At 41.6% G+C, this 60,948-nt stretch overlaps 2 protein-coding genes across 3 annotated transcripts; both read right to left on the minus strand.

The window, feature by feature from the left end:
• Nucleotides 1–10,018: 10,018 nt before the first annotated feature.
• On the minus strand, nucleotides 10,019–23,511 carry ASMT (acetylserotonin O-methyltransferase). The gene is made up of 8 exons (XM_066982990.1): nucleotides 20,059–23,511; nucleotides 18,018–18,192; nucleotides 16,623–16,752; nucleotides 15,856–15,924; nucleotides 15,230–15,348; nucleotides 14,375–14,515; nucleotides 13,222–13,344; nucleotides 10,019–12,921 (listed from the first exon to the last, which is right to left on the minus strand). The coding sequence occupies exons 1-8, from the start codon at nucleotides 20,128–20,130 to the stop codon at nucleotides 12,710–12,712; spliced, it is 1,041 nt and encodes a 346-aa protein (XP_066839091.1). The 5' UTR covers nucleotides 20,131–23,511; the 3' UTR covers nucleotides 10,019–12,709.
• A 6,324-nt stretch (nucleotides 23,512–29,835) lies between these two features.
• On the minus strand, nucleotides 29,836–37,579 carry AKAP17A (A-kinase anchoring protein 17A). Of its 2 annotated transcripts, XM_013180767.3 has the most exons (5): nucleotides 37,353–37,578; nucleotides 36,267–37,009; nucleotides 34,336–34,484; nucleotides 33,076–33,316; nucleotides 29,836–31,818 (listed from the first exon to the last, which is right to left on the minus strand). In XM_013180767.3, exons 2-5 carry the CDS (start codon nucleotides 36,939–36,941, stop codon nucleotides 30,892–30,894), a joined length of 1,992 nt encoding a protein of 663 aa, XP_013036221.1. In that variant the 5' UTR covers nucleotides 36,942–37,009; nucleotides 37,353–37,578; the 3' UTR covers nucleotides 29,836–30,891. The 2 variants fall into 2 exon arrangements, with proteins under 2 accessions (XP_013036221.1, XP_013036220.1); XM_013180766.3 differs by having other exon boundaries at nucleotides 36,267–37,579.
• Nucleotides 37,580–60,948: the final 23,369 nt, after the last annotated feature.

Below are 60,948 nucleotides of genomic sequence, written 5' to 3' on the forward strand. Positions count from 1 at the left end.
AAGAAATAAAGACACATACATCTCATTCCTCTGTGCTTTGAGTCTCCCTAGTGACTAGCGTGCGCATGGTCTTGGTGAGGGTGTGTCCTGCTCTTGGTGTCACCCTGGAAGTCACGCAAACCGCTTTGCCCGTCTTTCCTGCTTACAGCTACAAACGGTGGTCAGTAGTCATACCCTGCTCTGCAGCCTGTTTTGATCCCTTTGCTGAAATGGACACATCCAGGAACAACTGCCGTGCATTTATGGCAGATGACAGGCCTTGGCTAGGGATATTTCTGGCCGAGCAGACCCTGAGGAACATCCAGACATGACAGCAGCCTGAGATGAGGCCATGGTCATGGACAGCATGCAAGGGACCGGACCCCGCCGGAGACATGGGGCAGCAGGCAGCTTGGGAAGCTCGGGCGCTGTATCTGAGGTGCCAGCTCCTGCAGGGAGGCAGCGGAGGCCGTCCTTCACGGGGGTGATGGGGGCATAAAAGGAACAACGGATTCAAGGCATAAAACTCACGGAACATTAAAGACAAGGGTGTGCTCCCTCCACCTCTGCTTCCAGATTTGAGTGCTGCATGATAAAAAAGGTTTCCATTTACTGAGAGCTGAACACAGAGATGCTTCAATCAATTTTATCTTGACGTCCAGCATCTAAACTGTGTAATTTACATGGCATTTTAGCTGTCACCACAAATGACCATACACAATTTTCCACTTTTTTTTTTTTTCCCGTTAATAATGGCTGATGCTAACGTAGCAGACAGACACAGCAATATTACCATCTAGTGGCGACTGAGAGAGCGGCACCCACACCGGAGAAGGATCCAACTCCGTTTAATAGCGTATAAACCAGACACGGATGTACCAACGTAGAAAGCAGTGACATATTTTTTTTCCTATAATATTTTGCATTTTAAAAAAAAATCTAACGTTTACAAGCATCTAATGTATATGTATCAAATATAAACTACTAATCTTTTCCTTTGCTTTATGACTAATATCATCACTATTTCAAACACCAATTGATTTGATGACAATATGTTTCTAGCCTATTTCACACTCTTAGATTTTGAACATGCAGAATCATAACTGAGGAGCAGAATTTCAAGGGAAATTATATATGTGGTTACGGTTTTCTTTACCACTCAGGTGGTAAACTGTACAATACTTTAAACATGAAAGAAACACTAGATGTGGAATAAAATTTTCGGGATTCCTGCTATGGCAGAAGTGTATGTTGGCTTCTCTAAGAAAGTTTCAAAACAATTCTCTTTTTCCCTTTTGGCACTAGTCATGTATTTAGAGTGCCAGACAGACATTTTTCAGGATAGATGATTTTGTAGTTAAAGCATATATCTATCTTACAATTTTTTACTACAGCTCCTCTTTATCATTTTACTGGGTCTGTCTGAGAGGGATTTAGCTCTCTTCATTGAAAAGAGTGATCTATTTGTCTCCTGGAGCCCTAATCCTTCCAGCTTTCCCCGTGCAGGCACAAGTGTTCACAGCCATAAGTAATAGGTAGAGCTGAGCACTGGCAGAGAACAGCTTTCTTCAAATGCTATGCTAACCTTAGAAAAAAACACCTAGATAAACAAGTCCCTAGCTAAAGGGAAAACCTAACGGATGTTGACATTGCAGTTTCAAATGTTCAGAAGTCTGGAATGTCAAAATTAAGGTAGTTTCTGCTTCAGTGATTTGGAGACCAGGCCTTAACATGGAAAAAAAAAATAAAAATCCTTTCTTCTTATACTAGTTGTACACTGCTTATACTTTGTTAAGAAACTATACAACCTGCTGCAACCTCAACTAGTATTCAAGCCACGTGACCAGACACTCATTTCCCACTACTTCTTCTAAGTGCTTCATACACAAGTCATCTGTGTAATCATGGGCTGTACTTCACCAAGTAATTTAAACAAATAGTGGGCAGCAAGTAGCAGAGATCTCTGATGGATAACTAAACCTTCTTGCAGATAACTAGTGATAGGACCAGAGGGAATGGCCTCAAGTTCCAAGCAGGGGAGGTTCAGGTTGGAAATGAGGAGACATTTCTTCTCAGAAAGAGCAGTCAGGAATTGGAATGGGTTGCCCAGGGAGGTGGTGGAGTCACTATCCCTGGGAGTGTTCAAGGAGAGTTTGGACGTGGTGCTAAGGGACATGGTTTAGTGGGTGATATTGGTGGTAGGGGGATGGTTGGACCAGATGATCTTGGAGGTCTTTTCCAACCTTAAGGATTCTATGATCCTCCACCACTACGTACTGCCTCACAACTGCTGTTCTCTGGGCTCTCAAAAGTTCAGAAGCATCATTGTTCTCCTGACAGTCATCAGGCTAGGTTGTGAACATCTCTTCTTCCAAAGTTAATCTGTCTTCTAAGGGAAATCCAACATCATTTTTCATATCAGCTTCCTCTGGACTTTCCTGGTGTCTTGGCTTCTCCATGGACCTACCCATGGAGACTACCTTGCCTTGAGTTTCTCACTTACCACCAGAACTGCCATTCCCCAAAACTGTCACAACAAAAGCCAGGTTGGTCTTGTGTTCTTCAAAGTCTATTTCCTCATCCAACAGGCTCTTTTTTTCATGAAGCACATTTGCCACAGATGAAAAGACCCATAGCCAAGGGTCACAGTGCACTTCTGTGCAACTCCTGGTTAGAAAGAAACTGGTTTTGGAAACAAGCTTTCCACTGTAATATGATATTTGTAGGATAGCCACATACAGAAATTCTGTGCTTAAATCCTAAGGACGATTTAGAATGAGTGCATTCATTCCTCTAATAACAAACCCTACTTTTGCCCCTGCAAGTATGTAGGCTGCACTATACCCTGAACCAAATGTGTCTCACAGACTGTAACAAAGAAATGAGAAATATTTCATTTGCTAGTATTTTTTACTTCCCACATCAATGGTCACTGCCTATCCCTCTTAGGACAAAATTAGAGGTCCAGAAAGAAAAAGGAGCTAGAATTTATTACATTACTCCACTGGAAACATGAGTACTGAACAGAGCTCAGTGCAGTGATCAGTTTTATTCTGCATGAAGGAAACAGAGAACAAATTAAAATTTGTGTTTGTCACTGTGTTACACTTGGAAAGAATGAAGAAAAAAAAAAAAAAGACCTGAAGCAGAGCAGAAACAGTATACAGAGCAGTAAGAATAAGCTCTCCATGCTACATTTTTTTTCTGGGCAATTCCTTGTGGAGCAGGTGTTAGTATATTTTTCCCATACTCAGACATACAACCCAAATGTGCTCAGAAATCAGTGACATTCCTTACAATGTAGCAGCTTACAAAAAAAAAAACAAAAAAAAAAAAACAAAAAAAAAAACTACTTCACTGCCTTAACTAAAAGAAAGTTAAGTTGGTGGCTTATCACATTTTCCCACTTATGCACATAAGAGGACAGAAGACAGAAAATGATTTCCTCCCTAGAACTGCATCATAGGGTTCTCCAGTTCTCTTCACTTGAACCTCTCTGAAGCCAGCTGCTGCAAGAAGCTTGCTGTACTCTGCAGGTGTTCGCTCCTTTCCTTCTGTCTGTACCAACATATTCATTGAATACAGTTGGGTTTCTACAGGTCCACTTCTATCTTCCTTCAGAAGGGACTCAACCAGCAGCACTCCACCACCTGGTTGAATAAAGAAAATTCAGAAAACACACATGCTGAGCTCTGAGAAGACGCGATATTTGTCAGCTGAGTTGTTAGACCAGTTCCCAACGTGCAGTTTCGGGAAGCTGCAGCCTCTCAGGTAGTGAGACCTCAGACCTGACAGGCTCAGCTGCTCACCACTGACTCAGGAAAGTGAACGGCTCAACCCAGAAACCTCTGCACTTAAACTCAGCCACCCAAATTGCCCACTGAGAAAAGGGAACATTAGGAAGCTCCGCAATGTGGCATGATAGTTGTTAAAAAGCTGTGGCAGCACAACTCCAACCCAACTGCTTCTGGGAGTGCCCAAACATCCTCAAGCTGCTCTGCACACCCATACTGGCTGTCAATGCTCCTGCATCGCCCAGACAAGCAAATAACTCTCGATCAAAAGTCTGGGAAAGCTGCTCTCCTTCCTCACTGTGGCCTTTGCAAGTGGACGTTTTCCAAGGCAATGCTGTACAAGGGCACTTTGGGTCACTAATCTCCAAGGTGAGTAACCAGGTGGAGGAGGCCTTTGTCACCTGTGACCCTGCAGGTGTACACCCTACCACTGCCCACCCGCAGCCACCCGTGGAGATGTCCACACTTACCTTTGTGGAAAGCAATCTGGCTGTAATGGGTCTGGCTGGGATGGAGTTAACTTTCCCTGCAGCAGCAGTGCTGTGCTCTGCACGTGTAGCTAGAACAGCCCTGGTATCACACCAGTGTTGTGTCTATTGCTGAGCAGTGCTGGCACCGCATCAGGACTTTCTCCAAACTCCCCAGAGCCAGCAGGCTGGGGGTGGGCAAGAGGTGGGGAGGGAACATCACCAGGGCAGCTGACCTAAACCAACCAAAGGGATATTCTCCCAGACAATTTAGCAGAAAAAGAAATTTCTAAAACTTCTGACAAAGTTCCTGTCTTTTACCTGTTCTGCGTACCCAGTTCTAAGTGCAACTAGTTTGGGTTCACTGCTGCTTCCGATTCTTTATGCAGACTTCTCTGCAATGTGATCAGTCGTGGGCAGCTGTGGTAGTCTGTTACACAGGTCTACACATGTTCAAATTCTGCTCCAGAATTGTTTCTAACCACTTGCTGAGGCTGCATTTATCTGCAGCAGATCATTTGTGATTTCAGTTTACACACCCTAGGCCTCTGGTATAATGCTGTGCTTGTACTGTAGGGGCCTTTGACAAAATTGGAGGGGCAGGGCTCTGCAACACTCAAGATGTGACTTCCTGATAACTTATGTTTCATTAGCAAAATGCAGTCAAGCATTTACCTCTGGTCTACAGTAGTTGAATAGTTCACTTGAGAAAAATAATGGTCCATTAACAGAGGGATGGACGGAAGCAAAGTTAATATTTTGGTAATCACTTTTAACCAATATTGGTATTGCCCATAATTATTGGGGCATAATGACTTGTATAGAATCAAAAATGCTTTACTGCAATGGTATGCAGATCAAAGACATCCACAGACCTCGTATTTGAGGGCTTGGCATTGCTATCAGGATAAAAGATGTTTGCTAAGTTAGCTGAATTCAGTATGAATTCGGACTTACGGGACAAGCTTAGTACTTCTGGAGGAATTACTTGCACCGAGGATCTCCTGCATCTTCAAGTTGTTCTTTCTCCATCTTTATGCTGTACCCCTGGGACTGTCATGCCTTCAGTCAGGACAAATGGCAACTCCAGCTTTTCAAATGCCAGATTACCCGAGGGGAACAAAATGTAGAAGTATGCAGAACACCAAACCTCTTCTGGTAAAGTGTGCTTTTCAACTTAATGTGGCCTTATCATGAAATCACAAGATGCAGTATGCCAGATACATTTTATTTTTCCACAAAGGTCATTTTTGCATCAAAGTAATTCTTTAGAGACACGGATAGCTGCAGAACGTTTTCTAGAACAGAAACACATTTCTGAAACTAATCAGTTTGCTCCATAAAAACAAATTAATTTTTCTATCAAACTGTTTTATGCTTATACACCCACACAGTGTTTTGCTTACTAATATATGCCCACAGCTGAGGAACCTCTGGTTTCCACCAGCTGATATTTCCTGCCTTTCTCAGGATCATTAATTTATAAATGGTTATTTTAAAACACTCACTGCAGGACATTGCAAAGAGTATAGTTTTCCCAATCACAATGCTGTTAAGATATGCTTAATTGTATGTGATCTTCCCATTTACAGGTTATCACAGAGGACATTTCCTATACTTAGTTGATTAGCCTTTCCTTCTTGGAAATGATAAAGTCTGCATACAAGCACACTACAAGAAGGAGATAATATTCCAGTCAGGATTTTCCCCGGTTTGTATAAAGTTTGACATTCATGAGGACACAGCATTTTACAAGCAGCAATAATCCACCACAGTGCTGTACTAAAGCTCGTACAATTTCGTATTACTGTATGGAAGCTTTTACCACATCATTGATCACCACTGAGAATTTTTTCCAAACGGGTTCAAGGTCTGCGCTATTCACAGTAAGTCTCACCATCCCGAAATTTCCATTAAAAAAAAAAAAAAAAGCCATTTGCTCTCCCTTTATTTCCTCTAAATGTGAAAGACTTTTCATCTCTGTATGGTGGTTTTAAATAGTGGGGTATCTCCCTGCAGAATAAGGTTTCCATCTATAATTGTGATTGATCATTTTATTCCCTGAATTTCACTGAATCTATTAAAAGGTTATGGCTATCATGTGGTTCACATCAAAATTGGCATCCTTGCTGTAACACAGCAAATAAAGAAAATGTATCCAGGGAATGGCTAACTGTGAGTACTCCACTGTCATGAAATTTAGATTGGTAACACCAAAATCGTTCCAATTTTTTTTATTATATACTGACCACAGTAAAAACTGTCTTCCCTGTAGTTCATTTTACATTTCAGTGGAATTGTTGTTTTATTGTTTCTTTTTGCTGTTGTTGTTGTTTTTGTTGTTGTTTTATAGTATGTTTGCTACTTTTTACACTCCAGTTAGGACACAGATCTTTACTGTAAAACAATTCAGGACTTTTCCACCCATACAGAGTTTGGGAATCACTTATACGAAGATACTGGTGCATTTATAATTCCAACACTGTACCTAAACCCCCCAATACTGTCTCTTGTCATTCTTCAATTGCAACCTCTTTAGCTGTAAATACCCACCTTAGATGAAAAGGGTTTTTTGTGGATCTGGTTTTCAGATGGTGTCTGTGCTATAATATGATTATTCCATTGAGCTTCTGTATTTCTTTTCTATCACACTCTTCTATGCATGAGTAACCCAAATGGGAGAATTCCAGGGCATGACTAGTCCAGAGTTGCTCTCTGATGAAAAGGATTTACAGGTTTTTCTCATCCAGACCCTCACTAGTCTGCCGTAAGTGTAGAATAAATATATATGAGTTTAAATTCCTGATTGAAAGAGACCTAAACACCATCAGACAAGTAAAATAAATTAAATACAGTAAAAATAATCTATGAACTAGCAAAAGTGGATATTAACTGTGAGGTTATTACTGCATCTAATTACTGAGAATTATGTAGCACAGGTTAAATAGGTAGACAACTGTGCAGATAGTCTAATATTTGGATTCTGACGGCTTGAAAGGCTTGAAATAGAAGTTTGAATAGTAGTATTAGATTTTTTGGTTTCCAACTAAAAATTCAATCTTACCAGCATTTCAGTGTTTCCAAATTCAATGTTTTAAAATGCATTTGTTGTTTGTTTGATTTGGGGGGAAATATGTTTTAACAAGCATTAAGAGGTAAACAGATTTGTCACACTTCAGCATCCATATCACAACCCTAAACTGCAGTCTTCCTTTTGCACACCAAATGCTGAAAGAAGAAATCAGCATCATGGTCTACTGGCACTGCTCCATTTTCCAGGCAAAGGTTTATTGACCAAAAATTGAATTCCATTTCAAAAACCACTGCATCTTTTAAAGCCACAAGATATGATAAAAGATAAAGATTAAATATGTATTTTTTCTAACTATATGACTTTTAATTCATTTTCCAGACCCACTGTGAGTTGTTGGAAAGAAATGCTGAGTTTTATGTGCATTTAGTCAGTTCCTGAAAGTCTAATTGCTCTAATGTGTAACAAACAGGAATAGCCAGATAGCCAGATATCTGATTACTTTCAGATTGCCTTTGGTGATCTGAACACAGATTCTACAGCCTTTCAGAGGATGCAAAGTGCTAGGACACCCAATTCTCCAGAAACATGCTGGCTTTCTGGAAGCCACTCTACCGACAGCCTTGCAGATGATGTTGTACTCGAGGAGTCAGCGGTTTTGAGCAGGCTGTGCCTGCCGTTCCAGGCCTCACACTAAGGGCTTGAGAAGCCTGTGTGTCATTAATGCAACATGTAACTTGTAACATCTTTGGGGAAGGTAAAGTGTATGTGGATCACAAGGCAGAATGCAGTGATGATGACCAGGAGCCCTTTGCAGGTGTAGGTGACCCACATCACAGCTAACCCAAGGAGGCCCAGGCCCATGCTGTGCTGCATGTACAGGTGGCTTACAGCCCCATGCTGCGCTCTGAGCATCCCTTGGCCACAGGACGCACTCAGCAGCTCCTGTGGCAGATGAGCCTGCAGCATCTCCCACTGGGTACTGGCGATTGCACCATCTTTGTGGCCTTTCCTTTATCTAACAGTGCTGCAGCTTCTCATGTGAGCATCCTTTCTCTTGTAAGAAAGTCCCATAATAGCTCAAATGACTGAAAGAGAGGCACTTCCATTCACGGATGAGATCTGTTCAGCATGCTGCAGGAAAATCCATCCCGGCTCCATCCACAGATGCGTGAGCACAGGGTGCCCATCATTGAAAGGGATTTAAGATTTACGATTTACTTGCTGTGTTCTTATTCTGTCTTATTTAAATGACTATTTTATTAACCCATTTGTTGTCAGGCCTTCCTTATTAGATACAGAAAACACCCTACACCGTCTCTCACTCACCTTACCCCTCACCCCAGTGCAGAATATTATTCTCCATCATCCTGCTGGTGTTTCATTCAAAATGTTGCTTTTCCCCTAGCTGAGATTATTTTAAATAAGTTTTTGTTTTGTTTTGTTTTTTTAAGGGCAAGAACATTAGTGAGAATAAATGTATAGAATCTGGGGAGAAAAATACATGCATGCTTCTAGCAGCATGGGCAATGCAGGACAAATGTCAGGCAGATTCAGCTGTGCTTCCTCAATGACCAATGGCTATGAGAAAGTCCTTTACAGTCCAGGGGAATCTGTCTTCAACCTGCTTGAATGCTTTTAAGGTCACTGTTGTGATGTGGAATTTAAATGTGATGATAGACAGCAAGAGAAATCTATCAAGCTTTAATTAACACTGCCATTTCTGAAATATACCGATAACAAGCCCTGGAGCCTTATTAAGTTAACAAGAGGCAAAGTTAGCATAAGACACATGGCCCCTCACCAGCGAAGGCAATACTCTTAGTACTGAGCGTGGTGGTTTAACACTGGTGGGCAGCTAAGCTCCACTATGCTGCTTTGTCACTCCCCGTTCTCAACAGAACAGGGGGAGAAAATCTGATGAAAAATACTTGTGGGTTGAGATCACTCACCAATTACCTTCATGGGCATAAGAGACTCAGCATAGGGAGATTAATGTAATTTATTGTCTATTGCTATCAGACTAGAGCAGTGAGAACTGAAAGAAAAAAAAAAAAAAAAACACCTTTCCCCCATCCACCCTCTTCCACCTCCTCCCTCTGAGCAGTACAGGGGAACAGGGAATAGGAGCTGCGGGTCAGTCCCTAATGTTTCATCTCCGGAGCTCCCTCACGGTCCCTCCCTGCCCCTGCTCCCCGTGGGGTCCCTCCCACGGGATGCCGTCCTGCCCGAACTGAGCCTGCGGGGGCTGCCCACAGGCAGCAGCTCTTCAAGAACTGCTCCCACACGGCTCCGTACCACGGGGTCCATCCCCCAGAAGCAAACTGCTCCAGCACGGGTCCCCCACGGGTGGGCGGCAGCTCCCCCCAGACCCCCTGCTCCTGCGTGGGCTCCTCTCCACGGGCTGCAGCTCCGGCCCGGGGCCTGCTCCTGCGGGGGCTCTCCATGGGCCGCAGCCTCCTCCAGGCCACATCCACCTGCTCCACCGGGGGCTCCTCCACGGGCTGCAGCGTGGAGATCTGCTCCGTGTGGGACCCGTGGGCTGCAGGGGGACAGCCTGCTCCACCAGGGGCCTCTCCACAGCCCGCAGGGGAACTGCTGCTGCCTGCCTGGAGCACCTCCTGCCCTCCTGCTGCACTGACCTGGGGGTCTGCAGGGCTGATTCACTCCAGCTTTGGCCAGGTTTTTTGTTACTCTTAAGTCATACTGGGAGCTAGAAAATTCCTCTCAGCCTATATGGCTAAAAACCTCATGAGAGGAGAAAAGAACTCTGTTGGCAAGAGCCATTCACATCAGAAAACCTCCTGCCCTAGCACCATGAAGGTGCCTTGAAGGTGGAATTGCTTTTATTGTGTAGACATCAACCAAAGAACATAAGGCAGTTGCCTGGAAAACTTCACCTTATTGCTTTGTTCCTTTATGATCTTTTCCAACATTACAATATCCAACAACACAGAAAAAAACACAGCTGAAAGACCCCAAATATGACAAGGTGTCACCAGAAATGCCTGCTGGTGCATGGAAGCCATAGAGAACAAAGTTTTTATTTGCCTGCCTACAATAAAGCAGTTGTTATACATACACACACACACACACACACAAAAAAAAAAAAAAACACCTGCAAAGGTATGTTGTTCTTGATATCTTCCAGCGGGGTGAGCAAGAACTTTTACAACCCCCTCATGAGCAAAAGGAGTAACTTGGTCCTGCTGAGCACGTGTGTGTTCCTCACATGGAGAGCAGGTCTTCTTCACAGTGTTTGTCATTTACCACCAGGAGAAACTTTTTACTTCTGTTATACTTCTATTTTCCTTATCAACACACATTTCAATCTATATTCCAGGTAAGGACGGGTCAATCCTGTTCCTTCAAGATCTGGCATCTTTGCACCTTGATAGGGCTAAAAAGCACTTTAGAATAAGGCGTGCATCTTGCCTCCAAGCCAATAAGTAGTAAGTTCATGACATGCAGAACATGCCATAAATCAACTCATTACAGAAATACTATGTTTAAATAATTTGTTTTGACAAACCAAAACAGCCTGCTCTTGCCTTTTTTTTTTTTTCCCCTCAAGTAAAGGGCAGAATTAACACTGATGCCTGCTGACAGGTATTCTCTGACTCATCAAGGTTGTATGATGCATCATTTTACATATAGCAGCACACCAGCCATTACCAACCTGTCTACTGGCTCAACAAACAGCACAGTCACATAAAAATGTCACATATTGCAAAAAGCAATACAGGGGCATGCAAGTTTTTTTTGGAGAAAAAAAAAAAAAGTCCAGGAAGGATGTTTCCACCACCACCTCAGCATACATCACTGGCCATTTTTGCCATGTTCCACATTCAAGGGTAAATTAACATGTTCTTGGTAAAAACTATAAAGGATTCACTCTTAGCCACTCCATTCATTCATTTAAAAGGGTAATTAATTCACAAATACCACTACTTCTTTCAGGCTGCGCTTTAGCATGAAACTACCATTACTGATGCAGTCCAATAAGCAAAAGCATTTCTCTGAACTGCTGTACTTTCAAGGTGGTGATGGGGAAATCAACAAAGACCTGAGTCAGCCCCACACATTCCTTCTGGCTGTTTGGTCAGCCTCCTTTCCTTATTTAATGTTTGTGCCTGGTTGCTGCAGGATGTAACACCTTGCTTTGTCTAACAAGTGAGCAACCATTCAGAACAAATTACTCACAGGCTGCAGCTCCTAGCAAAGTCACCTTCATACCACATAAGTACAGGTAGGGAACGCTGCACAGTGGTTGCAGCTTGAGAGGGAACTTTCCAAAACCTCTCGTCCCAAATCCTGCAGTCTCATGTAGATATGTATAGGGTGAGATCCCAGTGGGGACAAATGCACTATCTGCACAGCTGTGCCCTATTCTATTCAAGGATGGGAAGGACCATTATGGCCTTGTTATTTGATTTTGTACGTACCACTGAAGAGGACAAAAGGCCAGCTTTTCCCTACTGAGGGTAACCTCTCTATGCTCATTCTAGTCAAGGCAGAGGGAGGCTCCTGTAGATGACTACTAAGAAGACTGTCTCAGGCTCCTCTAATCTCCAGCTTAATGTGCAAAAGTGATGAATGCCCATGCCACATCAGTAAAGTGATTTTCTGGTACCTTCTCTAAATCCTTCTCACTCCAGTAACCTGCATTTCTGCTTTAAAAAATAAAAATAAATAAATTGGGTTATTGCAGATTGTGCTTGACCAAATGTTCTAAAGAAATAGCAGGAGGCATGCAGTAAAGACTTGTGCTCAGTGCCTAGGCTGCATCATTCTCCCTCTCCACTGCCATCTCAGGACCTGTCCTATAAAGGATATCACAGAACTTCAGCAAATCATCAAGCTAGACTACGAAATTCTCTCAATTTAAAATGAAATCTAAAGGAAATAAAAAAATAAAGTCAGTTTTCATGCCAAATTCCCTAAGGCTCAGACAGATTTTCTCTTGAAACTCAGAAAGATAAACCACAAGGAGACATATTTTAGTCTGTTTATACTACCTCAGTCCACAGGGAATAAAATAGCAGGTAACAGAGCTCAGTAGAGTGATCAGTTTTATTTTGCAGGAATCCAAGTAAAATTTCAGCTTTGCTTTTGTCAGGTGCTGTGTTAAACTTGAAGCATAAACTTTGGAAAAAAAAAAACAGCCACCAGCCACACTGCAAATTTCTTTCAGGGTTATTTCTTGTGGAATAGGTTTTGATTTCTTTCTCCCCTATTCAGGGCCGAAGGCAAGTCCTACTCAAATGGCCAGACACACAACCCATGCACACTCAAATTGCATCATTACTGATTCTCCTGACAATATATCAGTTTACAAAAAAGTTGAGGGCCTTCAGTAAAAGCTAAGTTGATAACTGCCCTCTAAGAAAAGAATATTACATTTCTCCACTTCTGTGCTTCACAACATGAAGATACTATTATTTCCTCCCTAAAACTGCATCATAGAGTTTTCCAGTTCTCTTCACTTGAACCTCTCTGAAGCCAGCTGCTGCAAGAAGCTTGCTGTACTCTGCAGGCGTTCGCTCTTTTCCTTCTGTCTGTACCAACATATTCACTGAATACAGTTGGGTTTCTACAGGTCCACTTCTATCTTCCTTCAGAAGGGACTCAACCAGCAGCACTCCACCACCTGGTTGAATAAAGAAAATTCAGAAAAAAAACACATACTGAGCTCTGAGAAGATGGGATATTTCTCAGCTGAGTTGTTAGACCTGATCCCAACATGCAATTTCAGGAAGCAGCAGCCTCTCGGGTAACAAGACTTCAGATCTGATGGGCTCAGCTGCTCACCACTGACTCAGGAAAGTGAACAGCTCAGACAAGAAACCGCTGCACTCAAACCCTGCCACCCAAACTGCCCACTGAAGCTGGTGTGCTCCATGTAACTGAGAGGTGGGAGTCTCCCCGCTCTCCAGGAGCTCACACCTACCGGGTCTGCAAGCCTTGTGGACTTTTGCCAGCAGCTGCCCGCATTTGTCATCATCCCAATCATGCAGTATCTTGGATAAAATATAGAGATCAGCTTCTGGGATTGAATCTTTAAAGAAGTCTCCTGAAAAGCAAAAATACATCCTTTGACAAAACCCCCAAGACACAGAGGGGATTAAGCAACTTGTTTCAGATCTCTTCAGTTATAAAGATTCTGGGCTTGCCAGGGCTGTGACCCACTTCAGACAGCACCAGAGCTATCCAGGAAAGACGGAGCTGCAGCATAAATCCATATGGAAAAAACACAAAGTCTCACACCTTCTAGTGCTACTTTCTTAGTCATGGCTTTTGTTCAGCAACTGGTGTACTGCATTCATATTTTGCTCCCTGCATCTTGCTTTCTCATTGCCACTCCCAATGCTTTACATCACTGGCACACGTAACGTTCCTTGTATTTCCCCATCTTTACTCTTGTGTTCTCCCTCCCTTCCTCAAAGGCTACTTTGCTCTCTCAGCTCTTCTAGCAATATTAAGTCCCCCCAATAAATGCTTTTGAAAACATTAAAAACGAGATCTCTCTGCACTCCTTTTCATCAGAGATGGTACAAAGAGCACTCAAGGTCTGAGGACTGTGCAAGAGCAACCTGGGCTAGCTCACCCATACTCAAAGCCTGAAATATCTCAGGACACACATCTAGCCACCATAGCCTGAGAAGGAAAACCCTTTGCTCAGATCAGGCCTGGTGTCCCACAAATCTGCCAGAAGCTCTGCACAGGAGAAAAGGGAGAATTAGGAAGCTCTGTAATGTGGCATGGCAGTTGCTAAACAGCAGTGGCAGCACAGCTCCAACACAACTGCTTTTGGGAGTGCCCAAACATCCTCAAGCTGCTCTGCACACCCATACTGGCTGTCAATGCTCCTGCATTGCCCAGACGAGCAAGTAACTCTCGATCAAAAGGCTGGGAAAGCTGCTCTCCTTTCTCACTCCTTTCTAAGCAGACATTTCCCAAGGCAATGCTGTACAAGGGCACTTTTGGTCACTAATCTCCCAGGTGAGTAACCAGGCGGAGGGGGCCTCTGTCACCTGTGACCCCACAGGTGTACACCCCACCATTGCCCACCAGCACCCGCCCACAGAGATGTCTGCACTTACCCTCATGGAAAGCAATCCGGTGCTCCTCGGGGGGTACAAATCGCTCCTTGGCCACTTGCACGACTTTTGGCAGGTCATAAATTGTGACTGTGCAGTTTGGGTACAAAGAAACACACTCCCGGGCCAAAGCTCCTCCACCTCCTTGTGAGGGAGGCAAAAGAAGAGCAGTGCTGAAACAAAACCACCCCATTCTTCCATCCCCAACACAAAAGTGATGCCAACAGAAGTACGTTCAGCCTCTCGGCACCTCGCAGGGTACATTTGTCCCCCGTGTGACACAGGAGAGGAAGAGGGACACAAGTGGCCACCCAGGCCTAGCAGGGGGAGCCCCAGGCCTTGTTGCTCTTACACAGTGCCTCAGACGGACCCAGTGGTGGGCGCTGAAAGGTGCGAAATGAAAACAGAGCTGCTAAAACAGACACTGGGGAAGCAGGGATGGAGCACCGAGGGAGTCTGACAGGTCCCATGAGTCTTGGCAGTGTTCAGCAGCACTGGGGTAGGAGGCTGCAGCAGACAGTCTCTCAACCTTCATTGACTGAAGGGGGAAAGAGTTTGTAAGAACATAACAAACAAGGCAAGAAAAAATAAACTGATGCATAAAGAAGATGAGCCACTATTCACACATGAGACTCCGTAGGCTAAAAAGTGTTCATCTTTCTAATGCTTGTACCAGTTCACTATTTCTCATTTTGACTCAAACCAGCTGAGAAAATGTTCCCTTTTTTGCTGATGAGATACTGAGATATGTCCTGCTTTTTGCTGCTCTGCCCTTCATATAACATGGAAATTATTTTTATTTTCAAAGCTTGCAAAACCAACAATGCAGAAGCTTGTTGAAGATCTACTGATGCTCACCTCCCAAGTCATAAATCCGTGTGAAAGAGGAAAGGTCAAATGCGGCAAGAACATCTCTACCACATATACCCCAGATTGAGTTCTGGCCAGCCAAGAATTTCAGCATTTCTTCTTCTGATCTAGTAATGCAAACAGGTACAGCACACAGAAATGTAACCCACTCACTCTTACCATAGAAGTCTTATTAGGAGTTTCATCTTAAACATTAATATATCATTGTATTTGCAAACTATGCATTGTCTTTGCACATAATCCTGGCTCAAGTCTTCCTGTAGCAAAAAGGAACAGCTATACATTGCTGCACTTGAGCAGGTAATTAAGACTAAGTTAAGTTCAACAGTGTATCACTGCTAATTCTGAGGCTTCCAAGGGATTTTCTCCTTCAGTTGCCACTGCCTCTGTATGTACCAGAGACATGTGATATGTTTTACACAATAGAAGATTTTGCATTTCTATTCAAAATATCAGAGTGCTCCAGTAATGAATATTGCTGGGAAGGGAAAAATCTGCATGATGTTTCTAATGAGTGGAATTCTCACATCATTGTATGTAATAATACTCAGTCATAATTAAAATCATAAAGTTTATCCACAATAATAATGTTATTTCTAAAAATATACTAATACCTGTACATTGCTCCGAAAGGGTCTTTAGATGAAATACCAAAAGCTCTTTCATATTGGTTTCTTCCTTCTCTAAAATGCAACCAAAAAAGCATATTAGCATGAATTTCTTTTCCCTTTATTCTAAACATACATAGGGGCTGAAGTTTCAGCTGGCATGCATGATGTTCAACTCTGCACAGACTATACACCTGTATATTTTTCATGAATGTAATGACATCCTCACCTATCAGTCCCAAAAGATGATGAAATATTTCTCAATTTTCAACAAGACTGTCTGGTTCTTTACAGGACTACATCTGAGACAGAGGTGTAATATGGCTGTGATCATCACCAATCACCACCTTCATGCATAGCAAGTTTGTTCATCTGCTGCACAGACTGGATAAAGCAACACGCCAGTCCCACATTAAATTACTTTGACAGGCTTTTGCAATAGAAGTACCCTTAGCCATTGTCACTCATCATTTACTTGGATGCCTCCTAAAATGAGGGTGACTGTAATGAACAAGTCTTTTCCTGGAATCAAAAACACACAGAGGTATGATTCCTAAATCTACTCTAACATTAGAAGAGAAAAGAAAACAAGAACACACACACAGACAGTAGTGACAACAGCAGAGACCAGCAGGTTCTTGTTCTTTCCAAGAACCAGCCAGTATCTTCCCTTGTGCCCTTTGCCAGAAAGGCACCGAACTGAGAGCAGACATACAGATGCAGCAAAACAACCTGAAACACGCAGCAGACAACACCCGCCTTCTCCTCCTCACCTCACAGCGTCAGTCAGGTAGTGCCAGCACAAGTAGACGGTATTGGAGTAGTACATCATAATATGGTACTGAGACTTGGGGCTTGACTTTGTAAGGTAGATGTTGGAAATTTCTGTGTTTCTGTAGAGGGCTAAGGGGTGAAATAAGTATGTTTACTAACATGTATGATATCATCTTACAAGCCTATTGTACAGCATGGTATCCATCATCAGCACACATCTATATAACCCAAAAGAGAGAAATGTTATTTCTACAATCACTCCTTCCAACTGTAATGTGCAGCACAGTATTCCAGGGTAGGTGAGGGCTGGTGAAATCTGCACTGTCCCATTCAATTTGGGTCAACCCTTCCTCCAGCACCTAACATTTCTTTCAGGAATGGCAAGAGGGATGTCTTACAAGACTTGTCGTTCATCTATATGCTTCTGCTGTCAGATAAAGCTCCCTGAACTCACTGGACACCTGCTGTAAGCCCCGAAACAGGGCAAGGGAACACAAGCTGCAGCAGGACTCAAAACTTTCTAAGCTAATCCTCACCAGCTGTCTGATTGGCATAGTCCCTTCTGGCCACATGGACTCAAAGTCTCCAGGTCAAGGTGGAATTCACATCACATCTCAGTTCAGACCAGAAACCTAACAAACTCCTTCATGGTAAAACCCACAAAGGAATAAATAAATAAATAAAAATAAAACATGTTTTTAAGTCATGCTGTTGCCCATCCACCTTTGCATATTGTTCTAAGGTTTAAAATGCCTATACATCAGAGTTTTCTTGAGACAAGCTCTGCAGAGGCAGTGAGAATCTTGTACAACATCACCTAAGGCTCTTGCATAAAGAAGTTTAGGGGTAGAGAGCCCTTCACCCGGGGGTTTCTTTATGTCTTCAATCATGCTGAAATTTGATGCGTCTCTTTTAGCTGAAGAGGGTTTGGTGCTCCCAAGGGATGGTCTTTTCTTCTAACTATGGTAACTGGTGTAACACTAGATATCACCTTTTCCCACAAACCTCACATCTCTTTCAAAACCATCAGACCTTTGGGAGTTTGATTTCTTCTTTCCACCCTTTAGATGGCACAAAGAGAATGGAGCCATGCTATTTTCAGTGGTGCTCAGTGCCAGGGTAATAGGCAATGAGCACCAACCAGAACATAAGAGTTTCCATCTAAATGTCAGGAAGAACTCTTTTACTGTGCAGGTACTGAGCACAGACATAGTCTGCCCAGAGTGGTTGTGGACTCTACCTCCTTGGAGATTTTCAGCAGCTGTCTGGCCGTGGTCCCAGACAACCTGCTCTGGGCAGCTTGAGCAGGGGGTTGGACCAGATGGCTTCCAGAGGTCCCCTCCAACCTCAATCATTCTACAATTCTGTGATTCCCCTTCTTCTGCCTTTTTTACCTCCTTGTTGTGTCAGCTCTACTGCTAAGAGCTTCAATCCCACGCAGGCATCCAGAAGTCTTTCCATTCCTGTGGTGCTGGTACCCAACCGAGCAGCAATGACATCTAAAGACAGAGGGTCTCCTGACTCCAGCAGAAGATCAAAAACTCCCAGCTCACAGGCAGTGAACATAACCTGGGAGTGAGGGGAAGGGGATCAGGTGAAATCACCATAGCTTACTGCATTTCAAAACTTACTGCATTTCAAAAGCTGCTCTGTTGGAGCAAATATACATATAACAAATCATTTTATATTAAAAAAATATTATTTCAAATACACAAGTCCAATGATTAAGCTAAAGTTCTCTGAGCCCTGAATACACCATAGATTGCTTGCAGTGCACCCTTTTTCATTTATTTTCCTTTGCTGGCCAAGCTATACAGTGTTTTAGTCTCTCTAAGTTCATATTTAGAGGCCAGGTTTCATCTGTGAATGTTTTTGCCTGTACCTTAGTTTCAGATCACATTCACAACAGTCTCACTTTTTGCCCGAAGAGCTCAAGCAAAGACAAGACTGAATTCATTGTCGTTTAAAAGCTAATTATCTAACATATGCTACAGTGAACCCTGGAGACTCTCCCGTGGTCTCCAGCAGGGGTAGGTATCCCACTCCGTAGACCCTCTTGGGGGAAACGTCCACACACACAATTGATTTATCTTCAGAGACCAACGTCCATGGCTACAGCAATCTCCCTGATGACATGAGGCTTATCTCAGCCAAAAGGGCCAACAGAAACCTGCTGTCTTTTCAATGAGAAGGAAGGCACATGTACCAACTCTAGGAACAAGCCTGCAACCTTCAGACAGACATACACAACCACACAAGAAAAATATCCTTCTCTATCTGTATGCAGTCAAGTAATGGATAACGTATTTCACTGGCTATATGAATATTCCAAAACCATTAAGAAAGTCATCAACTCATTTGACTGTCTGTACGATAAAGTCCACCACTTGATTTAATAAAGTCCATTGGAAGCTACTTTTACCTTCAGTAAGAGTATATGTTGTGGCTTAACCTCATGGCAGCATGGTTTAACTGAAATTGAGATCATTTCTCAATAATAAAATATCATTGCTAGTTTTGAAAGTATTTGGCGCTCTTCTTTCTCAGCAAGCAAAAATGCCTGTCATTATTCTTTTTTTCCCCTCTTTACTAAATACTCTGTTTTTCAGGAGCCTTTGGATGCAGCAGTATTTGCAGACCTCTGAAGTGCATTCCTTCCATTAACATGTTGGCTACAGATGCAGCAGAGGACAGTAAGAAAGAAAAAAATTCCCCTGCATTGGAACACAGGAATTTTCTGCCTGTGTGCTCATGCACACATGCAAAGGCAAGCAACATCAGCAAACATTAAGGAAATTGGAAAAAAATAGTTCTACCCTGTGCCTTATCAGTTGTTGTCTGGAAAAAAAAAATCACTTTTTTTTTTTTAAACTCTGAAAAGTCATTATATCAGACTATTTTGTCCACCTGAAAAGTAATACACAGAAGTTACCAAGATCTGCCTAGTGCATAACACACACATAAAAAGACATGCAAGAAAGAAAGAAATCATCTCAGAATGTACTTGAATAATCTTGCTGTTTGGGTGGTACAAAAAGGGAAAAGAAGGCAATGTCAGTCAGTCCTCTGGTTTCTAAACTTCAAACACGAAAAGCAGGAAGAAATCCCAGGACCTACAGAGCTTTGCATGTTGGAGGCAGTCAAGCAACAAACCCTCAGCTATAAATCCCTGTGGTTTTTAAGTCTCACACAGAGGCAAGATCTGCTCATCCAAGCTCCCGAAGGTCAGAGGGATCTCAATAAATGTTAAGTCTAACCTGGGGAGCGGGGACTTCCTTTCAAATTTCCTTCATGGCTAGATGAGTAGATAGTACGCTTTCCTAAGAGACTGTTTTATTTCCAAAGATTTACATTGAAGAACTAAGGTGATATCTTTGAATATTTCTGCCAGCATACTTTTAAGACTTCTATCCAAGACTGATTTATAGTTCTTACCTTTGAGACTAAAAATCCATTGTTGTATTGCAAGATGATTTGAGGATAGTCAAGGTCTTCTGTGGAGCCCATCTTCCTTCTATAGTGTGGCTGAGATCCTCTGCCTGTCTTAATTTAAGTAAGCTTCTTTCTACCGGGCACGGAGCACACCAGCTGATCCACTTAATCTTATTGTTTCTGAGAAACACTTTGGTTACAAAACAAATGAGCTAAGTTATTTGGCTTCAACAGGCTTTTCTACTAGCTTCAACTGTTTCTTTGTATCTTCTTCCATCATCAAGCACAAGGCTAAAGAAGCAGCGAAGATTAAAGTGGTACTGTCAGCTCAGTGGTCAATTAACAGGCTGGTATTTAAGAAACAATTGAAAGCTGAAGACATCTGAAGAAAGCTGAGCTCTGAAGACCTTGCTATGGAGTAACATGAAGAACCTGAACTCAGTGAAATGCACCAGAAGTTCATAAACCAAAGCAGAGCCTTATTCTGGGCCTGTTCAAAAGGAGCTATATTCCATCGCACTGGCATCTTGACGCTGGGACACATCCCTGGAATAGGAAACCCCTTATATACATCTGCCAGCCTAATGAAATGGGACCTGAAGGAAAGACGACAACTTGGTGACACGTTTCTTCAAGTGAAAATGGGACATTCTCAGCAGCTCAGAGTGGAGGAATATCCACTCAGAGCAAAGCTGTCAGCGCATACTGCTGGCCAAGCCTGGCATCTCAGACCACCCCAGCTCCACTCACCCCTCTCTCACCACAAACTACAAGCACGTGCACAGCACTTACCTCGACCCTGCTGACACAGGGACTTGCTCCAATCTGGACTGCACGCCCAGACCTCAAACCTTACCCGTGCAGAAACAAGACTGACATTACTATGGAGCAGGCAAGGGCTGCTGTAGAAATAGTCTGAGGGAAAAGCCCATGCAAGGAACTGAAGAAGAAGAGAACATCCCACCAGAGTCAAGGTCTGGAAGAATTTCCACTGGGGCATGGAAAGCCTGGCTCTGCTCCCTGGCCTGGTTTGCAGGGTGTGCTCAAAGAAAGGACAAAGGGAACACAGGGACATAGCCAGAGGTGACCCAGAACTTGATGTGATGTGCACAGGTCTACAGGTTGCCATGAAATACATCCGACCTGTAAGTGCAGCTACTGTGAGAAGAGGCTACAAGAGTCCATCTGCTGTGCTGCTTTGTCACAGTGACTAATTTGCCCTGACAATGATCACTTAGATGACGTCTACAAGGAATTAATTCTACGCTTGTTCCTTTTCTGTATTTTGCGGGTGTCTGCCCACATAAAGGCTTGGAAGGCAGTGCCTGTTTGATAACTGTCAGTGATGGTGTGGGGGGGTCCTACTTGTTATTGGCCACATTTTGGCAGAGCAGGGTGCTGAGGAAAGACGAGATATTCTTATATCTTTCAAACAGCTGCCATGGTCTTCCTCCCATTCTTTGTAAAACTAGCCATGGACATCCAGAAAACACTTAGGAGGAAGGAATTAACTTTATTTCAATGCCAGATGTGAGATGGATTTCATCTTCATCAATTGCCCCACTATTCATTGCACCAGCTTGTAAATGCTGGTCATCCTGTCCTCAGCATTTGTGGGCAACCCTCAGGTGAGAACAGGCCCTTTCCATTAAGGAAAGAATTGTAGTTTTACATCACACATTTAGTGAGCCTTCAGGCAGCAACATTAAATCAGACCATGACTCGGGTGATACAGTGATGGCAATGTGTTATAAAATAGCACTTTTTCAGCTGTAGTATGCTTTACCATGATTCAGCAGTAAAGTTAACAGGCAAAGTCAGAGCACTACAATGATCCACATGCAGCTCAACATTTTTTGTACTTTAGCTTGGTGCATCTCTAAAGACGTGCACTTTACAGCATTGTTCCCATACAACATTTTGATGGTGTCCTCCTTTCCTAGGAAGCAGGGTTGTATTTATCTGCTACTGCAGAAGATTAGTTCTGTGCTTTTCTTTTGATCCTACCTCATTTTTAGAGGAAACAAACCAGTTCTGACTTTTCTGTGTTCCTTTCACTGCATCCACAGAGTGGTCAAAACATTCTCAACTGAAAGTTTCCACTACACTATCCTTTTGAGAACCCTTATTTTCTTTTCTGATCCTTATATTTCAGCCCAGAGATGTATTTGTTTTAGCCATTAAAGAAATAAGTGACATCTAATTAGCTAACTGGAACAACTAACTCTTAAAGTAGGTTATCAGCCTTTTTCCCCCCTCCGTATACAACTCAGACTATTTCCTATGTTCTAAGGACACAAGGTGTCCTGCATTACCAAAATACTTAAACTGAACATACAAAAGCTGAAGCAAACCCCAAACACTAGAAACACTTTGAGCTCATCAGCCTGGACAGCACAGCCTGTAACTACAGTGCCTTGCTAGTGCAACACACCATTTCTGTACAGGTTAGATTCTATTTATTTTGTACTGCCAACGCTGGAGATCACAACACACTTTTCTGCCAGAGTGATGGTGGTATCCATGCAGCTTGCACTTAACAAGATGTGGTTCCTTTGAGAAAATAACAAGGAAAACCTCCTGACTTGCATAACCATGTCACCTGCTTTCTCTTGATACCTTTTCCTCTCCTCCAAATAAAAATAGAGAAATAAAATTGTACTTAGAGAATATCATTAGCCCAAAGCTTAGGAGATTGTAAAAGAATGAAAAAATTCTCTGCCAAAGGTCAGTTCTTCAACTCTGCCTGCTACTGAGAAACATCACTGCAAATTGGTGCAATTTTGCCCAAGCATAGAGATTTCCCACTCCCAGTACAACTGATTTCATAACAGCTATTTGGATTCAGGCCATCAGCCGCACTGAAAGGAAATACTCCCCATACTGTAGTTTTGGCGTGACTTCCAGCTTACAGCCTGTTTTCCTCAAATGGTTCAACCACAGATCGGTTATCAGATATTACAGTGACATTTAGTACAGATGCATTAAAGATTCACGACCATGAAAATGCTCAACCCTTGATTCGTGTAGCTTTGACTAAATAGCCAGATAGTTGTGTGCACAACCAATAGCCTAGCATGTTGTAATGGGCCATAAAATCACTGCACTGAGGGCAAAGTTATAGAGTACAAGAAGCTCTGGTAACAAAATGACCACACAGTTGATTAAACCCAATTGAAGTCCTTTTTCAATTATGACTGTCTGTCTGTTGAGGACACCAGATGTAATCATCTAATGGGATTACTACCAGTAGCGAGATGTAGGGGAGGAGAGTTACAGATAACCCACATCAGATTGATGCAAAGCCACACGCACTGTGTTGCTGTTTCCAAGTAAATTGCTACTGAGGCTTAAAGCCTAAGCTCCTTTTAAGCTAGAAATGCATTCACGAAGATGAAATTGCAATGGCTTTCTCTCTCTGGAAACCCCATCAAGGTTTTTGTCATAGTGCTTAGGGTAACAGCTTTAGCCTGCCTGTGATCTATCTCCAAGTTTCTGTTTTGGTGATGAATTTATCTTTGCCTCAGTGACTCACTACAAATAAATACTACACACACACAAAAAAAGTTGTTTTTATATAATATTTTAAATTGTGAAATGATTAATGAGCAAATCAGATTTATTTAAGGTGAAATTAATGTCCCTGCTGGTGAGAAATGACAGATTACACACTATTTGCATAGTGCAACCTTCCTTATAAGCTATAAGGACAGATCTCGGGGACATGACTACAATAATGAGCTTTGGTAATGTCAGCATGGAAACAACTGTGATCACTATCATTATTAAGCCTCTAAGTATGCCCAGCTTATATCAGATATCAGTTGGCCTGGACATTCAATAATATCATTGTTTAAACTTTTTTTTTTAATAAGGATTTTATAAGGATTTTAACATGCCAAGACACCCACACTTTGTCTTTGAAACAGAACATACATTTCCAATTAAACATTTTCTTCTTTATAACTTCTAATTCTTCTCATGTTTTATAATAGATGCTTTTCCCTAGGAACCTCACTGTTGGTTCTGTCAGTTTTGAGACCAACTAATTTTAGTTTCTCCTGTTTACAACACATACATTACTAGCAGACATACGGAGCAGGCAGGAAATCCTGTATACCCAGCTCATTTTCTGAGCAAACCCTCCCTTTTCTCAGTTTTTCTTATAGCAAAGACTCCGAGAATGTCTTCTTAAAGACTATTGCAAAAAAAAAAAATCCAGAGTTGTTCTTGGTCTAACTTCCTAGCCTACAAAGAATCTCTCAACAAGTAACTTAACCAAGTAGATATCGAGATCCCTGTCAAAGGAAGGTCCCAGCAGATAAGAAACAGTCTCTGAGGACAGACAGGATCACTAGCTAAAACTGGCAGAGACTGAAACTTAAAAAAAAAAAAAAGCAGCAGCTGGAGGCAGGAAGGATTTCATGGCAGAAATAACTTGTGCTCTGTCCGACATCACAGAGGCAATTGGTGGACATACAACAGCCTTGGCATAGGCCACTTCACACTAACCTGTCATTTTTCTTTCTTCCAAAGTGAGCAGAGACAAGGCTCCCTGAGGCTTGGCATGAGCAAGCACCCTTGAAGTCCCTTCACTTGGTGGTATACCCCTAATGTTTCTTACAGCCTTACGCTGTTTGTGATCGATGTCTGGTGCAGAGAGCAGAAGTGTCCAGGACTGTGCACAGAGCTGCAGGGAAGACCTAGTCTGAGGGTGATAAATCCTTGCTCAGACACTTGGTTTGCACATTGGCAGACTGCTGGCTGGGACTGACTGTGGTGCCCCCACACAATTAACGCCTCACATTGACCCACAAATAGCCCAGCTTCAAGGACAGCACTCCCGAGCATCCCATCCAGACCAGGTGGAGCTCATTTCACAGCTGCCACAGTGCACACCTGACTGGATTAGTTATCAGTTAAAAATCAGTTCCAAACAGCCTTAGCCCTTCAAAAGTTGTGTAACCTTCAAAATGTTTAGTGGAGCTAATCCACAAATTTATTGTGAGGCAGCAGGAGACACATTTAGAGGATGCAGCACGTGAGGGGGCGACTGTACAATGTGTTTTCTGTACAACAGAAGAAAGGATGGCAGTGCATACAGTTTAACACAGGCCTTGAGCCTGGTATCAGATTAAGTACAACAAAAAAATATAAGCACACTACTTTTAAACACCAATAAAATAATACTTGCACACGTAGGAACTTAATACAGCAGTAGGATCCATTCTGCATACCCAGTACGGAAGGATCAACCACAACTTGATTGCTGCTTTAACAGGCACCCTAGAGACAGCTCTGCAAATTTTTTGTGAGGTAGCAAGAGAAACATTCAGCAAGTAAAACATTCCTTGGGCTGGAGAAGGGCCAGGTCAACAGAACGCAACTGAATTAAGGCACATACCAGGCTAGTTGGTTTAATTGCTGCCTTACCTAATAGTGTCTCTACCTTTGCTATTAAACAGGAGCAGCTGAAAATCTCTTACATAACCCTATACGTGCTCAAGAACCGCCCTAAAGCTGACACTGGTGTGATGTCCACATAGCATTGGTCAGTGATTGACTGCACAATCCTGTGCTTGCAGTTTTCGAAGCCAGAGAAAATATTATTTTCAGGAGTAACAGCTTTCAAGATGACACTTCCAGATAACATATTAAATGCTTTATTAGCACAACTTAATCATGCATATGCCCTTATTCTAAATCACTGAGTAACTTACTCTACAAAGGTAGAGTCAATTAGAAAAAACATGGATTTGGTCGTGGCTTTGGTAGCCACTTCTTATTAGTATCAATTATTCTGGCAATGTGACTCATACATTATAAAAATTACTTTACCACAGTAAGCAGATAAAAAGCACTACAAGAATGATATGAAGGGTTTGGACTTGCCCTTGTGGAGAAACTACGGTTTCTGTTGAATAAATTGTTCTTCCACTCACCTAGTGCAGGTTGAGGCCAAGATAAAAAAGACTGAGGGGCTGGCAAGTGCAGAGACTCACTGAGTGTGAAAATTCTTTCAAAAAAAATAAATCTTTGTTTCTTCTCCATCTTGCTCACCCAGTCCCTTGACACTCTGATAAAACAGTCAATAAATCTATATTTCTAGTTAGTCCCACAGGGATATAAATAGCATAAATAAATAATAGACAAGAACACTGACAGACAAATGGAATAATATATAACTGATGCAATGGGACAGAAGTAACACGCAACTCATGGCAAGTCTAGGCAAAGAGTGAGAGTCAGGTTAGTACTGGTACATAATCCTCATGGACCAGTTTTAGAGACTAAATATGCAGACATTATCACAGTTGTATTTCTAGCAGCTAGGTGCCTGAGAGTAAAGGTAGCACAGCAGCCATGCGTTCATCAGTATCTAACCAATATTCAATCATATCAACATAAATTCAGTATTTCAAAAGTATTTGTTATTTTGGTACGTCTTCGATAAGTATTTGTTAATTCTTATGAACATTAAGGAAGCTTAAGAGTGTATCAGAACCTGTGACTGTGATGTGATTTAAGCACTAAAAATGTAATTAAAAAATAAACAACCATAACCAAAACCAGTAGTGTGGATTATTAGAACTCCATTAAGACCAAAAGTTTTCTGATCAAAGTTTGAAGTCCATTTCAAAAGGACACTGACTTAAAGCAACTAAAATGACAAAGGGTAGACATTACTTATCTTTCAATATAAACTCAAGGACAATCACAGTACATACACTGAAATGCAAGAAAAAACGACTAATTTTTAATCAGCTTTTAGTCAGGTCCTGAAAGTCAGTCTTGCAAATACAAGCAATCAGGCAAGCTTTAAGTAGTCAGCATCACAATACTCTCCTAGAAGAGGAGAAAATAACAGTGACTGCAGTATTTAGGCTTCTAGAAGCCACTATAGAGTCTGCTGGTGTCCTAGATTCTCACTTGAAACACAAAGACCCCTAGAATATAATTGGTAGAGGTATATTGACGTACAGTCAATACAGATCAGTTGATTTAGGTTAGAAATCAGGAGACATTTCTTCTCAGAAATAGCAGTCAGGCATTGGGACGGGTTGCCCAGGGAGGTGGTGGCATCACTGTCCCTGGTGGTTTTTAAGGAAAGGTTGGACGTGGTGCTTAGGGACATGGTTTAGTGGGTGACATTGGTGGTAGGGGGGTGGTTGGACCAGATGATCTTGGAGGGCTTTTCCAACCCTAATGATTCTGTGATTCTGTAATTACTATAAAAGTGACGTTCTTTAGGTTATCACATCAGCAGGGTTTTTGCAGTATTACCTCAGCCATAATAAAAAAAAAAACTTTAATAACAGTATTGGGCATGGCATAGTTTATATTTGTGACCATCTTAAAATATTAGTTTCAACTCTCTTCAAGTTTCCTTGTAATCCAAAGGCCATCATCAATAAAGACTTTGAAAAGCAACAACAGAAGACATGGTGACGCCCACTACGGTCCCCAAGTACATCCACACTACCATCATCAAGATGACTTGAGCTACAAAAAAATTTCTGAATGGGTTTTAAACTCGACAGTGCTGTAGCAGGCTACTTGCAGCAGGACATCATTCAGCTAAAGGCATCACTATTGAGCCCACAGACAGTCAAATGGACTGGAACACGTACAGCCCCAGGTTACCAACGGAAAGAAAGATTAAGTATAGCTACTGACTAGGCGAAGGACTTTTTTTTTTTTTACTGGAGTCCATGTCACCATGCATCTCACTGTGTAACTGATCAACAGCAACCAAGCCCCATCCAACCGCTCACTCACACTCCAGGAGAGAATCAGAAGAGCAAAAGTGAAGAGTTGTGGGTTGAGGTAGATAGTTAACTAAGTGAATGGTGTGGGGTGCGTCGAAGACAGTCACACACCACTTCCCACGAGCAGACCCAACAGTCTCAGAGCAGCAGCTACCTCAGCAAGATGAAAGTCCCATGACCTACTGCTAAGCATGATGTTACCTGACATGGAGCACCCCTCTGGTCAGCTGGGGCAGCAGTGCTCCCTCCCAGCCTCTTGCTTACCCCCAGCTTACTCCTGGAGCAGGTCAGTGTGAGAAACAGAGAAGGCCTTGAGACTGTGCAGGCACTGACCAGCAACAACTAAAACATCGGTGTGTTATCACTACTGTTTTAGTCACAAATCCAAAACATAGCACTCCATGGGCTGCTACAAAGAAGGTTAACTCCATCCCAGCCAGACCCAGGTACAAGGACACACAGTGCAATATTTATTTCAAGGGATTCAGCACTATAAAGATTTTGGAGCGCTTTGATGCAAAACCAAAACATATCTGAAACAACACTGCAAAGTGTTAAGGCTAGATAAAATTGCACTGAGCATTTATTTACTGGGCAACTGTAAGTACTAGCAGTTTTAAGAAATTGTGATTGGGTTCAGCTGGCTAGCTGAAAGACTTGTTTCACATTCCCTCCCCATGTTGTGGAAAGTAAGCATTTGCAAGTAGCTTCAAAGAATTTTTAGGCTTTGAATCAACTAATTATGTTACTGCACTTTTATGATGTTGTACAAAGACAGTGCTGGATACGGTGTGTTAGGCTAACTGATCAAAGCCTGACAGACAAGCAGGGCTTGGGGGAAGGATGCTTAACTCCTCTGACCTCAGAAACTGCCCTAGACATCAGGGGAGCTTATAGAATTTAATCGTCTCAGGCTGGGATATCAAACCTGGTCTTGCTGCCTTCTTTGGAGTGAAAAAAAAAAAATATTCAGCACTCCTTCCCCTTCCCACATCAACTAACAATAGCTGTTGGATTTTTCTAGTAGGAACACTTTTTGATGACCGCCACTGCCTTAACTGCTTCCACACATGGCAATGACACACTGCATTCCTAGCATGATAACTTCCTCAGAGTAGCATTACAAACTAGCATTTCCCCAGTTACATATATTAATCATCAAGACCCCCCACATCAACCCCAGCAGAAATCCACAGGATATGTTGTGGAAATACCATACTAGTAAGAACCTTCATCCCGAGCTCAAAGACATTGGTATTGACAGCTATTAGTTCAACTCCTTGCAGGACTGCAGATGGAATCACATACTTTTTTTTCTTCCTTCCTTAAGCATGGTGTTATCATGGACAATGCATCAGTATTTGAGAGCAGGCTAAAAAAACCACACGTTTATGAATAGGCATCCCACCAGACTTATCAAATACTTGCCATCAACATTATACCGGATTTTAGTCAAATCATTACTAAAGATAAGTTTATCTTCAACAGATCAGTTTCTAACACTCCAGCAAAGACCGTAGAAAAATTAACTCGCCAACAAAAGCAACTGCTCAGAATTCAAGAGACTGGTGGTGTTGAGATGATTAGATAAGTCAGTTGAGGTTTCAGCCTCAAAAACAGTGGTGAAACTCACAAGAAAAATCACAAACTTGAAAAGTAACACAGATCTTTAAAAACACGAATTGCCAGGAAGAACCTCTCTTTTCCTTCCACATCTAGAAACAACAAATATTTCAGCAGTGTGGTCTAGCAAGAAACATCTTCCATGGAAACATGGATGCACTCAGCCAGCTGGGGATCCAGCTGAGCTGCAGCACCAATATTCTTCTGAAGCACTCCAGGAAAGGGATGCGATTTGATTTGAGGCATCAGTGTGGGGAAAACTGCATCTGAAGGCTATAGATAAAGAGCACATACCCTGCTGAATTAACAGTGGACACAGCTGTACATCAAAGACTGTCAAGATGAGTGACTGAGCCTCATTATTCAAATGCATTTTTCAACAAACAGATTCTCATAGAACACTTCCATAGATTTTAATATACTGACATATGAAAACAGCAACTTCAGTTCACTGGAAACAGTTTTTTTTAATTTTACCATAAAAAGGCAAAATAAACTCTTTCACTGTAATGTTATAACTTTTAATATTCCTGAGCTGCATTTTAGAAGCAAAAGTATTCTTAAATGGATTTAACAAGAGACACTGCAGCCTTACTTTTCAACACCGCAAGTAAAAATAATTTAGCAAGAAGGCCCCTTTTCCAAAAGACAATGGCTAGCTCTGTACGTACCTGAAAAAATGCTTCGAGTGGCTCTTTGCCACCTGAAGTAATTACAAAGCCAAATACGTTGACAAAACAACAGAACAACTTTTCAGCCTTTTTACCACTGCTTCTTACCTCCTACATCAGTGTGCCTTTCTTACATGGAAATATTACTATACAAATGGCAGTACATGCCGGAATAATTTGGGCCACACAGCTTGGCACTATACAGACACATGAAGGAATCATAGCAGTTAAAAAGATATCCTGTGTAGCTTTATAGTCGGCTTTAAGAACCATACAAAAGTCTTGCTATCTGGCTCAATCAGCAAAAACTCTACTTTGTTAAATACAATTTCATTAAGTGCACCAGAAAGCGTTCTAAATCAAATCTCTGTGTGATAGCTTGTAATGTCTGGAGTTCCTACAACTGGCACCCATGTACTTCTCAAACCAAATTAGGTGATGAAGAGATGAAAAACTAAATTGGCTAAAATTAAGATTTAGAAAACTGAAAATTGAGGAAACAAGTTGGCTTTTAGCACTGTAGGAACTCTAGCACAAGCACAGGTGATTACACCTACACTGTGGTAGAAACCTAGAAAGAGACAACAGAGCACAAAGGAACTTAAAAAAATCAGGTATCTATTTTCTTGATTTCAGGGACTATATGCAAATTAGGCATTGGTTGAAACAGAAGCGTTTTCTTACAGCAGTCACACCCATGAGGTCTCGTTTACAACTTTCTGGCCCTTGTGTCCAACCACAGCCTTTCCAAACAAGTCCAGTCCAGGCCTCCACTACCCACTCCAGGTACTCCGTTGCTTACTCAGTGATCTCCTCCTGTACCTTCGCTTCCTGCTCAAGCTTCTGCGACTACGACTTCTCTCTCTTCTGTCTCGTTTACGTTCACTACTGCGAATTCTTCTGTAACGTGAACGTCTGGGGCTTACGCTTCTTCGACGAGGACTGTGACTTCGTCGAGGACTGTAACTTCTGCTAGAGCGTCTGTAATACCTCCTCTCCTTCCTGCGCTTTTCATCCTGGTAACTGCTCCCATCTCTTCTGTGCCTGTTCCTCTCTCGTTTACCCTTACTGTCATCAGTGTTTATGCTGCTACACGAACGGCTTTTCCTTCTCCTTGCCTCTGTGCTACGTTTGCCCTGCTCACCATGTGAGTCCTTCCTGCAGCTATTCTGGTCGTAGCTAGAGAGGCTCTTCTGCTGCTGGTTACTGGCAGGAACACATGAGAGTACTCCTGAACTTCTTTTCTCAGAACACCTCTCTGAGTTTGTGGTATGAAGTTTCTGACCTTCTTTGACGTGAGCTCTGTCATGAATATTGCCATTCAAATACTTGCACTGACTCTCAGGGGATGCTACTTCTCTTTGAGAGCCTGACACCAGTTTGCCTGTAGCAGCCTGTCCTGAGGTAGAAGTGATGCAGCTGGATGACACAGTGTGGGGAACACCGCTAGCAGTTTCCAGCAAGTCAGACTGAGAGGGCTCCGTTTCTTCTTTGCTTTGATGAACTGCATCCATTTTCTTGCTCAGAAGATTGTTCAGTAGTTTCTCCCTTAGTTCCTTTTCTTTTCTCTGCAGACCCAGTGCTCTCTCTTTTTCTTCTTCCACCCGTCTGAGCTCAGCCTCCTGAAGCTTTCTTCTTTCCTCCAGTTGCTGAAGACGGATCTTTTCTTCATTTTGTTCTTGCTCCAAAAGCTTTACAGTCTGAAAGATAGTCACAGGGAAAGCAAGAGTAAAGAAGAAAATATTTATAGACTCGCTCATGCTTCCAAGTTGTACCATAACACAAAAGCAGCAATCTGGCAAGAAAATAAGATGTCTTACAAACGGAATGTAACCCTCCCATTTTTCTCTCTTAGATAAAGTTCAGTCATTACGGATCTTTACAAGAATAACACACAAGCTATCAAAACATGCAATTTGAAATATTAAATTTCTCAAGGTTGATACTTGAAGGTCTCAGTCTAACTGAAAACATTGATTTCTCTAAGAGGTTTGCAACCTGCAACTCATAGACCACTTCACAATGGGTCCTTAAAAAAAATAAATACTCATTATGTAGAAACCAATTCTCATGCTTTCAACCACTTTAGAAACTCATAATACTAAAAAAAAAGGTTCAAACCTATATTTTTAAATTCTGTTCAGCTTAGTGCACTCCTCAGAATTACTGACTGAAAAACTATTTTACCTATTTCAGAGAAACAAAGTTACAGTCTGCAAGAAGTATTTCTCCCTTCTCTTAGCATATAGCTGACCACTTAGCACTGTATGAGCTCTAATTCAAAAACAATCCTGAGGTACACCGGCATCGAGGAATAAAAGTGTATTTTGCCACACAGTTTTTCACTGCTGCAGAAAATACTTAACAAGCATTACATTACGCCCTAGCACAACTTTATCCGTATCTTAAGCAAACTCTGCCCTGTTTTAGTGAAAAAAATAGTTAGAGACAGGATCTAACACTCCAAATTTTGACTATTTTTCCTGTAGAGAAACCTTTCTGCACATTTTAAAACATCAAATAATGAAACCCCTTTTTAAAACTGGAAAGAATAGTTAAAAACTGCTGAAGGCCAGAAGGGAACAAGTACCAAAATCCGTATTAGAAATAAGGAGTCTTGCATCTTACCTTCTGTGCTTTGTTCACTTTATCATGCTTACACATTCTTTTCCTTGACTTGAGAGCAAGGCTGCCAATTAGTTCACTTGCTAAAAAAAAATGCTATTTGGGACTTAACGTTCAAGTTCACTTTTCCATTTACCTATACATGCATATTTTACCAAGGGAGAAATTCTGTTTCATTAGACTTTTTTTTAATTTTTGATCTAAGGAATAGCAGCTAGAGAAGTATTAAATCTGTTGTTTAATGAACAGCAATCCCCACCCCCTCCCAAGTCAGTAAAAGGCTTTGTTCTGATGGGCTCTTCATTAGCTGCTGAAATAAATATTGAAGTTACCTTTGCCCTGCTTAGCAGTTCTGCAATTAGTCTAATGGACTGAAGATTTCTCTGAGCTAGCAGGAGCTTCCTTTCTTCTAGCTTTATCTTCTCTTGCAGTTTTTTCTGCTCTTCAGCTTGAAGTTTTTCAAGTTGCTTTTTATTTCGTCGAAGTTCACGATCCTTCTGTTTCTGTTCTCTTCTGCGCAACTTTTCTTCTCTTTTTCTTTCTCTCTCATATTCTTCAAGCTCTCTCTGCTTCCTAAAAAGAGATTAGTAGTTTTACCTTGTCTAGAGCAGGTACAATTTTAAACTCCTGACTATATTACAAAGTATATTTTGTACTTTAAGTGCATTTGTGTCTTAATACGTCTTGATGGCTACTGAAAAACTGAAGCAAAAATCAAAGTGAACTTTTTATTCATTACTTGTGATAGGAAAGTAAAAACAATTTGGTATCCAAACAAAATATGGCTACAGATTTTTTTTTCATCACAGTGAGAAGAAAATTACCAATCCAACTGCCACGTGCATGGTTGATGGATTTCAGCTCACTCATTAAGACAAAATGGTAGCTTATGCAAAAGGATGTGGGTTTCTGAGATCACATGTCTAATGTCATGATTATTAAGAAATTGAGTAATTTGCAGTTTTAGTATTTTGAACTGAATGTAAGTATTAGTGATAATCTAAATAACCGTACTGAGGAAATTAACGGTTTTGTTCAGTAAGATGTTTTACCTCACACTTAAAATAAAAATTAAGCAGTAACAAGTTATGCCCATCAAGGCAACTGTACACCATACAATCTGAAAAAAACCTGCTGCATAACATTTATAATACTCTGAATAGCTGTTGTACGATATTTGTACCTACATTCATTTTCTTAAAATAACACTAAAATGTGTTTGTATCCCATTCCTTTACTGCAAAAACACCAATGCTCAGGGCAAATGAGCTCTGTTCTATCAGTTACTTACTAGTAGAACAAGTGCATGTGTTTCAAGATCTTAGAATTATATATTTCCCAAAAAAATTTAAACTACTCTTCTTCACATCCAGGTCTCAACCCCTGAACCCTATTTCAACAAAAGGACTACAATACTCTCACTCAGTTTTAAATGCTTCACTTCAACTACATGATCAGAACTTTGAAAGTAAGCTTGTATTTAGTTTTGTGGGTGTTTTTTTTTTTTTTTTTAATCTGCTGATGCAAATAGGAAGGAGTTTTGCCATGCTGTACTGGTAAAAACATAAAGAAGAGCCATAAACAAGAAGTACCTTTCTTCCTCTTTTTGTTTTTCTTCAGCTTCTTTCTCTTTGCGTTTTTGTTCTTCTCTCTGCTTTTCAAGCTCTTGAAGTTTTTGCCTTTCAAGCTGACGCTTCTTAATTGATGCATCACTGAGGTGTTTTGTTGAGTCAAAAGAAACCTTTACAGAATACAATTGAAAAGAGTTTTAAGTAAACAAAAGAAAAATCCCCAGCAACCAAGTTTTGACCTAGCACAAAGGCATTCAAAACATGAGCACAAGCATAAATATAAAACCTTTTTCAAAAGCAAAGGGACCTTCTCTTCTGTATGTTTCCAGAACAAACACCAGGGTGCTATAAACATATTACTAAGAATTGTCCCTTAATTTCACTGCCTACATGCTAGCACAACTGCGTACCAGTTTACACTTCTGTATGTTTCTGACATCCAAATGTAAACCTGATGTGGTTTAGGCCCTGGCTGTCCGACGTTTTCCACCAATGTCGGAAGAGGAAAGTGAAGAACTCTTTCATCTCATGGATGCCACTGGGGACCGTACAGTATTAGGTAGAAGCGGGCCTTTATCAGGCCTCCCTTTCTGTGCAACACTGTGATCTGTAAACTCACCAGGAGAAAAGCACCAGTTTTGAAACATTTAGCACCTGGCTTAAGCTAATGCCTCCTCACCAATTCCAACACAAAAATTCCCAAATTCAGATACATATGCCTCAGTTTGTTCCACTAACAGGCTAAAAGGCCTGGAGAAGCAGAGCTGGACAGTGCCGTGACCTCGTGTGAAAGAGATCTGTCTTGACAGCACAGTTGCAAGCACAGCCCTCCCTCTTTCCTATCAGCCCCAGGGCAGCTGCCAGGAAGGCACGCACAGGGGACCTAAATTTGGGAGCCCTGATCTAGAGCATGTAAGTGACAGTTTGAATTTCACATCCCTTGAAAACGGGAGGGTCAAGGTACAACTATTTCTATGGTCCTGCTGACCTTCTTTGAAGAGATTACAGTATTTTACTGACTAAACCAGAATTTAAACTAATCTCTGCATGCTCCCAAACTACATAAATGAGTACTCAAGCTTTTTCCTGAAATACAAGCAAATATTTCACTCAACTGCTATGCAAATGCATGGACAGTCCCCAAACTTATCATAATTTTTCTTCAGGCCATGCTCTCACAGACAAAACATCTGAACAGACTCGGCCATGATCATCTCCTGTCACTAGTTTCACTTCTTAAGACTTCTTAAGGGTTACAGAGAAAAGATCTGGAAAACTCTGTATGTAAATAATATGAATTAAACACACTGGATTCGCAGGGAACTGTGACACAGGTTAGTAAGTTGCTTCAATTTTAGGGTGGCCTTTCTGTACATGAAGTATGCTGAGCATGATGACCTCTGTATTCTGCAGGCCATACAGACCATATGGTATTTACTTCACAATCCTAACACCTGATGGGTAAACCTCATTATCAACACACGGATCAAAAACGAAGGCTGTCCCTCTCCCCAGAATTTCTAACCATCAGCTTGTACAAAAGAGAACAATGCACTGTAAAGGCAGCCCTCCCATGACAGTGAAATATGTCTGAACTTACTAAGAATTAGATATTTACGTGAAATGACAAAATCTGCACATACATGTTACTTTATAAAAAACACTTAACAGGTAATGTTCAAATACTTGGCCATTCCTTAACTGTTCTCATTTCAAGAGCTGTCTTGTTAAAAAAAAAAAAGAGTAAAACCTCACATTCAGAGTCTAACAGGACATGTTTACTCTTTCCATCACTCTCCTTCTAAAACTGTAAGTGCTGGTCCCCAGAACCACATCGATGTCAGCTGTTGTCACCACTACAACAAACTGTAGGTTTTAAGTGCTTCAGAATTAACATTTATCCGTTCGCATTTTCACATGGCTTCCCATGAAAAAATCCCCCCGTTTCTCACCTTTATATTGCAAGCCACGGCTTTGCCATCGTCGCCTTTGAACATCAGCTTCATCCCTCGCAGAGCGTTCATGGCCATAATGAAACCTGCATACTCCTGATATTGCACATAGGCTTCAAAGTTTAAATGGCCTCCAAAACTGAAGGTGTGGAAATTTCTGCCAGTCATTTCTTCTCTGTAAGGGTCCAGCATGGGTATGTCCACGTTACGTATTTCTCCAAATTTGCTGAAAACCTTTATAAGGACTTCTTCACTTGGTTTTTCTGAGCCAGAGTCCTTTGCTGCAAACCACTTACAGGGCAAGCCTTCCAGATGGATGGTATCTGGCCTTTCGCCTGGCAAAGTTTCATTCATATCTTTTGCATCACGGAAAAACGAATCCCAGTCATGCCTGGTAGGAAAGTCAATCTTGTATTCTGCAGCGCGGACTTTCAGGATGTCAGAGAAGCCGCTCAGCTTTATTGTTTTGCCATCGAGGCACGCCAGAAAAGACTTGACCAAACTTTTGTTTTCGACCTCTCCTTCAAACCGGATGAAATCCATCGTGCTTTTAGATATCCGCAGAGTGGAAAACTGATGGGTTTGCACCATCCCTTTCAGTCTTTCCATCACTTCCCAGTTCGAAATAGATTTTCCCGGTTGTTTCAGCTGAGGAAGTGCCACACTGATGGTCATTTTTGTAATGGGCTTAAGGTACAACCCACAGGGAGCACAGAGCTCTACAGCTTCTGATGTATCATGAACTATTGTTGCAGCAGCCATAACACAGAAAAAGCATAAAGGATAAAAAAAATAAAGATGCAAGTTTAAGTTGTAGGCCAACAGTAGTCAAACAAAACAGCCCTTATCCGTAAACAATCGAATTCTTTGGACATTTAACCATTCCCACGTAAAACCAAGGTCTCTTAACACAGGAGTCAATTAGAGAGTTAAAACCGAGCAGTACAAACATGTTAAATTACTTTATAACCACCAGAACCTATAAATAATTAAACCTCAGTAGGGCCTCAGGAAAAAAGAAAATAATAATAAAAAGGAGCTGATGACAATCTTAGGGGTAAATGAGGTTGGTATGTGATGGCTCACAGAGCAGCTACCCTTGTTTCTCAGGAGGGAGGGGAGGAAGAGGCGCGACGCCACACGGCTCCGCGGACTACTTAACAACAAGCAAACCCCGCCGGGGCCGCGCCGAGGCAGGGGCTCTCCACACAGAAGCGCTCGGGTGCCGGCCCACCTGCAACGACACAAACGCACGGCTTTTAGCGAGGGGCCCGGGGGGCGCAAGGGGACCCCTCCGCCACCCACCCGCCGGCACCGGGGCCGTGCCCGGGGCCCACCCGCCCGGCCGCGACCCACCGCAAACAGCCGCCGGCCCCGCGCGCAGCCCCCACCGCTTCCGCTTCCGGCCGGGCTCGCCGGCCCGCTCCGGCCGCCTCCCGTAGCTGCCTCCGGAGGGCTTCTCTAGCTCTCGGCGGACTTCCTTCTCTATGGCAGCGCCGGGAGGGGCGGCGGGGCTGGGGAGGGCTGGCGGCGGCGCGGCGCATGCGCAGTTGCCCGCGGTCGGTGGCCGTTGAGCTGAGGGCTGGGGATCCCACAATTAATTAATTAATTAATCAATCAATCAATCATTGTTACAAAATAAGCAGTATCACATTCACTATTTCCGTGTTCCCTCTCAGATTTCACCGCCAAGCCCCACATACGTTATTTGTACCACACGGTTCTGGTAGCTTGAGCTCTCTGTGTACGCAGACCCAGGCTCTGTGAGGGAATCACCCAACGAACCAGCGGGGGGAATGGCCCAAAGCAAGAGGCGCAGCTTGACTGCACGAACACGGGGGGCCGGTGCTGCTTATGGTGCTGAAGCACGTCCAGGCTGTAAACACGGGGCTGGGAAGTCTGCCACAGGACCTACATGGTCAGCTGGAGGCTGTGCTGGATGCCCTGCAGCACCCCAAGCAGCAAAAGGCACGTGAGTTAAAACCCAATCTAGCATTCAGTGTTACCTCAGGTCTGGGTCCTGCCAGGTTTTGAACTGCTTCTTCACGAGGGTCTGAGTCTTCCCAAATCCTGGGCTGAACATACTGCGCCTTTGCTGGCATCTCAGATACCCTCAGTATGTCTCAGTAGGGCCAAACCCCTATGCTGGGGAAAGCATTCGATAGGCCAGCAGATCCTCAAGTGCAGTTTTTATATGATCATATGTTGTTTTTCACATAATGCAACATACCAGAGCTTCTCACCGTAGCTTTATCTTTGGCGGATAGCTCATACTTGTGTTCAGCGCAAGCAAAGGATGCAGAATTTGCCATCTCTGTGCCAAGCACCATATAGGCATGGGAGAAGACTTGCCACCATTCCCTGTGTCACTGCCCTGCAGATTTAGGCTCCCGTGTTCTCAGAGAACCCCAGTCTCAACACTGGGACTGTAACTGCTTGCCCTCGACTCCCTCTCTCAATTTCCTGCGGCAGGTGCCTATCCCACAGGCTGCTCCCGCTGCCCGCCTCCTGCTCTTACCCCGTGCCTTACCCAGTACAGCACCTTCACAGAATCACAGAATCATCTAGGTTGGAAGAGACCTCCAAGATCACCGAGTCCAACCTCTGACCTAACACTAACAAGTCCTCCACTAAACCATATCAGTAAGCTCTACATCTAAACATCTTTTAAAGACCTCCATGGATGGTGAGTCAACCATTTTTCTGGGCAGCCCATTCCAATGCCTAACAACCCTTTCAGTAAAGAAGTTCCTCCTAATATTCAACCTAAACCTCCCCTGGAGCAACTTTAGCCCATTCCCCCTCATCCTGTCACCTTCTTGCACCCGCTCCAGTATATCAAAATACCGGATCCCACCTTGGCTAAACTCCCACCTGCTGAGGAACCGAGAGTGCAGTCACCTTCAGCATCAGACTGGTGTTAACCACTGTGTGGAAATAATGACTTCTAAGCATACATGAAAACACTCAACACAGGAGGTTGCTGTCAGTCCAGCGGTCACAGCAAGACCGCAGCTGTTGTGCAGATGTGCTGTTTCATGTCATGGATGCTGATAACTGCTGGTCCTGTTCTGTATCTTGCATGGAAGTATTCAATCCATGGTTCAGTTAAGTACCAATGCAAAGGCAGAATTGGGAACTGCTGCTACTATCCAGCACTTGGAAATAGTTCATGTATTATAGCTTGAGAGCGCTGGCATGGCCCATCACATCTTCTCCCACAGACTTTGATGTGGGCGTGCACAAAGCAGATCCAGTTACACCCCAGGAAGTTTCAATAGGAGCACAGTCAGACTCTGAACATGGCAAAGGTTTTTAATCCTGTGCGTAACCACAGCCCTACCTCCCAGGACTATGCCAGAAATAAATATTGTGTGTTTTTAAAGTAAGAGAGTAAATCAATGCCAGAACTGAGGTTACCAAGCTGTGACATCAACTATAACTGTAACAGTTACTTTCATAGACTTAACATAAACATAGACATAAACTTTCGTAGACTGATTTTCAGATACACTCAAAGCTGAAAGAGATGTTACAAACATCATGTTTAAAGATACTAAAAAACATGGGCAAGAAGTAGCCATAATGCAGGTGACTTTGGAAAGCTGTAATCCACGCACCAATACTGTAGCCCACTGAGGATAAACAGTGTGTCTACTAAATTGCAGTTGCCCGTGTTGCGCAGGGCAGATGGGTAATTTTTATTTTTATTTTTCACTCTATTAAGATGCCTAAATGAGTAAATGAAATGACTCCCTTTGGGTTTCAGAGTCTGAAGTCTGAAGTGAAGGTCAGAAAAAAGAAGTTGTGACACATGCCAGGAAGAGGAAGGATAAACAGGCAAAGTAAACATCAGTAAGGGACAATATCCAAGAGCCACAGTGTCTGCAGATCTCTTTGTTGCTGTAACACGTTGCCTCTCCCCAACTCTGACATTGTTTTGGGTTCACCTGGCAAGGCTTCGGTAGTGGAGGGGTGTGGGGGTGGCAGAGGGTGGATGGGGGGAAGGTGTTTTCGGTTTGCTTCAGTTCTCACTGCTCTCATCTGTTAGCAATAAGCAATAAATTACATTAATCTCCCTTTGCTGTCTGTTTTACTCATGACGATAATTGTTGAATGATCTCCATGTCCTTATCTCAATCCAAGCTTTTTTCATCATATTTTCTTGCCCTGTTGTCTTGAGGAGGGAGAGTTGAGAGAGCGGCGTGTTGGAGATGAGCTACCTACCAGTGTGAAACTGCCACAGACAGACATTGTGATACAGATGTTAAAAATATCTAGTGTGTCTAAAAGCTTGTTTTGTGTTTTTTTTTCTTTGTTTGTTTGTTTTTCTGACTTGAAGGTATGGTCTCACAGAATTTATCCCTTCTGCTTATAAACTTTTTCTCATTTGCATCTTCAGTAGTTACACTTTGAATTCCACAAAAGTTCACCAGAGGGAGCCCTTGTTATTCACATATCTGTAATACATCTATATACTCATAAACACGATTAAAATAGGTTATAAACAGCAGATACTAGGTTTTGTATTCTTGCCTTAATATAGACCATTCTTCCTTTCTTGAAAGAGGATATAATCCTCCTGGATATACGTGGTCTTATCTGTGTACTTCTGCGCTTCCTGAAATGCACCATTTTCTTGACCTTAATGGTCACATATGGTAGTGCATGCACTATGTTATGTGGGTGTTTATATAAAATAAAACAACAACACAGTATAATTCCATTTCCTTTCCATCTTCCTTCCTCTCAAAAAAAAAACCAAAACAAACAAACAAACAAACAAAAAAAAACCACTTTCTAGTTTAAAATTTAGTCGTATCTGTTGGAGAATGATTCATGTCCCATGCTCACCTAAATCTTTCTCTTTTTTTAATGTCCAGAGCTACTCCTAGCATGTATCTTTATAAAAACAGAGAGAACACCTGGCACCCCTTGGTTGCTTTCAATGTGATTTCTGATTTCTGTTGTCACTGAACAAAGAACATCTTTTTGTTCTCTCTCACACTGAAGAGAAAGCAGCAGGATTCACTGTGCAGTTGAGCAGTTTATGAGTGCATTTGAAGGTAGAGGCAGCAGCACAGAAGACTTGGATTAAGAGACTGCATAACTGCTGAAGAGCCATCACAATGTTGTCAGGCTCTAAATAGCCTCTACCCACAAAGCAAAATTAAGCCCTGAAGTGGGTGGGAACAGAGAAAAGCGTGTATAATATATTGTTTTATTTCCTACAATCAGAAAGTGTTCCATAAATAGTTCCATTTCCTTTAATTAACTCTATTCTTTTTCTTTCTTTCTTTCCTTTCTTTCTTTCTTTCTTTCTTTCTTTCTTTCTTTCTTTCTTTCTTTCTTTCTTTCTTTCTTTCTTTCTTTCTTTCTTTCTTTCTTTCTTTCTTTTTCTTTCTTTCCTTTCTTTCTTTCTTTCTTTCTTTCTTTCTTTCTTTCTTTCTTTCTTTCTTTCTTTCTTTCTTTCTTTTTCTTTCTTTCTTTCTTTCTTTCTTTCTTTCTCTCTTTCTTCCTTTCTCCCTCTCTCTCTTTCTCTCTTTCTTCCTTTCTCCCTCTCTTTCTCTCTTTCTTTCTCTCTCTCTCTCTCTTTCTTTCTTTCTTTCTTTCTTTCTTTCTTTCTTTCTTTCTTTCATCTATCTCATTGCTTTGTGTCAGTGCAAGGTGTGAGTATGATGGATTATCTGCTTTGGAAAGAACATGTATCATTAGAAGTAATACATGTGCTGATGCAGGGCAATTTCAGTTAAGTTAAATTGATCATTACTTCCTGTGGCTGGTTCTCCACAGGCCTAATTGGTGTATTCTGTTTATACCAGCAGAATACAACAATATGTGGAGACAGTTTTAGTGTCTCTAACTCATCCTTACAGCAGAGGATTGCTCTTGTTAGCACAGATTAGGAGTCTGTGATACAGAGCAGGCCAGTTCTACTAATGCATCTCAGTGCACCGTGCCTACTGCTATCTATGTCACACTAAATATCAGTGACAAAAATACCTGCTTTTTGCTTTTGCTGAGGAGGAATTAGCATCTGTAGTGGTACTGATTCGTGGTCTGGTTGAGCCAATAGTGCACTGTAGCCTAATCAACTTAAAAAACAGATTCAAAGTGCAAAGACATTCCTTTACACTCACTAGTAGATTTGTGTTTTAAATAGTTGTGGTGCTATGATGTCAGATGCATTACTGATTATTTCAGGTTTTATAAAGCCACTCGTAAGATAGTTTCAAATGATCTCACTCTTCAATAGCTATCACCTAAAATAAGTACAATTCTAAAAGATTAGGATTTTTTTCTATGTTTTTCCATTCCCTATTTAAGGGAAAATACATGAATGTGATTCAAATTAACATTTGCAAATTAAGTATTTCCTCCACAATATTATATGTTACATATTGATGTCACTAAGAAAATAATCTGATCTCTTTATGCACCCTTTTAAGTCCAAAATATTTCTTAGTAATTTATGAAGTAAAATGCAAGAGCTGTTGGCCTATCTCTCCATCTATTTCTGAAGCAGAGAATGGCAACGAGTTAATACTGGTAGTCTTCCTCAGCAGTACATTTGCATTTGACAAAGGGAAGAATGACATAAGATTCAGTACCAATGCATCCCAAACATTATTTATTTTATTTACTTAGATGAAACTAAGTTAGCACAACTGCAGAACTGTGAATTTTTGAAGAGTTTTTAAGCAGACGAGATTCCCTCTGTACGTTCAGCCTGCCCTCCCCAGCTGTGTTTCACCTAGTCCAGACAGGCCAGAGTCATTTTCATTGCTCTGGCATAAGTCTGCCTTATCTGTCTGGAGACTATCAATTCTGTGCTTCAGCAGCAATGCCCATGCGCCAGCCTTGCTTCCCAACACACACATCGAGGGAGGTCAGATGAATAGATGGCAGAAGGCCGGGCTGAGTTTTTGTCATCATTGCTTTTTGCTCCTGGCAATCTTTCTTCCTCATTTTCCAGGGACTCTGAAATCTGAAAAGATAAACAAAGGGAGGATGACCGAGCCAGATCACATTTGATTTGCTCATAACACTACTTTTTTCTTACTGCCAGATACTTTCAATATATCTCAGAAAGAGCTTCCAGGGCTTGGTACCTCTTAAAAAGTGCCTTATAGTCATTTCTGTTGACCACATACCTGGTTTATATGAAGATCCACTTTAAGACAGCTTCATAAAATGAGTAATCATCAGGCAGCCCAGACCACTGACCAAGTCTTATCAAAGGTTGTTTCTGGCCCATAATATGTGTAAACTTTATATATATATATCCATATCTGTATCTATCCATACCTATATCTAAACAAGCATACATGTTTACACACTATACTATACATACTGATTGCCCTGAGTTCCATCTGCAGCCAGCAGAGACACACAGGTTTATGTAGCAAAAATCCACAGTGGCTAGATCACCCTCAGGTCTTCTCATGATTCTGTGCTAGAGCATGGAGAGCCGCCCTAGGATGAATTGGTATATACTCTCTTCCCTTCTTTCCCCTGATGTATCTGTAGATAGAGAGACGATTCTGAAGTATAAAGATTAGAAAAAAGCCCTCCTAGTCAGAAACAAACTATGAGGTTATGTAGGCTGATACTGATAGCGAGCAACTTCCAGCCAGAGGCTGAAAGCTCCCCAAGAGATAAGGTTGTTGAACTTAATGCAGATGAGCAGCACGGTTAAGCAGCACTGGTTAAGCAGCAGCGTTCTAACTGTGAGTTAATTGGTTAATTTGAGAAAATCATTCCATGATAACTATTTGATACAGTTTCCTATATCAAGCTCTTTTGAATTTAGCTACCATCAGGTCAGGCTGGTAAATGTAATGCTAGAAATGGGGAGGTACACTGCAAACAGTCAAAGCAGCATGACAGTTCAATTTGCTACCAGAATATGAAAAACAGGTATTTAACATTTAAACAAACAAACAAAACAAAACAAAACACACACACACAAAAAAAACATGCCCTGGGGCAAGTAAATGAAACCATTTTTGCAAGGTTCATATGATAGAGCAAGAGAAACCAGCTGTTATATGTCCAAGCAACAATTCCTGCAGCAGTCGGTAATGTATCGAAGCTTATCAATCATTAATTTTGAACCAACTTTATCATAACTGAAAGAACTATGAAGAATGATGAGTGCTGTAAAAAATAAATTGAATAAAAAAAATGTTATATGAAAGTGGCAAAAATCTAAAAATGATAGGAAATAGGGCTTTGTTCTATTGACTTCAGCCTCTTCAGATTAAGTGTAGCCTTTCTTTACCTGCACCACAGGAAAATCCGACACATCGTCTCCATGTAGGATTTACATATCCTGTTAGTGCCTAGGTACTCAGCTGAATCCTGGGAGCATAAAGTATTCTGGCTGCAAGACTCACAACATCGCTGTAGGTGAGCTGTTTTTCTTAGCTGGTGTTTCTGCAGCGACTGAATGAATTAAAACTTTTTTTTTTCATTAGTTTTCTATTTAACCTGTACTTTCTTGTTCTGTTTGCAGTAATGTTATAGGTGTGTTGGGAAGAGAGGACAAAAGGAGAAGGAATTTATTATAGCTTGCCTTATATTTCATACCTTTGGGCAGTAGTAACCTCTGATATAATGACAGCTCCATTAGAAGGATAAAGAACAGTTTTCTGGAAGGGTTGAAGAAAATTAAAGAATTCTTATCAAGTGATCTTAATTATAAAGGAAGCAATGAAATCTAACTTAACAGTGTATTTTCATCTACATATGCTACCGTCTGATTGCTGTCTCTTTCCTAATTTGCTATGAAATAACCACTGAAGCACCCTTTGAACCAAATGAAGAAAAACATATATTTAGGTTAGTGTTAGGTTAGTGTTAGGTTGCTATATATTTAGTTTAGGTTAGGAGACATAGTTATGAGTTATAGGACATGGTGTAGAAAATGAAAATGTCACTATGATGAGATCCTTTGACGTATAAAAAGGGGAAATCACAATGGCAGCCAGATTGTTTTGTTCAAAAGACTGTGTAGGAAAAAAATGTTGTCTGGGCAAAGCTGCAAAACCGAAGAAATTTTTGTCTGTAGCTTCAATTGCCTATTTTAGCCTGTGCTGCTAAATTTATAGGTGGTAAAATAAATAAATATCTCTACTATATTTCAGTAAAATCTCCCTGGCTTCACAAGCTTGTAGCATTGTAGAATAAAACAGCATCCTTGTAAGAATAAGCTCCTGAGGCCTGCTAAGTCCAGGAGTGTGACAGCTGATAGTAACTCTCCACAGTACGCAAAGGAAAGCAATTTAATAGTTGAAAAGCCTGTCAAAAAGACTAAAAATGAATTTGCTTTCCTGACAAAACTTCTGCATAAAGCCATCCTGGCTAAAGGAATTAAGCACAGCGTTACTTAAATTTGGAGTGTGAAGCCATTGCTTTGTATAGGCACACCTACATACAGTACATGGTGGGAGTAAAACACCATAGGTGAGGTTCAAAAATCCACTTTGAAGGAGTCTAAACTAGTCAAAATAGAATTCAGATATAGGTTCTGGGTCTTCGTGTCGGCTCTCTGCAGGAGACAAGCACTGAAGCTCCTTCCCCCAAGGATCAAACAGTTGCTGATTTCCTTTGAGCTTTCCAGCAGGAGGATCACAGGACCTTCAGGATTCATAGGTTCCCTTGGCTGAGGTGGAAAACTTGAGCTCATTTCCCATCTCAGCCCGAAGGGAATCAAGCCCACAACCAAAATTATCAGGGTGCATTTTTACAATGCAGTTAAAACAGAATATTCTTAACATAGGAGCAACTGTTCACTGGTTATCAACCTGAGGTCTTTGGTTTTCAGCACATTCAGCCTTTCAGTCCAGGCTCTGTGCACCTGAAATGTGGTAGTGTTTACTGCTGTTAAAAGTGATGTGTCTGAAAATCGAAGGAAATTGGTTTTAGCACCTATATTGCCCAATATGCAGAATGTGTTCTGAAGTAAGATACCATCTGTTACCCAGGTATCTAAAAAGTGAAACATATTCATCAACTCTAGTTGAATATGTAGCTAAGGAACATGCAGATTTCTTACAAATGCCTTGTTTTATATTAATTTTCTCTCGCCTTTTTTCATTAGTAAGAGTTCAGCCTTTATTACATATTACTTGTGTGACTTTGGCAGAATGTACAGTCCAGATTCTCTGTCCCAGAAACCCTGAATTACTCAAGCTTTGTGGTGTAAAGTTACTGGACTCTAGAAGGACTATCTACTGGATGTAGAAGGCTGTGATGTTGAATCCAGCAAGGAAAAATTTAACTGTGAAGGTCTTTCTCAAAGGTCTGATCTCCATGCATGAGACAGTAGGTGATATTCTACAGCCCACATGATGCTGAGGTCAAAGTCTTTGTGACATTACCTGTAAGAAATACTTAGGGAAATTTGCAGCTGTGTAAATGGTGTTTTTCAATCATTTCCACCTCAGCTTCATCTTTTATTCAGGTACTTTATTTTAGATCAAGTACAGGCATCCTCTGCTGAGTTCAGTGGTGATGATCAAAGACGACCATATTTGCAGATCTGTCACTGAAGCAGTTCCTATGAATGCCCCCCCGGCAGAAGGTCAAAACTGACCTGTTTGATTTTACCCGTGGTAGATGGGGATTACAACACCAAGTTGGGGGGAAGTGTCAATCTGACAGAGGGTAGGGAAACCCTGCAGAGGGACCTGGACAGGTTGCATCGATAGGCACAGGTCAAGGGGATGAGGTTCAACATGGCTAAGTGCCAGGTCCTGCACTTTGGCCACAACAACCCCATGCAGTGCTACAGGAGTGGGGCAGAGTGGCTGGAAAGCTGTGCAGAGGAAAAGGATCTGGGGGTGTTGGTCGATGCTCACCTGAACATGAGCCAGCCGTGTGCCCAGGTGGGCAAGAAGGCCTATGGCATCCTGGCTTGTATCAGGAATAGTGCAGCCAGCAGGACCAGGGAGGTGATCGTCCCCATGTACTCTGCTCTGGCCACACCTTGAGTACTGTGTTCAGCTTTGGGCCCCTCAGCACAAGAAGGACATTGAGGCCCCGGAATGTGTCCAGAGAAGGGCTACAAAGCTGGTGAAGGGCCTGGAACACAAGTCCTGTGAGGAGCGGCTGAGGGAACTGGGGTTGTTTAGTCTGGAGAAGTGGAGGCTCAGGGGAGACCTTATTGCTCTCTACAGGTACCTGAAAGGAAGGTGTGGGGAGCTGGGGGTTGGCCTCTTCTCACAGGTAGATAGTGATAGGACTAGAGGGAATGGCTTCAAGTTGCACCAGGGGAGGTTCAGGCTGGAAATTAGGAGACATTTCTTCTCAGAAAGAGCAGTCAGGCACTGGGACGGGTTGCCCAGGGAGGCGGTGGCATCACAGTCCCTGGGGGTGTTTAAGGAAAGGTTAGATGCGGTGCTTAGGGACATGGTTTAGTGGGTGACATTGGTGGTAGGGGGATGGTTGGACCAGATGATCTTGGGGGTCTTTTCCAACCTTAATGATTGTATGATTCTCCTCCCAGGCCCTCTCCTTCCCACAGCTGCTGGCTGACCATGGGCAGGTGGTAACCAATTCTCCAGCCAGAGTCAGAAGATTAATTTCAATCAGTGAAGTTTTTCAGAAGATGTGAAAGAAGTTGTGACCTCAGTTGAAGACTTTATCAGGTGCACTTATCTGTTTTGCTTCTCTCCTAGAGACTAAATAGCACACAGCAGAGACAGGAAAAATTGTTCACACCTCTGCTGCCCCCTTTCACAGCCCAACTTATTTAACTGTGGAAGAGCTGGTTCTTTCTCCACCTCTTTTTAAGCACTTATGTGTGCAGAAAACTGGCCGTGATTTTTAATTTCGCACTAAAGCAAAGAAAATTGCTTGTATAGATGTGTCTTTTAGGAAAGTATCTGTACATATGATGTGTTGCTCTCTGTTTACCTCCATTTGTAAGCCAAAGGCACAAGAGTTCAAGCAGTGTGCCCCAGAGTAACTAGGCTCTAACAGCAACAGGTGAAAAGAATTTATTCTGACTTATGATACAATAGGAAATTGAAGACCAATCAAATACAGACAATGCACAAAGAATTCATGGATGTCAATATTATGAAATTTAGCATATATGAATAATGACCGAGAAAGAAAATGGATATTAGGAAAAAGTTCTTCACTGAGAGGATGGCTGAGCATGGAAAAAGGCTCCCCAGGGAAGTAGTCACAACACTGAGCCTGCCAGAGTTCAAGAAGTGTTTGGACAACGCTCTCAGATATGAGGTTTAATTTCTAGGTGGTTCTGAGCGGAGCCAGGAGTTGGACTAGATGATCCTTGTGGATCCATTCCAAATCAGGATATTCTGTGATTCTAATATTCAAAATCCAAGTTTCACCTTCAAGATCCTTATGAGGATAGCAGACTAATAGAGAAAAAGAAATCTAATATAACTTTAATTTCAATGGGGGTTTCTTGATGAGTGCTATGCATGAGCACTGTAACATAAACAATGGCCCAATGAAAGTCAGAGAGGGGAGCATCTCCAAGTAAGGCACCTCTTTTATATTTTTAATAGCTTGTATATTTTATACTTTTAATTAAATAATTTGTATTAATTAGAGAAAATTATTACTATTACTATCTTCATCAGTATTTTTGCCAAATATTTCTAATTGTTATCAGGATCAATACACCTAAAACTAATACAGAGTTATTCTCTGTAAAGAACTCTGAATATGGACTGTTTTCAATCATCACACTTTCTTACTTCTACTTCTCGGAAAGCCCCAGCATACTTCTCACTTCTGAATCTTCTCAACTCTGACACTTTCAGGTTGTTGTATTTCCTATTAGCATGACCAAAGCCAAACTGGATGTATATGTTTTTTTCATTTTTACTAATGTGGTAAGTTGCTGTGTATCTTATTATCCCAATCTAATTTGCTGCTACGTTCTATAGCTTAATATATGAAGCACTCTTAGAGGAGTTCATGTTAAACAACAGTTCGGCTAAGGAATGAATGAGTAGCTGAAGTAATAATTTCTTTCAATATCCCACGTAGACCTTGAAGCAGTCATTCTGTTCCCAGTATCAGAAGCTTGCACCAGACAAGAGAAATTCTTACTTGATGTGATTAGCATGGGACACTATATCTAATGCAGACAATTTCTCTGGTTTAACAGAAAACAAATGCAAAATTTCAGGAAGAAACCCTAACATAGGAATTTTGACAGATGGACCACTCGGGTAAGGAGTTGGCTGGATGATTGCACTCAAAGAGTTGCAGTCAATAGCTCAATGTCCAAGTGGAGATCAGTAATGAGTGCTGTTCTTCAGGGGTCAGTGTTGGGACTGGTACCGTTTAACATCTCTGTCAGTCACATGGGCAGTGGGATTGAGTGCACCTTCAGCAGTTTTGCCAATGACACCAAGGTGTGGTGCAGGTGACGTGCTGGAGGGAAGGGATGCCGTCCGGAGGGACCTGGAGTGGCTTGAGAGATGGGCCTGTGTGCAAACCTCATGAAGTTTAGCAAAGCCAAGTACAAGGTCTTGCATCAGGGCCAGGGCAATCCCAAGCACAAATAAAGGCTGGGTAGAGAATGGACTGAGAGCAGCCCTGAGGAGGAAGACCTGGGGGTGTTTGTTGATGAGAAGCTTGACATGATCCAGCAATATACGCTTGCAGCCCGGAAAGCCAACTGTATCCTGGGCTGCATGAAAAGAAGCGTAGCCAGCAGGGTGAGGGAGGGGATTGTCCCCCTCTGCTCTGCTGTCATGAGACCCACCCGGAGTGCTGCTTTCAGGTCTGGGGCCCCTAGCACAGGAAGGACATGGAAATATTAGAAAGTCCAGAGGAACACCACAAAGATAATCAAGGAGTTGGAGCATCTCTCCTATGAAGACAGGCTGACAGTTGGGGTTGTTCAGCCTGGAGAAGAGAAGGCTCTGGGGAGACCTTACAGTGGCCTTCCAGTATCTAAGAGGGGCCTACAGGAAAGCTGGGGAGGGACTCTTTGTCAGGAGGTGTAGTGACAGAACAAGGGGTAATAGCTTTAAACTAAAAGAAGGTAGATTTAGCTTAGATATTAGGAAGAAATTATTTATTCAGGGGGTGGTGAGGCCCTGGAACAGGCTGCCCAGAGAAGCTGTGGATGCCCCATCCCTGGAAGTTTTCAAGGCCAGGCTGGATGGGGCTTTGGGCAACCTGGTCTGGTGGGAGGTGTCCCTGCCCATGGCAGGGGGATTGGAACTGGTGATCTTTAAGGTCTCTTCCAACCCAAACCATTCTGTGATTCTATGATTGTGATTCTATGATTTTATGATTCTGTGAATTGATTTTTTTTTTTCATCATATTTTCTCCCCCTATTTTTTGGAAGAGGGGGAGTGAGAGAGCAGCATGGTGGAGCTTAGATGCCTGTCAGTGTGAACCACCACACAGGGACAATAGGAGTCAGTTAAAGGATCTTTTAGCCACCATTGACATTACCTAATCATAAACTAGTAGGCTGGAAAAGACCTTCAAGATTATCAAGTCCAACCATCCACCTGACATACCGAGTCCCATCATTAAACTGTGTCCTTAGTGCCATGTCCACGCATCTCTTAAATACCTCTAGAGATTGGGACTCTACCACTTCCCTGTGCAGCCCATTCCAATGCTTGATCACGCTCTCCATAAAGAAATTCTTCCTGATTACCAGTCTAAACCTCCTCTGCTTGCAACTTGAGATCCTTTCCTTGCTTTCTAGCACTTGCCACTGGAGAAAAGAGACCAACACCCTCCTCACTGCAACCTCCTAATGTGATGTCTACATAAGTTGTGTCCAAAACAAGATGCAAGACAATCCACTGGGGTACAGGAAGAAAATATTTTTGTACTACTAGCAACATAAAAATATATATACTTTAAAACAGTGTTTATTTGATCTTTTTTCTCATCCATTTTTATTTTCCATTTTCGTGAATGTTTTATAATGTACATAACATTAATACATTAGTACATGTACACAATTTATTATACATATATGGTGAGGGGTCTGTTTTTTTTTTTTTCCTGGCAAGTGTACACAATCAAAAAAGTTTGCAGACCACTGCTCTGTGTCATATCGGAGCCTTCTTGCACCAGATATCCATCTGACCAGCTGCAGAGTATGAGTCCCAGTAGAACTATTGGGTTCATTTCATTAGTCTCAAATAAGTAGCACTATTGATACAGGTTACCTATATTTTCCACTAAGGACAATGAATCTTTCGGTGGAATGACAGAGATATGTCAGGCTGATAACTTGGAGACAAGCATATTGTTTCCCTCATATTTGTGTTTGTCTTCTACTTGGATTGCTCTTAATATTTTAAGAAATTCTTTGTAGCTTTCCATGTTTTAAACAGAAGGTGAATATATGTTAGAATGTCAGCATTGCAAAACCATGTGTCTCTTCTGGAAAAATATCTCTGATGACTGCAGTATTTGTGATGAAAGGTGAGTGAAACAGCCATACGGTGCTCCATGAGTAATGGATGCATTTTCCAAAAATGGAATTTTAAAGTGGGAAAAAAATATGTATCCTTTTAGTGATTATTCTAAAATAGTTTTGTCAGTTATTAAAAGATATGAAAAAGGGAAGTAGGTGTTATAGTAAAACACTAGTTTTTATTCTCATCCTCCAGCAGAAATGGATTCAGTTTGAAGAGACTGAAGAAATTCAATGTGCGTTAAAAAGTCAGGTAAGAAAATAATTTATTTGTTAAGAATTTATAACGTAATTGGGAGCAGAAGCAATTCTCTTCAGAGCTTGTTTGAGTGACAGGAATGTATGATGTGTGGTAGAATTTGTTCGGTCTTCATAGCTTAAAGAGATTGAATTTGCCTAGCCTGGAGAAGAAAAGTTAGAGGAGGGCTTATTAAATAATGACAAGGAAGGAAGGGAGTTGTTTTCTGTGTCCAGTATGGGTAAGACAAGGAGTCCTAGGCTCCAGACTGAATAAAGAAGGTTCACATCAGGATTTTTTTTTCTTTTTTTTCTAATTATAAGGTGGCACTTGAACAAATTGCCTGAGGAAATTATGCTCCCCATCATTCTCAGCATATATTAGAAAAACATTTTATGTCAGAAATTCAGCTGATCCTTCCAATGGGAAAGAATGTGAACAAATGAGACCCATCCAACACTGTTTGTTCTGTGAAGCTGTAATTGCTATTTCTTATATTGCGTTTTGACTTATGCAAACCTAAATCCAGTTTTTGGTTTGCTTTTCTTTGTCAGTCAGTGAGTCAAATTCTTCTTAAAATCCAGAATAGTAAAATCCCTCTGATGAATATTTGATTTATGGATTCCCCAAAGTCCTATGGATTGGAAGTGACATGCATCTATTTTTTTTTCTGTATTGTACAATTAGTTAAAACTGTATTGAACTGAGTACAGCATCAAGACACAAGTTATTGAAAGTGCCTGTATGGAATTCTCATCTGACCATGGTTAAATGAAGGTGTGAAGAACTTCACTGTTTAAGGAAATTGCACTGCTTTGAAAACAAGCTTTCGGTGTTTTTATTATTTAGTCAACTATATGTTTAGCTCTTGCCCAGTTACGCATTTCCACTCCTTGTATTTTATAATGCCGAGTACTTTACGTACATGTATCCATACCAGGGAAAGGGTAACATTTTCAGAACTGCTTAACTAATTTATGAACCCAAATCAGATTTTACATTCTGAAATCACGTAGGCATAAAGAAACGTTTTACTCAGCACCTCGTTCCAATGATGTAGCAGTGTGTAATTCAGACAAGGTGCCCACAACATCAGAAATGAGAAACAGAATGAGAAATGGTTAACAACTAAAACCAAAAAGGCAGATAGTTGCTTAGTTTATTTTACTTGTGCTTCATGGGTTTGCTGCTGGAGAGGGAGTATTGCTGTCATCTGCGTGCACGTGTGTTCAACGAGCTGCTGAGAGGGGAAGTGAAACCAGAGTGGTGAGAGTTGAGGGAAGGTGGGTGAGCAGTGGATGGTAGTGGGACAGTGGAGCAGAGGAAGGTGACCTGTGCTGGTACCGAGGCACCAGGGCCAACTGGTAAGCATGGGGAGAAAATGGACACCTCTGCAGAAGGCTTTCACTGTCCTGAACAGACATCTGTGACCTTAGACATTGTGAAGTGTCTCCTGTGCATTTGTGCAAAACTGGTCGACGTGTTACTGGATTAATGCTTTGTCTTTTAGGGTCTACTGCATTCAGAGTTTATGAACACTCAGGTTGGCAATATAGAGAACTTTTCAAATAGTTCAGGTAAAGCCAATCCATTATAGTCAAGCAAATGATTCTTTCTCTCTCTCCAGAGAGAAAGGATACTACAGAAATGTTTAGGTGTTTTTTTTTTGTTGTTGTTCGTTTGTTTTTTGTTTGTTTGTTTTGTTTTGTTTTGTTGACATTGTTGGTGTGGTGAGATTTTTTGTTTTGTTTTGTTTTGTTTTGTTTTCTGTGGAAGAGTTACTGTGAAAAAATCTGGTTTCTGTCTTCCCTCCACTGTTTTCCTCACAGGACAATTACTTGAAAGCTTAGAATAAACCTTAGCGAACTACTAGAAAAGTACAGTGTTTTCCACCAGTTTCTGTATGACTGTTTTAAGAAGGGTGACATTTTACAACAGAATTCATATCTTCTGTAGAAAGTCCCACTAGAGGATTAAAGCAGAGCCTGAAGTCTTACAGCTTTTCCTCTCTGCTGGTTTGATGTGACGCCATAGCCATGAAGTTCAGCATCAGTCTGATATCTGTGCCTCCCTACTGAAAGGAAAACTCCTAATGGAAAATGTTCCAAATACTGCCTTTTTTGGTCAGTTGAGCTCTTTTGATTAAGTGCTTGCATCTTCACACATGCACACAAAGTGGCTATAACTTTTTTTTCTCTGTTTTGTACCTCAATTTCCCAAGAAAATGGAAGACATAGAGCTATCCCAGTGAATGTCCCGGCTCTTTCTATCCCACCTCTGTCCCAGTGGTGTGTTCCCAGGTTACCCATCTGGATGCAGCAGAGTTGGTCTGAGCACAGGCACCAGAGGGTGGCAGGGCTGATCTGATTTTTTTCTGTGACTATCACAAAGAAATACGGTTGTTTTACCTAAATTGTTTTCTTGGAAATATACTGCATTATGAACAATGTTGCTGGGATCCATTCATGGCTCTCAGAGTTCTTGAGCACAGTGCCAGCAATATGAAAAAGCTTTGGAGTCTGGCAGGGACCAGTGTGGCCATGGCCTGATGAGCCCATGCTGGGGAATGGAGGCTTTGAGGTACCTGGCATGATGCGTCTGTGCAGCAGGCGACAGGCACGCTCGGTCGATACAGTTCTCGTGGGTTTGCTGCACCAGATAAACACGTAACTGTCAGGAACACCAACCTCCTGGAGCAGGGGCAACATGCAAGGCCTGCTTCATCTGAAGAAACATCATAGTTTCTTGGAAAAACCTTTGGTTTGTGTGAAATTAAAAAAAAAAAAAAAGAAGTGTGCCTGTGTGTGTAGGTTTGTTCTGACTCAGACCAAAACCAAAACTCAACAGTGCCTGAACTTCCCAGAAATCTCAGAATTCTTTCTAATCTGCTCTGGAAGGAGACTCTGCCACTTGCTGTTCTGTTTCCTATAACAACATCAACAAAAAAATGACTTCTATAAAACTATTTAGGAAGACCATTATTTTCTTGTGGCTGATATGCTTGAAATGATGTAGAATAGGTCAAAACAATGAACATTGAGAACATCATCTTTGCATTTACTTCATATACCCATGAAGTTAATTAATTTTTGTAGTATAACGTGGACATACATCTCTCAGAAGGAGACATAGGCAACCAAATTTTATTTATTTATTTTTTTTAAGAGCAGCGGCTACACCCTAACCAAAATGTTAGTTGATAATACTTGGGGTGTTTGTATTTCAGTACAAAGTTTCAGTGAGCTACTTGGTAATTTAGTGCACTAAAAATATTGCTAAAGATATTACTGACACAAATATGCAAATAAACTTCATGACATTTATTTTAGATACTGAAATGTCTTTCCAGACAATGATATGTCTGATGTTAAATACAGGCAAAAAGGCGTAATTTGAACAATGTAGAGCTTTTCCACTTTTCATATGCATCAGAGGAAGGTTTTTTTTTTCTGTTTGTTTTTGATATATATTTTTTAATTTATCACTACCTCACCATTCACAGGCAAGTGTAGGGATGTGGCTTGGATTAAATCTTCTGTGCAATAACAACTGTCTTTCCAAAACCATCTTAATATGAAAGTCTTAATTGTGTTGAGAATCCTGTGTGTATACTCTGTCTGATTCCATTTAAATGGCTCTTAGGTTTGTCTTTTCCACACAGAGAGATGAGTGCGGTGTCAGCTTCATAAAACAAAGTAAAAGTTAAGAGTGTCTTGTTTCTGGTAAGATCCTGTGAGAAGAAAACATAACTTTGCTGGCAGCGTAGGTGCAGTCTCATTTATGGATAGAGAATGTGACCAAGCCATGCCATAAAACGAAAGGCAGAAGGCTTTTTTTTTTTCTGTTCTCCTCTATGTACGTGCAGTGGAAATTGCCTTTTCTATCTGCACAGCTCAGTTATGGTAGGAAGTAAGTCCTGCCTTAAATAAGTTGCTTGAACACTGAGCTTGTCAAATTTTAATCTTAAACAGACTGAAATGGGTTCTGTGCCAGTGGAGCTCTTTAGAGATAGGGATGCTTGCCATTTTTAACCGATGGATGTTGAACTGACTTGGTAGAAAATCAGAGTCCTGGCTGTAATTTATGGACAAGTCATATGAGCTAGCTGCAGAAGTCGACGACCCCATTGCTGAAGCACAAGGAAGGAAAAAGGAAAGTGTATTCCTGCAATGAATAAATTGCAATTCATTGCTTCCTTTTTTCAACCTTCTTGTGCAGGTGATGCAAAGTCTATTTTTCAAAATCTGTTTAAAACAGCTGAAAAAACATTTATGGTCCTTGCTAGTGAGGAACACCAAGCAAAAAGAAATATAAAGTCTACTTCTTGCCTTGCATTGTATTTATAAGGTTAAAGTTCAGCATAAAATCAGCATGAAGCCATGCCATTAAGATGAAAAGGCTTATGGCACCTGGTGTGAGTCAGAAAAAGCAGTCTCTTTCTTCAGAGGTGTTTCAGGTGTTTTGTTACTGACACAAGAACAGTAGTGTGGGAATGTGCTTCCAGTTCCCTGGGAATGAACAGCTGGGGTTTTCAACAGGTGCTGCTTCTTCAGCATCAAGAATCCAAAAGTGACTCACCACTGTTTCTCTTGCTATGACCCCACTCAACCCAAGGCAGCTCTCCTTTTGTCCTCAAGCATCTCTGTCAAAGGATCTTCTCTCACATGAAGCCAAGTGGTCTGCACTGAGCTCCAGGACTGCGAGCTCATCCCAGGAGCTTTGAGGGAGGTTCAGGTATTTTGCTTCCAGCATCAGGAGACTGCCACCCTTTATCCTTCAGAAAGGATAAAGTCTTTTCTTCTCTCCTTCCTGAGTCTTTTCTTCTCTCTTGGGTTCCCCTGAACAGAGGAAATTTAGTGTTAATTCCTTGGAAATTTCTTGCAGGGCTTTCAAGCTTTGCTTCTTTAATAACTGGGTATTTTAGGATCCTACTTTGTAATGGCTATAGTCATATTATCCCATTGGCTTGCATGAGGACTGATTCTTTGTAGTTTTTGTAAACCAGGCTAGCTCACTTCGAAGGTTTTCATTAGACGGTAATGACCTTTGACATTGTGGATCATTGATTGGTTGGGCTTTGATATTTTTCATTTAATTTTTTTAAGCCTTTTAAACTGTACTTTAAGGCTACCTGGGTAAGGCTATCAAGACTCAAGAATTATTTCCCAACCCTCTTCCTCTCACATACATCAAGAAAAAACACCAAACAGCCCCAAAACCCCCAAAAGTGGGATATACAGAGAATCCTTTCTCGCTTTCTCCCTGTACTATGCTATGTATCTCCTGTTTCCTAAAGTGCTAGATTTTGTGTCTGCTCATGGCTCCTCAGCCCTGTGGATGATCTCTGTCTGAAGGTGAAGAATCAGACACATTAGATGTCTTGGCAGGAATGACTCGAATGGAAAAGGAACAAAAGGAAGTCAAATGCTTGGCATACATGAGTAAACTGACCTTAGGGAGTACAGGATAGAGATGGAAGGCTGAGGAATGATGATATCCTTCTCTTCAGTTTCTGGTAAACTAAAAAGATAGTTAAGATACGGGGGCAAGGGGGTGGGGGAAACGCATGTTAGTAAAAGTAAATGTGCAGCCAAGTGGAAGAAGTGGAAGAAATGTGCAGCCAATTGGAAGAAAGAGAGAATATTACTAGGTTTCAGAGCTCACTTCCCTCTCTAGAAAATCAGATACATGCATTTCTATTCCAGGCAGTGTGCTGTCAGTCTTGGCATTCACTGGCCAAAACCTGAAACTTTTTTCATTATTATAACACCATTCTTCCACCTCATTGCCAATAAATACAGTCCTTTCAACAATGAAACATCAACTGAAACTTTTACCTCAGGACTCGATACATGCTCTTCGGCACTGAGGGAAAGAAAAGTCAATGGAGAGAGACAATGTCAGAAATGTATGAAATATATTAACATTACATTAATATTTTCCTTCATGTTCTTTCCTTCATGTTTATCCTACATTATTTAATATATATAATATATATATATAATATATAATATATAAACAATATATAGGGGTGGCTGGCCGGGGTGGGGCGCCGGCTGCTCGGGGATAGGCTGGGCATCGGTCAGCGGGTGGTGAGCAATTGCATTGTGCATCACTTGTTTTCTTACACATTATTATTATTAATACTATTATCATTATCAGTATTATTGTTATTATTGTTATTATTATTTTCCTGTCTTAATAAACTGTCTTTATCTCAACTCACCGGCTTCACTTTCCCGTTTCTCTCCCCCATCCCAGAGAGGGAGGGGGGAGGGTGAGCGAACGGCTGTGTGGTGTTTAGCTGCCAGCCGGGTTAAACCACAACACTTGTATATTAGAATACTGCTCCAAAGAGTATGGTAGCAAAAGAGTTGCAAGAATTACCTCCCAGTGTTGATTTCTATTACTATGCAGTAAATAAATAAATTGAAATTGAAATGAAATAATAAATGAGATGAAATGAATGGGGTTATATCTGGAGTAACTCAGATTTCTACGGAGCTAGGAGGAGCACAAGTTACTTGCAGGAGGTACCACTATCACCATAAACCACTGACAGTAACTCCTGTGCTTGCATGGCTCCACCTGGTGGGTAGCTGCACATCCGTGTAACTTCCAAATCCTACACACGATGGCAACTCCTGGCAAAGATTTTTACTTTTTGTCTACGCTGGGACTTGCTCTTCATCTCAGGCACACCTACACAACAGCTCCACGGTCAGGCACAAGCAGAGATGACTCCCCAAGCTGTGGATGCCCCATCCCTGGAGGTGTTCAAGGCCAGGCTGGATGTGGCTTTGGGCAACCTGGTCTGGTGGGAGGTGTCCCTGCCCACAGCAGGGTGGTTGGAATTAGATGACATTTAAGGTCTGTTCCAACCCAAACCATCCTGTGATTCTATGAAGATAATGATTCCACGAAGTTTTATGATTCTAAGAAGATAAAAAAGGAATGGGTTTGTGGGGCTGAGAGAGCATAAACCCAACTCGTGCTCCAATGAGCAATATAAACAAAACCTGTTTGTTTGTTTGTTTTGCATGGATGATCCATATTAGTAGTCTTTTACATCCATACAGGCAAGTACAGCCAAGCTAGTGTAGCAACAGCCTTTCTCTGAGTGAGAGAGATACACAAAGGAAAGGGAGGATATGGTTAGGTAGTCAAACAGACCTTCTCACAGGGCTTGTGCAGAGGGACAGTGATTTTAGTGGTATTATCTCCCAGCTTCCATAAATTTGATAGTCAAAACTACTTCTTAAAATGTAATTTCATGTTTAATAAATGTTCATCTTCCATTTGTCTTTTCCTGTTGATCTGGAAACATTCAGCTAGCGACTTACATCTCCATGTTGCAGATGCAACATCCTTCAGAAAAGGATTCACCTGCATCTTGCATCAGCAGCACGGCTCCTCCCATATTCATGCAGCTGTCTGGGGTTCCTGCACTTCATCAAATGTTAAATAGCTGACAATGCTGGATGAGTCTTTTCCCTAGGTATATTTTTTGGATAAACAGAATTGGTTTAGTTCAACTCCAGGTCACCTAGGATCCTTTTTTTAAATTGGAATAATTAGTTCCTTTTAATTACAATTTCAACATTCTAGTTCCTTTTTTTTTTTTTCTCTTAAGAAAAAGTTTCTCATCCTCATAGTTGCAGAAAAAAAGTTGAGTCCTAGTAAATGACAAAGTACAGAAAGTACTTAAGAAATAAACTTATTTTTCAAACAATCTCTTAGTATTTATCCCAGTTAGGATTTCTAAATGCTTGGGACTGACAGTAGTAAATTCAACTAATTCAGGGATAAAAATAAAATGTTTCTTTTTGGCTCTGTGTTACTCTATTGATGCTGTATTTCTGCCACATTTAATTCGAAAGATTCACATATATAGCTAAGAATATCCCACACTTATCTGCTAGAGAATCAGCTGCTGCAAGTAGTACTAACGTGTACTCATGTTTTCAGCCGTTCTAACCTGTACACCCACAGAAATGAAATAGTTATCTCTCTTTAGGAGAAATGAAAAAAAAAGGGGGGGGAGGTAGGGGAAGGCACGTCTTTTTACTCTTCTGTTATCAGGTTTCATCTCAGCTTTGTTCTGAAATAATTTAGTTTCATATCACAAGTATACCAAGGACAGTTTTGGGAAGTTGCATGCAGAATATATGCTTAAGAAAGGCAATAATGAGTTTTACTGATTAAAATACCAGTAAGTTAAACACATCTTTCTACAGTAAGTCGCAGAAGATAGGATTCAGCTCACGTAAACTGAACCATCTAAAATGTAGATGTCCAGACTAGTCTTGTTAACTGGGCACTTCTAGAAAAAGATTCCATTTTATTCCAGTACAGCTATATAAGAGATGGGATGGGCTGTGTTCCTGGCCATGCCTCTCTTCAGTGACACAAATCTAGCCTACAATGTTGGACAACTTTTACAAAGCTAACGTGATTCTTATCCACAAAGCTGTTGTAGCACCAGCTGATTATCACTTGAGCTTTAAACTCAGACTTTTCTGGCCTTCATCTACATGTGTAGATGAAGATGAAAAGGAAATTCTATTTTAGCCAAAAATACAAGGGTGAAGGTAGCCGTGAGCCATAGCTGTGACTAAGAGAAATTGTTCATTGCTGATCTGACCAATTTGTAGAAGTAGCCAAGCCTCAGTCAAGCCAAGTAACTGCTGCAGGGAGGAGGAGGCTGAGGGAAGAGCTTTGGTTGGCAATGCTCCCGTGCAGCTGTAGCTCAGTGCTGGCCTCTGATCGGGCTTTGGCCAAGAAGTGCCCAGGTCCCTACGTGTGGTCAAAGCTCCCTCCTTTCTGTTGTCTCTGGCAGTCAAAGTGAAGGCCAGATGGGTCCTTAAGGATCTCTCGTGCTTCCTGAGTCACAGCCTCAGCTAAACCTAGCAGCATGCTTCCGTTCTGCATCGGTTACACGGGGAGGCGCACGCACTGCAGTGCTTTGAAAAGACATTTCACAAGGCAGAGTTCTCCA

Source organism: Anser cygnoides, chromosome 1 (assembly GCF_040182565.1).
Source record: "Anser cygnoides isolate HZ-2024a breed goose chromosome 1, Taihu_goose_T2T_genome, whole genome shotgun sequence".
Classification (NCBI taxonomy): domain Eukaryota; kingdom Metazoa; phylum Chordata; class Aves; order Anseriformes; family Anatidae; genus Anser; species Anser cygnoides.

Coding starts and splice junctions, on each gene's coding strand:
- ASMT (XM_066982990.1), bottom strand. CDS start 20,130: ATGGGCTCCACAGAAGACCTTGACTATCCTCAAATCATCTTGCAATAC. Junction 18,193..20,058: donor ATGGATTTTTAGTCTCAAAG/GTAAGAACTATA, acceptor CCTCACTCCCAG/GTTATGTTCACTGCCTGTGA. Junction 15,925..16,622: donor TACCTGACTGACGCTGTGAG/GTGAGGAGGAGA, acceptor GTTGCATTTTAG/AGAAGGAAGAAACCAATATG.
- AKAP17A (XM_013180766.3), bottom strand. CDS start 37,028: ATGGCTGCTGCAACAATAGTTCATGATACATCAGAAGCTGTAGAGCTC. Junction 34,485..36,266: donor CCGTGGCTTGCAATATAAAG/GTGAGAAACGGG, acceptor TATTCTGTAAAG/GTTTCTTTTGACTCAACAAA. Junction 33,317..34,335: donor AAACAAAAAGAGGAAGAAAG/GTACTTCTTGTT, acceptor ATCTCTTTTTAG/GAAGCAGAGAGAGCTTGAAG.